The sequence below is a fragment of the Trachemys scripta genome, chromosome 2, assembly GCF_013100865.1.
Source record: "Trachemys scripta elegans isolate TJP31775 chromosome 2, CAS_Tse_1.0, whole genome shotgun sequence".
Taxonomy (NCBI): Eukaryota; Metazoa; Chordata; order Testudines; family Emydidae; genus Trachemys; species Trachemys scripta.
This window is the reverse complement of record NC_048299.1, coordinates 108,545,285-108,617,373: the sequence shown is the minus strand read 5'-3', so window position 1 is coordinate 108,617,373 and position 72,089 is coordinate 108,545,285.

Here is a 72,089-nt window from a genome sequence, read left to right as displayed (position 1 = left end):
CAAAACCAGCTCGAGTCCCCATCCAGTGACCTGGAACAATTACATACCATCCCCTGGGCGCCTCTAAGGGGCAATACTTCCCCTCTCGCAAGCACGGAGTCTGAGTGTAGCAGAAAATGTTGAATAACATGAGGTAAACGACATCAGCATTAAATTGGAAAAACACCACAAACAGGATTCATAACACAAACCATGAGCAAAAGACCCACCCCAGCAAATTGGGCCATGTCCTTTCCCTTTGGTTCTTGAATCCAGCAACCCAAAAATCACCCAGAGTCCCCAAAGTCCAACACCCCCAAAGTCTCTGTCCCTGGTCAGTGCAGTCCCAGAGTAAAAGGGGGGCATGCAGGGTGTTAAGAGGCAACTTACGTGATCCGAGGCCGACCGGCTGTCTCTCTGTGGGGTTCCGCTGCAGCCTTCACCACCAGCCAGTCCACTTCCTGCCGTCCCACAGACTGCTCTGCTCTACAAGCTGCTCCGCTCACCGACCTGTGAGCCACTTCATCCATCCCTGCAAACAGCTCCGCTAGCCGCTTAGCAATATAGCTTCAGGCTCCCCCACTAGTTAACACAGCACTCAGTGATGTCAGCTCTTAGTAACTTTAGCTCTTTTGTGATTTCAGCTCATAGTAGGGGAGCCCCAGTGCTGGTGTATCATTGGCCCAAAGTGAATTCAGCTTAGCAGCCTGTAACTAGATTCCTAATGGAATCACAGTTAGCTCTGACATTCACCAATGGAGAGAGAAGGTGGTGCAATTGGTGTTTCAGGCCCTCAAAGGGAGCCCATACCTTCAGATACCCATCCTCTTTCAATTCACTGGGTTGTGGAACCTATGTCCCTTGTCTAGCGAATGTTACTTAGGTGATGGTGAGATCCTCTGTCATAAAACTGTTTCATTGTCCTTGATTCACATAATCAGGGTAACAACACTGTATTCCTCCTGCCCCAATAACAGAGAAATTGGGGATCCCACTCCATCCAAAGTAACCACTATCAGTTGCTGTTGTTTCATGCCAGGCGGGTGGATGTGCCTATGCAAACAAGATCAGCCCCTGGAGTTCTTTTCCACACTCGCCATAATTCACCACCAGATGTCAGGGTAGAGCTCATCCTGACTCTGCTTACACAACCATCAATAGCCACAAACCAATTAATAAACTTGCACTGCTTATCTTGAGAAGTGGAAGACTGTATATTCCTGAGGTACAAGACTGGGAGCTGGGGAGATTCGGCTGGTGCCTTTCTCTGTGTGATTCATGAGTGGCTCTGGGAGTATTCATGCAATCAGGTTGGGTGTGGGGCTCCACATGCGATTGTCTTGACTGATAACAGCGCCTGGGGGGGTGTTTGTTGGTTGTCACTAACAAAGCATTGTGAGAGACAGCCCAGGCTGGAGAGTTAAGGGAGCAAAGCAGTCCCCTCAGTCCCAGGCTGCACCCTGGGGATCCCGTCACATTATTACCATTGTTCAAGGCACTGGTGAGACCTCAACTAGAATACTGTGTGCGGTTCTAGTCTCCCATGGTTAAAAAAGTTGACTTCAAATTGGAACAGGTGCAGAGAACAGTTACTAGGATGTTCAGAGGAATGGAGAACCTACCTTATGAGAAGAGACTTAAGGAGCTTGGGTTGTTTAGTCAACCAAAAGAAGGCTGAGGGGAGATATGATTGCTCTCAATAAATACATAAGAGGGATAAATACCAGGAAGGGAGAGAAGTTATTTGAGTTAAGGTCCATGTTGGCACAAGAACAAATGGATATAAATTGGCCATCAACAACTGTAGGCTTGAAATTAGACAAAGGTTTCTAACCATTGGAGTAGTGAAGTTCTGGAACAGAATATCAAGGGGAGCAGTGGGGGCAAAAAGCCTAACTGGCTTCAAAACTGAGCCTGATAAGTAATGGAGGGGTATGATGTGATTACCTACAATGGCACAAGATGAGATACTAGATGGGGAGAGCTCTGAGTTACTAACGTGAATTCTTTCCCAGGTGTGTGGCTGGTGGGTCTTGCCAACATGCTATATTTGGGGTCAGGAAGGACTTTCCTCCCACTTAAAAAGTGGAAGTCAAATCCTAGTGAGGCAAATAGAAAGGAGCATAAACGCTGCCAGATTAAGTGCAAGAATGTAATAAGAAAAGCCAAAGAGGAGTTTGAAGAACGACTAGCCAAAAACTCCAGAGGTAATAACAAAATGTTTTTTAAGTATATCAGAAGCAGGAAGCCTGCTAAACAACCAGTGGGGCCCCTTGATGATTGAGATACAAAAGGAGTGCTTAAAGATGATAAAGTCATTGCGGAGAAACTAAATGGATTCTTTGCTTCAGTCTTCACAGCTGAGGATGTTAGGGAGATTCCCAAACCTGAGCCGGCTTTTGTAGGTGACAAATCTGAGGAACTGTCACAGATTGAAGTGTCATTAGAGGAGGTTTTGGAATTAATTGATAAACTTAACATTAACAAGTCACCGGGACCAGATGGCATTCACCCAAAAGTTCTGAAAGAACTCAAATGTGAAGTTGTGGAACTATTAACTAAGGTTTGTAACCTGTCCTTTAAATCGGCTTCTGTACCCAATGACTGGAAGTTAGCTAATGTAACGCCAATATTTTAAAAGGGCTCTAGAAGAGATCCCGGCAATTACAGACCGGTAAGTCTAATGTTGGTACCGGGCAAATTAGTCGAAACAATAGTTAAGAATAAAATTGTCAGACAAATAGAAAAACATAAACTGTTGAGCAATAGTCAACATGGTTTCTGTAAACGGAAATCGTGTCTTATTAATCTATTATAGTTCTTTGAAGGGGTCAACAAACATGTGGACAAGGGGGATCCAGTGGACATAGTGTACTTAGATTTCCAGAAAGCCTTTGACAAGGTCCCTCACCAAAGGCTCTTACGTAAATTAAGTTGTCAAGGGATAAAAGGGAAGGTCCTTTCATGGATTGAGAACTGGTTAAAAGACCGGGAACAAAGGGTAGGAATTAATGGTAAATTCTCAGAATGGAGAGGGGTAACTAGTGGTTTTCCCCCAGGGTCAGTCCTCGGGCCAATCCTATTCAACTTATTTATAAATGATCTGGAGAAAGGGGTAAACAGTGAGGTGGCAAAGTTAGCAGATGATACTAAACTGCTCAAGATAGTTAAGACCAGAGCAGACTGTGATGAACTTCAAAAAGATCTCACAAAACTAAGTGATTGGGCAACAAAATGGCAAATGAAATTTAAAGTGGATAAATGTAAAGTAAGGCACATTGGAAAAAATAACCCCAACTATGCATACAATATGATGGGGGCTAATTTAACTACAAGAAGTCAGGAAAAATATTTTGGAGTCATCGTGGATAGTTCTCTGAAGATGTCCGCGTAGTGTGCAGAGGCGGTCAAAAAAGCAAACAGGATGTTAGGGATCATTAAAAAGGGGATAGAAAATAAGACTGAGAATATATTATTGCCCTTATATAAATCGATGGTACGCCCTCATCTCGAATACTGCGTACAGATGTGGTCTCTTCATCTAAAAAAAGATATACTGGCACTAGAAAAGGTTCAGAAAATGGCAACTAAAATGATTAGGGGTTTGGAACAGGTCCCATATGAGGAGAGATTAAAGAGGCTAGGACTCTTCAGCTTGGAAAAAAGGAGACTAAGGGGGGATATGATAGAGATATATAAAATCATGAGTGATGTGGAGAAAGTGGATAAGGAAAAGTTATTTACTTATTCCCATAATACAAGAACTAGGGGTCACCAAATGAAATTAATAGGCAGCAGGTTTAAAACAAATACAAGGAAGTTCTTCTTCAGGCAGCGCACAGTCAACTTGTGCAACTCCTTACCTGAGGAGGTTGTGAAGGCTAGGACTATAACAGCATTTAAAAGAGAACTGGATACATTCATGGTGGTTAAGTCCATTAATGGCTATTAGCCAGGATGGGTAAGGAATGGTGTCCCTAGCCTCTGTTTGTCAGAGGATGGAGATGGATGGCAGGAGAGAGATCACTTGATCATTGCCTGTTGGTCCACTCCCTCTGGGGCACCTGGCATTGGCCATTGTCGGTAGACAGGATACTGGGCTAGATGGACCTTTGGTCTGACCCGGTACGGATGTTCTTATGTTCTTATGTCAGATTGGCAAAGAACCTCGGAGTTTTTCGCCTTCCTCAGCAACATGGGCATGAGTAAATAGTGGATTCTCTTTAACTTGAAGTCTTTAAATTGTGATTTGAGGACTTCAGTAACTTAGCCAGAGGTTATGGCTCTATTACAGGAGTGGGTAAATGAGGTTCTGTAGCCAGCAATGGGCAGGTCAGACTAGATGATCACAGTGGTCCCTTCTGGGCTTAAATATCTGTAAACACATATACAGAAAAAAACCCTCTGATAACAAACTAAAACCAACTCCTCCCAATCCCCTGCAACACCAGGCTTCTATAGCCATTTCCCATCAACAAAGCAGGTTTCCCAAGCCCCTCCTGCTGGATAGATATTTATAAATCAAATATTTGTATATCTGTCTGAATAGTTTCTCACCAAACTTTCTTTAACAAAAATTACTTGCTCTCCCTTTCTTTTTGTTCTCTCTTCACCTGAGTTTCTCTTCACGTGCGGTTACCTGTTTCTTTCCTTTGTTTTGTTTTTTTGTCAGCAAATTTTCTGTTCTACTTCAGACCTTTCGGTGTCTCTCTCCTTCTCCTTGTGTTCTCCAGCTTGCTCTGCCTGCTCCTTGCTCCCACATTCCCTCCTTCCTTCCCTCCCCACTTATCCCTTTCTTTGATCCGCTACTCTGGACACAGTTTCTTTCCCCTGCTCACTATCCTCAGACTCTTCTTCCCCGATTTTTTAAAAATATCCATATAATCCAGCAGTGTCTTGCTTTCACTTATTCTTTGTCCATGTAATTGCCCTCTAGGGGAACTAGTTATTTCACAACTGTCCTGGTAGAGAAACTGGGCAGTGGTGGCTGCACAGCTCAAAGGTTATTTACACAAATGGTTGGGGGTGGGGGATGAGGAGAACTATTGGGACTGAGAGGGTCTATCATTTCAGAAGGAAAGGAGACAAAGTACATTACGAAGGTCCTCACCAGTGTTTACCAAAGGGAATGGTGGTGTGGGCTGTGAAAGAGAAGGGAGAGGGTGGAAGATGTCTAAATTCATATTTATAGGCCTTTAACACCACATGGTGGAGATGAAGGAGATGTGAATGGTTTTATTCTCCTTCAGGGAGGCTCATCTTTTGGAAGTTTGGGCAATGTTACCTGAAGGAACAAGAAAAAACCACACTATTTTTTGGGGGGGAGGAGAGAGGGTGTTAAGTGTTTTCCATAGCTGTCTGAGTGGAAACCAAACTCAGGTCTTGTGCTCTCTGGTAAGTTCATTGGCAGATAAGACTAGTTTCATGGAGAGCATAATTTAGCCTAGCCCTGCACCGGTGCACAAGATGGAGGCAAAGTAACAGGGACCCTCTCTTCACTTCCACATGTGTGCAAGAGCAGACACAATGTGCTCCCTCCCCAGACACTAGGACCACACAAAGCTATCCACACCAGCTCCTCCAAACTGAGTGGCAAGGACAAGAGCATTAGAACCATTCTATTCCCCCCGCCCTTGTGCCCGGCAGACCTGAGTGAGTATAGAGGGGTGGTGATGCAACCATGCCCCAACCCACAGTGCTCTGGGAAGCATTGTGCCTGAGACAGGAACAAAAACTCAATTACTGAGCACCTGAGCAAGGTTTTAAGGCTTGTCTACACAGGAGAGAGTTTTACCAGTTGCAATGGTAGAGTAAACTGCTACATTTACACTGATATAACTCTCCACATGGACCTGCTCGTTCTGATATTGTACTGGCTTTTAGTTTAGCTTAAACCTCTTCCAAAGTGACATAAGTTAGCCTGAACAAAGGCACTCATACTGGAATAGGGTTATACTGGTTTAACAACAGCTATTTAAATTGACACCTTAGTTTATACTGGTATAGCTTTCCTGTGGAGACAGATCCTTAGATTATATAGTCCTCCTTCCATGCCATCCCTATGCACAGACCTCACACCTAATCCCCATCTGAGAAACTCCTGCCATTTTTCATTCAAACCATTCACTTCTTCCACAAAACCCATGATAAGACCGATCAATTAAGCAGAAAAATTAAATTGGCTACATTGGAGCCATCCAGAAAAGCCCAGATCAAAAACTATGTAATCACACCATTTTATTGCTCTAATTCTTGTCCTCCTGTTCCCCTCAGAGTTTGTTGCATCATTTTCATAATTAGGTCATAAGATCCTTGGAGCAGGAATTGCTTTTATTATCTGTATTATAGTAGCACCAGGAGATCCCAAACAGGGACTGGGAACCCATAGTGTAGACCAGGGATCGGCAACCTTTGGCACACGGCCCACCAGGGTAAGCCCCCTGGTGGGCCAGGCCAGCTTGTTTACCTACCGCATCTGCACGTTTGGCCGATCACAGCTCCCACTAGCTGCGGTTCACCGCTCCAGGCCAATGGGGGCTGCGGGAAGCAGTGCGGGCCGAGGAATGTGCTTCCCGCTGCCCCATTGGCCTGGAAAGATGAACTGCGGCCATTGGGAGCTGTGATCGGCCGAACCTGTGGATGCGGCAGGTAAACAAACTGGCCTGGCCCACCAAGGGGCTTGGCCTGGCCCGCCAGAGGGCTTACCCTGGCGGGCCATGTGCCACAGGTTGCTGATCCCTGGTGTAGATGCTGTACAAACATAACAGTAAGATGGATTGTAAACTCTTTGTGGCAGGGACTAAGACAAGAGACAACAGCTAGATACAAAAAATGGTTTGGAGGAGCACAATTCAGGAGCAAGGTGATGATCAGGGCACAAAGCAGAGATGTGTCACTTACTCTTTTGGTAAAGCAGCTAGCACAGCTTTGATTTACACCACAATATAATAATGCTGTACCTTTCCCACACTCCTTTGAGCAAGTCCCCAAAGTTGCTGCCCCTCAGATGGTGGCTTCCTGATTGCCCCAAAAAGTTCCAGTATTTATTAGGATCATAAAGTGGCAAAGTGAGTAGCCTTGCAGATCAGCACTGGTACGAGCCATATGGCTACATGGAAGAGGCGAGTTTCACTCTTCTTCCATACTGAATGAATTGCTAAGGCTTTTCAGCATGCCTGCCTTATAGCTTAGCTATGCAGCACACTCCGAATACTGAAAATGAACATAGAGACCCACCCAGTACTGAAATTAAAAAAAAATCACTATGATCTACAATGTGCTTGAATGCTCCTAATGAGGTTAATTTGGACATTCAGCTAAGTGGTGTAAATGTGGATATTTATTTTTGTTAACAGATTTCCATTGACTGCATAAAGGTCAGTGAGTGCTGCACCTTTCTTTAAAGCATAATTTATTTCTACCCTCTGGGCAAGCTCATGAAATAGCTGACAGCTTTCTGTATTTCTGCAGCACAATTTACAGCATGATCACCTTTTTCAAGAGGGATCTCTGTACCTACTTCAGAGTGCTCCTAATGATGAAATAAGTATGCTAGCATTAAAATGCATCTTTTGCCAGTAACAAGCAGCAGAAATCTTGAACACTCCCTAGGCTAAGGTTCACAATCTATTTAAATTGGCCTTTCATGGCACAAGGTAAACAGCTTTAATTATCTGGACAAATAGTCGAAGTATTCTTACATTGTGGGGGAAGGTTAAATTCATACAGTCGGACCCCTCGACAAGGTGCAAGTCTAGCAGATACTTCAGTGCTGAGACAGAAGTGGTTAGTACATAATAACTCTTATGAGCCCCCCAGTTTATGACAATATTATGGATGTCATAGTGTCAACTTTGAAGCTGGAGATTCCTAATCACAAATTAACGAAGGTCAATTTATATTGGCCTGCAAAATGTACTATACATAATGTAAGCGGACCACCAGCAATTATCAAAAGGAAAGGCTCTCACTGAGATGTGTACCTGTGAAAGTTATAGGCATAACACTTTATTAAATTAATCTGTGCAGGATACAGAAATATTGTTCTGCTGCAAGTCATGGAAGCAGTATTGGCCAACAAGTGCTGTGCCTAACTTAAGATTTACTGGGAACTGCATTTATTTTCCGCCCCTGCCACAGACCTACGATATCTTATGCAATATTTATTGTATCACTAGTGGTCTATGCTCTGTAGCTTTCCAATTATTTCTATTATGTGAACGAAGAGAAAAGTAAGGTAGAAATAAATATACTGTCTCTTTTTCAGATGAACTGCTGGAAATGTTAAAGGTGGCACCTGAAATTTATGGCTTTGAGAGCTCAATTACATGATCAAAGATTTGGCTGTTCAGCATTTTTAATTATATATTTTTTCATATACCATCTTGCTATGGTCCCTGTGGAGTCAAAACATTGACTTCATCATTACACTATCTCTAATGACATTAAAAGGAAATGTAAGTAAAATGCAACTTCAGCCTGGCTGCATTCATATAGAAAGTGATTTATTAAGAGATGCTCATTGTGGCTGAAGCTTATTTGAATTACTATAGATGACTGTAAGAGACTTCTGTGCATCCCAAATTATCTTGAGTCCTTTCTATGAAGAGTGCTGGAGAGATAGGCAATTCTTTATTTCTTTTACATACTCAGGGCTGCATTTTCAAGTGCTCCACAACCAGAATTGGGGCCAGTTTTCTCCCATTTGGGCATCTAAAATAGGGCCCTATTTTAAAAGAGTTTAGCACTCATCAGCTCCCACTGTGTCACCTATGGCCAGATTTTCAAAAGTGCTCAGCACGCAGCATGCAGTGCACATTTGAAAATGTGGACACTTATTTAAGAACTCAGCTCCCATTTAGGGACTTAAATGCCTGGCCCTGATTGTAGGGGCCGAGTGCTTGTGAAAAATCTCGCTGAAAGGGCTAACTGGTGGCATTTAGCCATAGGCCTAAGCAGTGGTTAGGGCAAAGCTCACCCTCTTGGTACAGCAAATCTCTCTCTGAATGTGCAGGAAGACTGATCAGGCTACACCAACCTTCAGTTTGTCCAATACGCTCCCACAGGGGTGGACAGTCTGTGCCACAGGCACAAGTGGTATGGGGCATGGCCAGAGGCCACTCAAGACAATTTGCTGCCGTAGGTAAGTTTTCAGTGTTGCTACCCCCTCCCCCACCATCATGACCGAGGAGCAGACAGGTCAAACCTGCGGCCCTGCTGCCTCGGTCCACCTATAGCTAGAGTGGCCTCTGAGCATGACCTCACCCTCTCTGCAGCAAAGGACCACTGTTGACTACAATTGTGATAGGCCCTTGCATAGGCTTTGCAAGGTGAAGGGGTTGGGTTCCTTGCATCTCTGCCCCACCACAATCGCATACATGCTAGTAACAACAGCACAATGGCAACATGTTTCAAGCAAAATTCAAAGAAACATAAATGGTGACATTTACACAGTGCCAATAATTCCATTCTGCCTCCCTAAATGTCATTTGTTTGCATTGGATAAATCAGGTTATTAGTAAAACGGGTATTAAATATGAACTAGAAGAAATATAACTTGGGACAGTAACTACAATACAGCATGAGAACTAACTGGAACATTGTTTTCAGCTGGGAAATCTCACAGCAGGTCCAGGGTTGCCAACTCACATGATTTTATTTGTGTGTCTCACATTGTTTTTCCTAAAGCCCCAGCACCTGAAAATCTCAGTATCGGAGGGGTAGCCGTGTTAGTCTGGTCTGTATCCACAAAAACAACCAGGAGTCTGGTGGCACCTTAAAGACTAACAGGTTTATTTGGGCATAATCTTTCGTGGGTAAAAAACCCACTTCTTCAGATGCATGGGGTGAAAATTACAGATACAGGCATAAATATATATTGGCACATGAAGAGAAGGGAGTTACCTTACAAATGGAGAACCAGTGTTGACAGGGCCAATTCAGTCAGGGTGGATGAGGAGGTGTCAATACCAAGAGAGGCAAAATTGTTTTTGTAGTGAGCCAGCCACTCCCAGTCCCTATTCAAGCCCAAATTGATGGTGTTAAGTTTGCAAATGAATTGTAGCTCTGCAGTTTCTCTTTGAAGTCTGTTTCTGACTTTTTTTGTTTAAAAATAGCTACTTTGAAATCTGTTATTGAGTATCCAGGGAGATTGAAGTGTTCTCCTACTGGCTTTTGTATGTTACCATTCCTGATGTCTGATTTGTGTCCATTTATCCTTTTACGTAGAGACTGTCCAGTTTGACCAATGTACATGGCAGAGGGGCATTGCTGGCACATGATGGCATATATCACATTAATAGATGTGCAAGTGAATGAGCCTCTGATGGTGTGGCTGGTGTGGTTGGGTCCTATGATGGTGTCGCTAGAGTAGATATGGGGACAGAGAAGGCAACGTGGTTTGTTACAGGGATTGGTTCCTGGGTTAGTGTTTCTGTGATGTGGTGTGTAGTTGCTGGTGAGTATTTACTTCAGGTTGGGGGGCTGTCTGTAAGTGAGGATTGGCCTCCCTCCCAAGGCCTGTGAGAGTGAGGGATCGTTTTCCAGGATAGGTTGTAAATTGTTGATGATGCGCTGGAGAGGTTTTAGCTGGCGGCTGTATGTGATGGCTAGTGGTGTTCTGTTATTTTCCTTGTTGGGCCTGTCCTGTAGAAGGTGACTTCTGGGTACCCATTTCGCTCTTTCAGTCTGTTTTCTCATTTCCCCAGGTGGGTACTGTAGTTTTAAAAATTCTTGATAGAGATCCTGTAGGTGTTTGTCTCTATCGGAGGGAGTGGAGCAAATGCGGTTGTATCTTAGGGCTTGGCTGTAGACCAGGGGTCGGCAACCTTTCAGAAGTGGTGTGCCGTGTCTTCATTTATTCATTCTAATTTAAGGTTTCACGTGCCAGTAATTCATTTTAACGTTTTTAGAAGGTCTCTTTCTATAAGTCTATAATATATAACTAAACTATTGTTGTATGTAAAGTAAATAAGGTTTTTAAAATGTTTAAGAAGCTTCATTCAAAATTAAATTAAATTAAAATGCAGAGCCCCCCGGACTGGTGGCCAGGACCTGGGCAGTATGAGTGCCACTGAAAATCAGCTCAAGTGCCACCTTTGGCAAGCGTGCCATAGGTTGCCTACCCCTGCTGTAGACAATGGATCGTGTGATGTGTCCTGGATGGAAGCTGGAGGCATGTAGGTCAGTAAAGCGGTCAGTAGGTTTCCGATATAGGTGGGGTTTATGTGACCATCATTTATTTGCACTGTAGTGTCCAGAAAGTGGATCTATTGTGTGGACTGGTCCAGGCTGAGGTTGATGGTGGGGTGGAAATTTTTTAAACCCAGGTGGAATTCTTCAAGGGCCTCCTTCCCATGGGTCCATATGAGGAAGAAGTCATCAATGTAGCACAAGTAGAGGAGGGGCTCTAGGGGACGAGAGCTGAGGAAGCGTTGTTCTAAGTCAGCCATAAAAATGTTGGCATACTGTGGGGCCATGCAGGTACCCATAGCAGTGCTGCACAAGAGATCCACTTCCTGGACACTGCAGTACTTTGTGTCTGAATTCATGCACTTAAAATGAAATCCTTGCTTCATTGAAGTCAAGAGGAGTTTTGCCATTGATTTCAATGCGGCCAAGATATTACCCTAGGGTTACAGTGTCTGCTGCCTCCCCTTCTCCCTCCCACCACTGAGTTTTTGGAGGGATGTGTGTGTGTGTGTGTGCGCGCGCGTGTGTGTGAAATGTTTCCTATATGTCTGTTATTAGCAATGTCAAATATTCCTCTGAGAGGTTCTATATAAGGGCCTGATCCAAAGCCCATTGAAATCAATGGAAAGCTGCCCATCAGTTTTACCAGGGGTTGAACCAGACCTTAAATCCTTTAAAAGCAACAGCAATAATTTGAGATCCAAACATGCCTCCACTTTACAGACCTTTGGAGTTCTGATCTTGCAAAAGCGAGACTCCAATTACTTCAATGGAATTACCCTTGTTCAGCACATATCAGAATCAAACCTAACTGCTGTCATTGTCTATTCTTGTAAATTACCAATATCAGAAATGCTGACTCTTGAGGCTAATGTTACAGAAAACATTAGAGCTTCCTGCATTATTATTTTTCTTTCCTGCCCTTGTCCCATATTTTGGCCTTGTCAAGGTAAGTGGTCTACTTCCAATATAGCTAATGACAAGCTCTCACGTTTCATAGTTATGTGTATGTCTGATTATTTCGTGAACGGCATGGAGAAAATATGCTGGTTATGAATTTCATATAGGAGGAGATGGAACAGCACACTCCTTTGTAGGTATAGTCAATTTTAAATCATAGGTTTGAAAATATGTTTGTACCTCTGTGCACAAAGCCACAAATGATTCAGCTGCAATTTGGAAAGTGCACTGTCTCAGCAGAATCTCCTCCCACTCCTTCTCCTGGTGTGTTGTCCAGAGAGAAGCTGCAGCCATGGCATTCTCTGCTATCAGTGCCAAAGCACACAGGTGATGCATTCAAAATGACTGTCCAGATCCTGAAGGAAGGAGATGTCCGATTTTGTTCCATTAAGGACAGAACTGCTCCTGCAGATCAGCGATAAACATTCTTTCCGAAACACAGAACAAAAATATTCTATCGCATTTCTGAGCGATACTGTGGATGTTGTCTAGCAACACTAACATTGATAAAACACTACAGCATTCTTATAGGACAGATAACTACCTGGGTGTCCAGTCAGGTAGGAATCAGGAAAGTAACTTTTTCCATGCAAAAACTGGGCTACATTATTCTGCTACAGGTTCTCTTTTAAAAAATTATTTAAAAGTATTTTCTATTGTATTTAATCATCAGCCTAACACTTCAACCCGTGAACAGATTTATCTGCCTCACTCCCTAGCAGGAGTGGGGTTTCTATGACCACATTTGATAGACGATGAAATTGAGGCACAAGTTTTGGGCCTGAGCCAGCAAGATTCTTAGTACCTTCTGAAAGCCACTGAGCACCCTTCATTCCACTGCCATCAGCAAGTGTTGAGGGAGCTCAGCCCTTCACGGGATCAGGGTCTAACTGACTTACCAAGAGTCACAAAGTAAGTCTATGGTAGAGCTGGAAGGACCTGAGATCTTCTGAGTACCAGTCCAGTGCCATATTAAAAGGCCGTACTTTCTCTCTGGTAACACCTGCATGGAAGGAAGAAACTCTGGCCCTGATCCAGCAAAACACTCGAACACATGCGTAACTTGAGAGTACTTCTATAAGCTTGTGACTCATAGATTCATAGATTCTAGGCCTGGAAGGGACCTTGAGAGGTCATCAAGTCCAGTCCCTTGCACTCATGGCAGGACCAAATACTGTCTAGACCATCCCTGATAGACATTTATCTAATCTACTCTTAAATATCTCCAGAGATGGAGATTCCACAACCTCCTTAGGCAATTTATTCCAGTGTTTAACCACCCTGACAGTTAGGAACTTTTTCCTAATGTCCAACCTAAACCTCCCTTGCTGCAGTTTAAGCCCATTGCTTCTTGTTCTATCTTTAGAGGCTAAGGTGAACAAGTTTTCTCCCTCCTCCTTATGACACCCTTTTAGATACCTGAAAACTGCTATCATGTCACCTCTCAGTCTTCTCTTTTCCAAACTAAACAAACCCAATTCTTTCAGCCTTCCTTCATAGGTCATGTTCTCAAGACCTTTAATCATTCTTGTTGCTCTTCTCTGTACCCTCTCTAATTTGTCCACATCTTTCTTGAAATACGGTGCCCAGAACTGGACACAATACTCCAGTTGAGGCCTAACCAGCGCAGAGTAGAGCGGAAGAATGACTTCTTGTGTCTTGCTCACAACACACCTGTTAATACATCCCAGAATCATGTTTGCTTTTTTTGCAACAGCATCACACTGTTGACTCATATTTAGCTTGTGGTCCATTATAACCCCTAGATCCCTTTCTGCCGTACTCCTTCCTAGACAGTCTCTTCCCATTCTGTATGTGTGAAACTGATTTTTCCTTCCTAAGTGGAGCACTTTACATTTGTCTTTGTTAAACTTCAGCCTGTTTACCTCAGACCATTTCTCCAATTTGTCCAGATCATTTTGAATTATGACCCTGTCCTCCAAAGCAGTTGCAATCCCTCCCAGTTTGGTATCATCTGCAAACTTAATAAGCATACGTTCTATGTCAATATCTAAGTCGTTAATGAAGATATTGAACAGAGCCAGTCCCAAAACAGACCCCTGCGGAACCCCACTCGTTACGCCTTTCCAGCAGGATTGAGAACTATTAATAACAACTCTCTGAGTACGGTTATCCAGCCAGTTATGCACCCACCTTATAGTAGCCCCATCTAAATTGTATTTGCTTAGTTTATCGATAAGAATATCATGCGAGACCGTATCAAATGCCTTACTAAAATCTAGGTATACCACATCCACAGCTTCTCCCTTATCCACAAGGCTCGTTATCCTATCAAAGAAAGCTATCAGATTGGTTTGACATGATTTGTTCTTTACAAATCCATGCTGGCTATTCCCTATCACCTTACCACCTTCCAAGTGTTTGCAGATGATTTCCTTAATTACTTGCTCCATTATCTTCCCTGGCACAGAAGTTAAACTAACTGGTCTGTAGTTTCCTGGGTTGTTTTTATTTCCCTTCTTATAGATGGGCACTATATTTGCCCTTTTCCAGTCTTCTGGAATCTCTCCCGTCTCCCATAATTTTCCAAAGATAATAGCTAGAGGCTCAGATACCTCCTCTATTAGCTCCTTGAGTATTCTGGGATGCATTTCATCAGGCCCTGGTGACTTACAGGCATCTAACTTTTCTAAGTGATTTTTAACTTGTTCTTTTTTTATTTTATCTGCTAAATCTACCCCCTTCCCATTAGCATTCACTATGTTAGGTATTCCTTCAGACGTCTCAGTGAAGACTGAAACAAAGAAGTCATTAAGCATCTCTGCCATTTCCAAGTTTCCTGTTACTGTTTCTCCCTCTTCACTGAGCAGTGGGCCTACTCTGTCTTTGGTCTTCCTCTTGCTTCTAATGTATTGATAAAGTCTTCTTGTTTCCCTTTATTCCTGTAGCTAGTTTGAGCTCATTTTTTGCCTTTCTAATCTTGCTCCTGCATTCCTGTGTTGTTTGCCTATATTCATCCTTTGTAATCTGTCCTAGTTTCCATTTTTTATATGACTCCTTTTTATTTTTTAGATCATGCAAGATCTTGTGGTTAAGCCAAGGTGGTCTTTTGCCACATTTTCTATCTTTCCTAACCAGCGGAAAAGCTTGCTTTTGGGCCCTTAATAGTGTCCCTTTGAAAAACTGCCAACTCTCCTCAGTTGTTTTTCCCCTCAGTCTTGATTTCCATGGGACCTTACCTATCAGCTCTCTGAGCTTACCAAAATCTGCCTTCCTGAAATCCATTGTCTCTATTTTGCTGTTTTCCCTTCTACCCTTCCTTAGAATTGCAAACTCTATGATTTCATGATCACTTTCACCCAAGCTGCCTTCTACTTCCAAATTCTCAACGAGTTCCTCCCTATTTGTTAAAATCAAGTCTAGAACAGCTTCCCCCCTAATAGCTTTTCCAACCTTCTGAAATAAAAAGTTGTCTGCAATGCAGTCCAAGAATTTGTTGGATAGTCTGTGCCCCGCTGTGTTATTTTCCCAACATATATTTGGATAGTTGAAGTCCCCCATCACCACCAAATCTTGGGCTTTGGATGATTTTGTTATTGTTTAAAAAAAGCCTCATCCACCTCTTCCACCTGGTTAGGTGGCCTGTAGTAGACTCCTAGCATGACATCTCCCTTGTTTTTTAACCCCTTTTAGCCTAACCCAGAGACTCTCAACACTTCCGTCTCCTGTGTCCATCTCCACCTCAGTCCAAGTGTATACATTTTTAATATATAAGGCAACACCTCCTCCCTTTTCCCCCTGTCTATCCTTCCTGAGCAAGCTGTACCCATCCATACCAACATTCCAATCATGTGTATTATCCCACCAAGTTTCAGTGATGCCAGCAATGTCATAGTTGTATTTATTTATTAGCACTTCCAGTTCTTCCTGCTTATTCCCCATACTTCTCGCATTTGTATATAGGCATCTAAGATACTGGTTTGATCTTTCCTCCGAGTTTTGCCCTGACCCTCCTTTCTCTCTGCCATTATAGCCCACACTCCCTCATTTCCGACCCATCTCCCAGGTCTCCATGTTCCCCACTTACCTGTGGGTTTTGCTCACCTGTCCCCGTCGAACCTAGTTTAAAGCCCTCCTCACTAGGTTAGCCAGTCTGTGTCCAAAAAGGGTCTTTCCCCTCCTCGAAAGGTGAACGCCATCTCTGCCTAGCAGTCCTTCCTCAAATAGCATCCCGTGGTCGAGGAAGCCAAAGCCCTCCTGGCGACACCATCTTCGCAGCCAGGCATTCACCTCCATGATGCATCTGTCTCTGCCCGGGCCCCTACCTTTGACAGGAAGAATCAAAGAGAATACCACCTGCGCTCCAAACTCCTTCACCCGTACTCCCAGAGCCCTATAGTCCTCTTGATCTGCTCAGTGTCACACCTTGCAGTATCATTTGTGTCCACATGGATAAGTAGCATGGGGCAGTAGTCAGAGGGCTCGATAATCCTCGACAATGCCTCTGTAACATTTTGGATATGGGCCCGTGGCGGGCAGCATACCTCCCGAGAGGAAATGTCAGGGTGACAGATGGGCACCTCCATCTCCCTCAGCAGAGAGTCTCTGACCACAACTACCCTATGTTTCCTATTTGCAGTGGTGGCAGCAGACCTCCCAGCCTTAGGGATACGAGGCTTCTCCTCCTTTACTGTAGTGGGTGATTCCTTCTCTCCTGTATCAAGAAGAGCATAACGGTTACCTATTACCATGGCGGGAGGGTTCGGCGCAGGGGTGGAGCATTGCCTGCTGTCAGAAGTAACCAGCTGCCAGTGTCCACCCTGAGCCATCTCCTCCCCCACCAGTGGAGCTACCTCAGCTGTCGTCTCCACATGGAGACTGTCCAGGAATTGCTCATGGATTCAGATGCTCCTCAACCTAGCCACCTCCTCCTGTAGCTCTCCCACCTGCTGCCTGAGATATTCCATCAGCAGGCACCTTTCACATTGAATGGTCCCCCCAGCACTTCAATGGGCCCACTATGGGATTGAAGTTACACGTGTAACCAAATGCTTTGCTGAATTGTGGCCTCCATGGGGCTATGCTTGTGGAGTTTATCCTGGGCTATTCAGTTGGAGATTCTCCCCCTGGGAGAAAAAAATGAAGTATCTGGCTCAGCCCCAGCACTCCACTAGGGCCTATGTGGAGTGCATGGATGTGTGGGAAGTAGGGGTGTTCCACACTGCAAGGAAGGCACCACTGACACCCTTGGGCTGAATTTATATTTTAGTTTAAGCTGCATTGGTGCAAGGACAATGCAAGGTTTTCCCTAGGCCTAGTCCTGCCTTCTCATTCCCTGACCTGCCCATATCTCCCATTCAAGCACAGAAACTCACAAAGAGCCAGCTGTGGGGTGCAGGGAACGTAAGAATGGCCATATTGGGTCAGACCAATAGTCCACCTAGTCCAGTATCTTGTTGTCTGACAGTGGCCAATGCTACATGCCCCAGAGGGAATGAACAGAACGGGGCAATTATCGAGTGATCCATCCCCTGTCATCCAGTCCCAGTATCTGGCAAACAGAGACTTAGGGACATCCAGAGCATCAGGCTGCATCCCTGACCATTTTGGCTAATAGCCATTGAGGGACCTATTTTCCATGAACTTAGATCATTCTTTTTTGAACCAGTTATACTTTTGGCCTTCACTACATCCCCTGGCAATGAGTTCCACAGATTGACTATGAGTTGTGAGAAGAAGTATTTCCTGATGTTTGTTTTAAACCTGTTGCCTATTAATTTCATTGGGTGACCCCTAGTTCTTGTGTTATGTAAAGGGGTAAATAACATTTCCTTGTTCACTTTCTCTACACCACTCATGATTTTATAGACCTCTATCCCATTAGTCATCTCTTATTAATTTCTCCTCATATGGAAGTTGTTCCATACGTCGAATCATTTTTGTTACCCTTCTCTTTTCCATCTCTAATGTATCTTTTTTGAGATGGGGTGACCAGAACTGCACACAGTATTCAAGATGTGCGCATTATGACATTTATTGTCTTCTTATCTATTCCTTTCCTAATGGTTCCTAAAGAAAAAGGGGCGACTGACCTTGCCCTGCTGGATGAGCGGGAGAACTGTTCCTGGAGGTTTCCCTCTGAGCTTGGAGCCAAAGTGCATAGCCAGGCTGTCTGTTAACACCAGGCAAGGCTTGAGATTAATTACACAGAAGTCAAGAAATGCAGATTTGAGTTCCCACAACAGGGTTAACCGGGCTCCCCCATGTGCACCAATTATAACAGGCTATTTCATTAGAGTCCAATAGGAATTTGGATCAGAGCCTCGTCAAGTATTTGCTGATTTTTCACCTAGCTAATCCACACTTGTAAAATATTTGCTAAGTAACTTGTCATTTTGCACCACATGACAGGCCCAACCTTTCATCCGTTCTGAGGATACTGACTCTTTAAGGATTGCTTAACCCCCATCCTTGTCCAAGTGTAAGCATGCATGGGATTTCCTTCACCCCAGTCCCTCTTTAAAGTTACCTTGGCTGTGGGAGTTTTCAACATTTCATTTTAAAAAGATTATTTCTTCCTTTTCTGATAGCTGAGTAGCACTGTCCCTTGCCAGGCATGGTTCATTGGCACTAAGCAGATTATGATGCCCACAATTGGCTTGCTCAAGTTACAGAATGTTTACGCTAACAATTTGGAGAAAATGACACCAATGGGGTCTCCAGGAAGTAAAGTGCCAATGCAACAGCTTTAAAAAGCTGCAAGAACTGTGAATATAGTTCTCAGTGAAAGCAACAGCCTTATGTACTGGGTTAATAAAAGGAAGCCATTCAGAGCATATAAAGTACATTCTAATTGTGGGACCTGCCTGCTAATCCAAGGCTGTGATAAAGCTATAAGTTCAGCTTCATTCATTTACTAAATATCTAGAGAGCCCAGATATTCCAGTGTATTGAAATGTTCCCTCAAAGTGCCATTTAATAATAGATACTGTGACAGACCCAGACCAGTGGGATACAGGAGTCTGGTAGAGGGCAAATATACTGGTCACTGGATGAGTAGTTTTCTGTTCCCTGAGTGACCAGAGAAGGGGCTGCACTAGAGTAATCAGGAACCTGCTAGAACCAGTTAAGGCAGGCAGGCTAATTAGGACACCTGGAACCAATTAAGAAGAAGCTGCTAGAATCAATTAAGGCAGGCTAATCAGGGCACCTGGGTTTTAAAAAAAGGAGCTCAGTTCAGTTTGTGGTGTGAGTGTGAGGAGCAGGGAGCAAGAGGCGCAGGGAGCTGAGAGTGACAGGGTGTGGTGTTGGAGGACTGAGGAGCACAAGTATTATCAGACACCAGGAGGAAGGTCCTGTGGTGACAATAAGGAAGTTGTTTGGAGGAGGCCATGGGGAAGTAGCCCAGGGAGTTGTAGTTGTCATGCAGCTGTTACAGGAGGCACTATAGACAGTTGCAGTCCACAGAGCCCTGGACAGCAACCCGGAGTAGAGGGCGGGCCCGGGTTCCCCCCGAAACCTCCCAATTGACCTGGACTGTGGGTTCTCCTAGAGGGGAAGGTCTCTGGGCTGTTCCCCAACCCACATGGTGAATCTCTGAGGCAAGAAAATCCGCCAATAAGCGCAGGACCCACCAAGATAGAGGAGGAACTTTGTCACAATACACATACACAAGTCAGTCTTTTCATTAAGTCTCCATTTAGATCCTGATCCCACAAACACTTACGCACGTGCTTAACTTAACTCATGTGAGTAGCCATGTACAGGATTCAAGGAAGGGGGAGGCCAAAACCAAACAAAAACCATGTCCCCTTTAAGAAGGCCTCCAAACCAACCTGAGGCAGTATCCTAGTTCACCTGTTGTTCTAGGAGGCAGGTTGGCTTTTTCCCTTTCTTTTAGTCTTCAGGTCAGGGAAGGAGCAGCTTATCCAAGGTCATAAAGCCCTTATCTCAGGATATGTCTACACAAGGATAAATGCCCTGCAGCTGGGCTAGGTCAGCTGGCTCAGGCTCTCAGGGCTTGGGCTTGTGGAGCTAAAAATTCCTGGGTAGATGTTCAGGCTTGAGCTGGAGTCCGAGCTCTGGGACCCTCCACTCACACAGGATCCCAAAGTTCAGGCTCCGGTCTACAGAGCAATTTTTCAGCCCTGGAGCCTGAGCCTCACGAGCCTAGATCAGCTGACCAGGGCCAGCCACAGGTTTTTGATCCCTGTGTAGAGAACAATCAACACATTCAGAAAACAAAGTCCACTGCCCTGGAACTTGGGGCTGCAATCCATAGTAGCCAGCATGCCCCGAGCACATCTTTCTCTGTTTATATCTAGCGCCAGGGTGCTCCTTGATTGCACCTAGGTACTTTTGCTGCAAGGTGCAGAATGTCCCTTAAATGGGCTGTACCCTCATGGGGCTACTCACATGAGTCAAGGGAAGCATGTCCATAAGTTTCACAGTGGTAGCCAGGTTAGTCTGTCTCAGCAAAAACTTTATGTCTGTAAGTGTTTGCAAGATTGGCGCCTTAGACTGTACCCATATGTGTCTTTAGGGCAGTGGTTCTCAACCTGCGGCTCAATCAACACACAACTCAGCCCCCGTGACATCCTCAGGGCCATACAGGTAGTATATATATTGTGTGGATGTGGCTCACATAACACACAGAGAGTTGCATATGTGGCACACAATGGTAAATAGGTTAAGAACTGCTGCTTTACGGTCTGATCCTGAATGGATCAGAGAGCAGGATTTTCAAAGGAGCCTAACAGAGAGAGTTAATTGTCTGATTCTAAGAACAGCCACACTGGGTCAGACCAATGGTCCATCTATCCCGGTATCCTGCCTTCTGATAGTGGCTGGTGCCAGATGATTCAGAGGGAACGAACAGAACAGGGCAATTATCGAGTGATCCATCCCCTATAATCCAGTCCCAGCTTCCGGCAATCAGAGGCTTAGGGATACCCAGAACATGGGGTCGCAATCCTGACCCTCTTGGCTAATAGTCACTTATTCTCTTGAAATTCAGTGAGTTGGGCATTTAATTACCTCAAGCTCTTTTGACAATCCCAGCCAGACTGCCTCCTGGGAGGTGGTGAGTGCCCACAAAGGAAGTCTGAAAACAAACAGTTCTAAAGCAAAGACAGGAGTAGGGAGGAAACCACCAGGAGAACATTGACTGAGAATCTCAACGGCAAGACAGATCACCCTTTAATAAATAGCACATGTGCATGCAAAGTGTTACCATATACTCAAACACTGAATATTTATTTTCATATCCCTGTGGGGAGGGGAACTCCTAATCAATGATTTGCCCTTATTGCAGCTACTTTTAGGACTCACACAGTATTTTCCTTTCAGTTACAATGAATCTGCGCAGCTAATCTGTACAGTGCTTAGGCTTCCTTTGCGCATAATCCGGCAGCTGACAAATACATAAACAAACATCTTTTAAAAGTTCACACGGACGCCCCAGCCATTGCTTTATCAAATGCATCTAAATCACTTACTCTAAACACTTTCTATATTTTAGCTTTATTTCTATTTATGGCCTGATCCAAAGCTCACTGAAGTCAATCAGCCCATAAACCTTGAGGGCCAGATTCTGTGCTACAACTCTCTAAAGCAGACAGTTCAGAGGCAGGTTGCCAGAATTTTCAAAGTCCACATGCCTGAAATAGGTCTTTAAAGCAGCCCAAAACTCATGGGGGGCAGGGTTAGAGCATGGGGCAGAGTATGGGCGCAGGCGTAGTTTGTTACAGTCATGCTGGGTGCGGTACGGTCAAATTAAAAGAAAAAAAAAAAAAAAGAGAAAACGTGGTCCTTAGACTTCAGCACAAAAACCCACAGGCCACAACTGGGTTAAAAAACAACCAAGCTTTAAAAAGTCAGCCCAAAGTTGCATGTTGTCAGCTACCTTTGCAAACTCAGTTATGCCTTTGCATCTTTCAAGTTCTGCTCCAAGGGTTGAAGCAGCCCCTGCTTATGTTCGAACAGCCCACCAGCACAAACACTTTTATTGAAACAGTTTTCCTAAATCTAAAAAAAAAAAAAAAAAAAAGGGGAAAATGTTGTTAAATACACACCAATATCAGTGTTTATTGGCATTTTTTGACACACTCTAGATAGGCAGCAAAAAGCTCCAATCAGATTTGGCCTGGGCCTGAGACTTTCAGCATAGAGCTTCCAACTTTCTTATGGGCTTGTGTTAGTTTTCAAAACTATCTCATTGTCACCTCTCTGTAATGCTCTCTGCTGAAACAATAGGGATTAAATACCTCAGTTGCGTATTATACAGGAGAAACAAAGATATATTAGAAAGGCAAATCTCTCAAGGAAAACTGCCAAGAATAGTTATCTCAATCATAACAGCACATCCTATGATGTTTAGATGGATTACTAAAAAGGTCTAACCCAGATGCAGGTATGGTACCTTTAAACTCTTGTATTCTCTTTGGGCAATTCTGGTAAGGAACAGTGAAACACTGGTGTTATTTGCAAAAGCTAGACGAGAAGCCTTAGTCAGTTAAAGTGAAGTCTTTATCCATCATAAAGGCGCCATATGAGACAAGAGTTCCCCTTTGCACATCAGCAGGCCATGACAAGTGATTCATAACAAGAAACTGAAATAAAAACACAGGGCTAAATCTATCCCTGGTGTATTGAAACTGTTATGAATTTTATGGGATGAATTTGCCCCATAAAGTTTAATTCAGAAAAGAGCCAACTCCTAATAATTCAAAGTGATAGTTTATACTAGATAACTTCCTACTCGGCAGCTAAAAGTAATTGCATAAATAAAACAGCTTGGAAAAGCCACACGATACAAAACACAGTTTAGATTATAAAAACAGAGAAAATCTGCATACTGACAAGAGTTTATCCAAAACATAACAGCCTGAAAAATGAAAAAGTGGTTGAGCCAAAACTGCATAAAAAACCCAATTCCGAACAATGTATCCCACTTAAAAGTAATACAGAAAAGACATTCATTCCCTACAGAGTGTTATGTTCCACCTATGTTACGTTCTCAGCATACACACAAAGAAATTAGATAAGAACACAAAATACTCTTGTATTATAAGGTTGGAATATAACCGAATTTATTGATTGGAATTCAGAACAATAACACCCAAGAACCTGAAACAGAGAGACAAAGCAGGCTGCTCCCTGAAACAGAGAGGCATAACTCACTTCTTCTTGCTGGAAGCTGCAGACTGACTGCTAGGTCCAGATTGCAGGCTTCTCTTGGGTCTCCCTAGCCTGCAAGCAGAGCCAAGAAATCCCCTGAAATTTAAAGTTCTAGGCTACAATTTTAACACAGTTTTCAATACACTGGTCTGGAATATGGACATTTGTATAGCATTCCACAAAGTGGTCATAGAAGCACTGCATAAATATGATAAAACTCTCAAACTTATTCAGATATTTAAATACCAAAAGAAATAGGTCCCCACAATATATAATCTTACATTAAGACAAAATATAGGATTCTTCTCTTTTTTTGAGTGTTTGCTTTGCAGCACTGGAATTATAAAGGGGGAAAAGACCCTATTAATGTGAAAGTAGATCCGAAGCTCCGTTGGTGTAGAGAGCACTCACACAGCGGTAAAAGCAGAAGGCATATTTTCCCCATTCATTATGGTATCTGTATTTATTTGAGGGGAGTGGATGGATCAAAGCTATTGATATTGAAAAAAAGCACACCTGTGGATACTAGTAACATGGGGCTGATGAGCCAGGCACAAAACTTGCCAAGGAAGGAGTTAACACTTTGTCTTGAGCAGCCAAAGCCCTGAACTAGATGTCATCAATCCACCTATCAAGCTTAATGAAACAGTAGGAGTTCCTTGGGGGAATGGAAAAGCCTAACTGGTTGCAGACACCTGATTTCCTAGAGGATGGGGAATATAAACCAGCAGTTTTCTTAAGAGGCCTGATTCTCCACTGCCTTGAATCGAATATAGTCATCTACACCTGTGCTGAGTGGGTGTAAAAGGTGATTGTTCTGATCCGGTAGAGCTATATGCCCACTTTGCACCTGTCCAAATGACTGCATGATGTATCAGGCAGTGGAGAATAACACCCAGTGTGTCTCTTTAGTTTTCATCTCAGCCACAGGAAGCTCTATCTTTTATGTTTAGACACTGAGCTGACAGGAGATCCTAGGTGTCATCTGTTGCCTTTTTGCAAAGGGGGTATACAATACTCCCAAATGTGAATGGCTTTACAGATATTTTGCAGCACTCAAGGAGCAGGACACTGGAGGATCAGGCCACCCAACAACTGACTAAAGTCCTGTGATGTAGCTTCCTTTTTCTTTGTAACTAACTTATCCAGTAACTGACTCATTGCAAGCTGATGGTGTAAAATTTCTGGAGAAATGCCTGGTAAACACAAGTGTTTCCATGTTAATGCATCTCTATTTCAGAGATCTAAAAATTTTGCATGTGTTAAGGGACATCTAGGCACCTGCAAGCACCAAAAATCAGATACAGGGTCTACAGGAAAGCAGTGGCTGTATGTCTAGTCTGCTGGATGTGTCTGCAGGCCTAGAGATGGGTGGAAACACATTAAGAAACAAATTATAAAATGTCTGACCTTTAGCAAAACCCTGTTTAACTACCAACGTGGAGGATGGAATGGAGGGTTAAATTCAGAAATGACACCAATCAGTGGGATTAGCAATATTTTGGAGGAAAGACTTAAATTTTTGTATGATCTTAAAAGTCACTTTCATTAGATTCACAGCAGTTTTACTCTGAAAAGTGACTATCTGAATACAGATCTCTGCATTAGGAGTCCTATATGGGACGTCAGTGACAAAAAATAAGTTTTTGCTGCTTTACTCACTCTCCTGTTAGCTTTGTAGAGCTGCACTTTGTTCCACTTTGTGCACCATCAACAGAATTATTTACCAAGCTGCAACTGGAATGGTCATTGTTTGAAGACACTGTGGGTTATGTAGGTATAATTGAGACCATAATTTGGTTTGCAGAGCCTTAATTTTGCTGATGATGCCTCTCAGAACCTGGCCAAGTTTGCCAGGCTGGCAGTTAATATCCATAGAATGAGAACATATGATCTCAAAATTGAGGGGAAATAAATATGAAGCCCTATTATACCATTTTAAGGTCCATTTTCCAAGCAGACCTGAACTGTAAAGGAACTATCAAGCATACAAAAGTAGAATGCAGGGATACTACCACACTAGAGAGAATTGATATATTCAAGCTAATAACTAACTCAGATCAGCCACTCATCTCCCAAACCAAATCTGAACTCTTTATACATTCAGATTGAGTAAAATAATTCCCTGTCTACTTCCATTTCTACTGCCTACTGCTTCCCAAATGATCCCTCTTTCCACACCACCCTGATCTTCATCAATTCTCCTGCTCTTCCACCACACTCCTATTGCTATTTCCAGTCCATAAGATCCTGATTCTGTGTCATTGTTACATAAAAGACAAATGCTGTATTGCATGTTAATAACAATATCACTTTAAAACTAAGCACTGTTCACCCTCACAAAGTTCCCCATTCAATTTGTCTGCCTTTTGAAAAATGTGGCAGCCCAAACTGCAGAGAGTTCGGAGGACAGCAAAGTAAATGTAAATAGTCTGGAAAATAAAAACTGATATTAGAAAATTCAAAGCTAAACATTTTACATAAGAACATGAAAATGGCCATACTGGGTCAGACCAAAGTTCCATCTTCCGACAGTGGCCAATGCCAGGTGGCCCAGAGGGAATGAACAGAACAGGTAATCATCAAGTGATCCATCCCCTATCGCCTGCTCCCAGCTTCCGGCAAACAGAGACTAGGAAAACCATCCCTGCCAATCCTGGAGAATAGCCATTGATGGACCTATCCTCCAGGTTCTTTTTTGAACCCTGTTATAGTCTTGACCTTCACAACATCGTCTGGCAAAGAGTTCCACAGGTTGACTGTCCATTGTGTGAAGAAATACTTCCTTTTGTTTGTTTTAAATCTGCTACCTATTAATTTCATTTGGTGACTCCCTCATTCTTGTGTTGTGAGAAGGAGTAAATTACACTTTTGTATTTTCTCCACACCAGTCATGATTTTATAGATGTCTATCACAATGGTTCCCAACCAGGTGTCCGGGGCCCCCCTATAGCCCCCGAGAAGGTTTCAGTGGGGCCTCCAAGCAGGTCCAGCATTAGACTCGCTGGGGCCCAGGGCAGAAAGCCAAAGCTGCACTGCATGGGGCTGAAGCCTGGGGCTCTGAGGCCCACCACCCGGGACTGAAGCTGAAGCCTGAGCAATGTAGCTTTGTGGGGGGCCCTGTGGCATTGGGTCCCAGGCAATTGCCCTGCTTGCTAGCTGCTAATGCCAACCCTGGTTTTATAAGCAGAAAACCAGTTATTGTGACACAGGTGGGCTGTGGAATTTTTATAGCATTTTGGGGGGGTCTCAGAAAGAAAAAAGTTTTAGAACCTCTGCTGTATCATATCCCCGTTAGTCATCTCTTTTCCAAGCTGAAAAGTCCCAATTTTATTAGTCTCTCCTCATACGAAAGCTGTTCCATATTCCTAATAATTTTTGTCGTCCTATTGTGAACCTTTTCCAATTCCAATATAACTTTTTTGAGATGGGGCAACCACATCTGCACGCTGTATTCAAGATGTGGGCGTACCATGGATTTATACCGAGGCAATATGATATTTTCTGTCTTATTATTTATCTCTTTCTTAATGATGCCCAACATTCTGTTCGCTTTTTTGACTGCCGCTGCAGATTGAATGGATGTTTTCAGAGAACTATCCACAATGACTCCATGATCTCTTTCTTGAGTGGTAACAGCTTATTTAAACCCCATCATTTTATATGTATAGTTGGGATTATGTTTTCCAATGTGCATTACTTTGCATTTATCAACATTGATTTTCATCTGCCATTTTGTTGTCCAGTCACCCAGTTTTGTGAGATCCTTTTGTAGCTCTTCTCAGTCTGCTTGGGATTTAACTATCTTGAGTAGTTTTGTATCATCTGCAAATTTTGCCACCTCACTGTTTACCCCTTTTTCTAGATCATTTATGAATATGTTGAATAGGACTGGTCCCAGTACAGACCTCTGCGGGACACCACCTCTCTCCATTCTGAAAACTAACCATTTATTCCTATCCTTTGTTTCCTATCTTTTACCCAGTTACCAATCCACGAGAGGATCTTCCCTCTTAACCCATGACAGCTTACTTTGCTTAAGAGCCTTTGGTAGGGACCTTGTCAAAGGCTTTCTGAAAATCTAAGTACACTATATCCACTTGACCCCCCTTGTCCACATGCTTGTTGACCCCCTCAAAGAATTCTAGTAGATTGGTGAGGCATGATTTCCCTTTACAAAACCATGTTGACTCTTCCCCAACAAATTATGTTCATATATGTGTCTGACAATTCTGTTCTTTACTATAGTTTCAGCCAGTTTGCCCGGTACTGAAGTCAGGTTTACCAGCCTGTAATTTCCGGGATCACCTCTGGAGCCCTCTCGTGTTCACCTTTTGCGGCTAGAATACAAAGGGGCTAGGTAGCGGAGAGAGATGTTCTTTATCCATTGCCGAAAAAGGTTAGCTAAGTTGTTATGGTTTGCAATGTGAATTAAATGAGTAATTAGTGCAGACATCTTGGGATTGTGTTTGAACTTTCTAAAGCTATGCTTGTGCAAACCAGGCTCCTGTCTCCTTGTAACAGGAACAGTCTTCCACATTTTGGGGCTAGAGAAAAAGATGGTTGAAGAGAGACATAATTAGCCACTAGCCTTTATAACATCCCGTTGTAGACAATTATTGTACTTGGACAGAACAAGAAGTGGTAGCTTCAGGTGCAAAAAGGAAAATATAATTTGAATGTTAGGAAAAACTTTCTAACATAAAGCACAGTAAGGCAGTGAGTAAGCTGTAGGAAATTATTAAATTATGATCACCGCAGAAACTTAGGATCAGAATAGGTATCCCTATCTACTGGGAATGCGTTAGGAAGAATTAAATCATATCTGCCCCATAAGAGCATAAACCAACTTCTTCATGCAGCCCCTTCTTATCAACTGTGATCCCCACAACCACCTCACTTTTTTGTTGTGTGTCTTACCTAGTTTTGTGTTTGTTTTACTTTATTTAAATTGAAAAATCTTTGAGGCAGGGAACGTGTGGGAGTTGCCGCTACTGCCCCAGCAGATAGAGAGAATGGAAACCCAGCAGAAATAGTGAAACTGGGGTATGCTGCTTTAGAGGTTTTAGATCCCCCCATTTCTTCTGGACCTTGCTGAAGTTTCTTCCTAGGGCTGTGCATCTATCCAGGATAATGATAAAAGCAAGAAGGGGTTGGATGGGAGAGATGAATATTGATCTGTTTAGTTATGTTTCTATATTTCTGCCAAGGAATTGGAATAGATCGGGGTGGCCAACCTGAGCCTGAGAAGGAGCCAGAATTTACCAATGCACATTTCCAAAGAGCCACAGTAATACGTCAGCAGCCCCCATCAGGACCCTCCCACCCCCCGCTCCCAGTGCCTCCCACCCATCCGCAGCTCTGCCGATCAGCCATGGCATGCAGGAGGCTCTTGTGGGGGGGGAGCGAGGGCACAGCAGGCTCAGGGGAGGGGGTGGGAAGGGTTGGAGTGGGGGCAGGGCCTGTGGCAGAGACGGGTTGAGCAGTGAGCATCCCCCGGCACACTGTAAACTTGGCGCCTGTAGCTCCAGCCCCGGAATCGGTGCCTATACAAGGAGCCGCATATTAACTTCTGAAGAGCCGCATGTGGCTCCGGAGCCACAGGTTGGCAACCCCTGCAATAGATATAGAGAAATACTAATTCATTCTAGTTCCATAGTTTGGTTTGGTATTAAAGAGGCCTCCTATTGGCAAATCTACCACAGTGAAAAGAGAGCAAATTTCAATATCTACTAAGAGTGCAAAGTTATCAAAAGGCCTTAAATAAACAATAGCCAATGGAACAATTAAGACTAAGGTGTCAATCCTTGCTTGGATCCCAGGTTCATTTGGGCCAATTTTATCTTACTCTTGTTTAGAATGAATCTGCCATTTAGAGGATAAACCTTTATATTACTTGTCTCTAGGCACAGATTTTGTGGAATTAGTTGTTGGTGTTTTTTTTTTTTCTTTTAAGTATGGCATATTTGCTAAGCGTTTTCCTTAAGGTATTATATACCGATAATTATATTCCTGTGTTGGTTTAAGGAAGTGCTCGTCTTTGTATATTTTCATTAGTTCAGGTTCATTTTATAGATTTTTAATCACTAATTTTATTACTTGATGTATAGCTTGTATCAAATGTATAGTAGCCCCCAGTATTTGATTAAATATTTGGCGATCCTACATAAGAACAGTATTACTCCCACTTGCATGACAGTGATTGTGGAATTTGCTTTCTAGCAAATGCATCTGTCCAGATTTTGTATTTACATGGAAGACTTAGAATACAATCTGTTGTGGAATTAGCAAAGCAATAAGTACTGAATGTGCACTTTCAAGAGTTTTGACATGTTTCAGTGAAAGAAAATATTTTTACATTAAAAATGAACTCTTCAAAACTTATTTCCTTGTCAAGACACACAATGTATGTGATGACACATCCGTGCCAAAAGCAAGCAAGCAAGCAAACAAACCAAAAACCAAATCAAAACAAAAGCAGGCGCTGCTCCTGCCCCATTGACTTCAATGCAGCAGGAACTTAGAACATCCACACTTTTGTATTGGTAGAACATACAGTATATACCCCCATGTGCTCATATAAATATAGGGTGATCCATAGTGGTTACATTAAAAAAATATTCTAACAAGAGATTCCCATACATTGGCCACAATGTACTTTGAAGCGTGGGGTGGAGAGGAGGGAGCTGTGGGGAGCTCTCTATGGAATTAAAAATGAAAACAAACACCTTAGTGCAATCTAGTGGATTATGGGCCAGCTCAAACTCCCATTTAAGTCAATGGGAACCTTTGGGCTGACTTTAATGCACCCTGTAAAAGCTTTCCTCCTCTGAAGCATTTCTATGAACCCCATGGATAAGTCACATAAGCTGGGATGAGGTAGCAGTGTCCAGAGAGAGGTTGATTCCATCTAAAAAACAACCCAGCTTCAGTTGGGTGTTGCAATTTTAACACAGAGCTCCTAACAGTCCCTGAGAGCTGCTTCCAGCACTTCACTGATCCACGGGCAGATCTGCTTTTCTGCAGATTACTAGTGTAGAGAAATTATTCTAAAATCCCCCTCTGGCTTGGTGGGTGAATGAGACTGTTGTGGGAAGGTATGATGGGGTCTGTTAGGCCTTCTCTGCCTCCTGCTGGAGGGGCTCGCACCCTGATACCCCCTATTTAAGGATAACATGCTCAAACTTGGCTATTGATGCAATTTAGTTCTGCAGAGGCATAGAAGGGCAAGAGATGACCCTGACCAATAGGGAGCCAGCGAGGTAGATAAAGCTCATCTACGTCCTCTGAAAGGCAGTGCTGAGTGATTCTGGGATGGGGATGAACTAGTCCAGAACTCCAGGGTCAAGTCACATCCTTTGCTTAAACACTGTGACTATGCTGTCACGTGTGTGTGTGTGTGTGTGAGAGAGAGAGAGAGAGAGAGAGAGAGATTAAAGGTACAGACAAGCAAATCTTGAGTTTATTTTAACTACTGCTTAACTTGTGGCATGGGCCGTTGTTTGTTTACAATACACCTCTACCCCGATATAATGCTGTCCTCGGGAGCCAAAAAATCTTACCGTGTTATAGGTGAAATCATGTTATATCGAACTTGCTTTAATCCACCGGAGTGCACAGCCCCACCCCACCTGGAGCCGCTGCTTTACTGTGTTATATCCGAATTCATGTTATATCGGGTCGCGTTATATCGGGGTAGAGGTGTATTTACAACAGTTATGTGCTAGCCACTTTCCTCAGAAAAAACAGCTCTTACTCTGAGGAGCTCATGCTCTAAGTCAGACACACCAGGAGACAGAATATAGGAAGGGGGACACAATAAACTGTTCATACACAGTAAGCTCAATTGTCTGTAAGCAGCACGGCAGAAGTGAGATTTTAAGAGGGAACTAGAATGGTCAGTGTTAATTGTTAAAACCAAATATCTAGCATCATAGCTTCCCTCTCGGGGGGGAGATTTAAGAATGCATTTTTGTTTTGCAGTGCATGAATGTAGTTGCTAAACACAGGGAAGAATTTTTACCCCAAATTTACCCATAATAACTTTCTAGCTGAGACTATTATTTGAAGCACATTTATGTTTTTGTTGGAAGATCAGGGTTGCAAGACATCATTTAAAAAATTACTATGTGATTATCTGAGCCACTGTTTTCCAAAAGATGTCAAAGATCATCATATGTTGAACCGCCATCTGGCTCATTTAAAACCATTTAGAACTTAGTTTCCAAAAGAAAATATGCTTAATATTGTCCTTGCTTATGAGCAGACAAGCAGGGCTTGGATTGTTGGAAGGGGTTGTTAGAGAATTCAGGTGATAACCACAGACACAAGGTTGATCTGGGCAAAAATGATTATTTTAAGAAAAGCATTCTCAAATGTTTTATTCCAATAAATTCAAGAAATTCATATCTGTTGACTGGAAGCTGGGCAAAACGTGAAAATGGTTACGTGAGTAATTGATGTGAAAGATATCACAAAATTTGTCAACTATATAATTCAATCAGCTCTACTGGATTCCTAGTTGTCAGTTTCCTGTGTCTGCAGTCTGGTTCCCCTTTTGTTGAGATAGTCTAACTCTACCCCTTTAAAAAAAATATAGCCTCACCCCAAATTTCCCCATGCCTAGTAAATGTATAAACCTCTTCTCTTTACCCCATCTTCTTATTCACTCATTGCAACTCTGAAGTCATCCTTGTCTAGATGGCTTTATGCCTGGAACTGCACTTTCATGGAGGCTCTGGTCGTAGGCCTTTTTCCTAAATATAGCTTCTAAGACTTCATTGCAACCCGTTGCTGTGTCATGGGTACCAATAGGCACCATAACCACAGGCTCATCCTAAATGTCATGAGCTTTGCCACTTTCACATCTGGCAAGCGTGTCACTGAAGGGGTCGTGCAGTCACAACATACCCAGCCAGCCATATGTCTAATAATCAAATTTTCTTCCACCCTTAGTCTACATCTCATGACTGTAAATCTATCTCCCGCAGCGATCTCCTAGGTTTATATGTAATCTGCTTCCTCTGTGGCTGGACTCTCTCATCTACGGGAGTTTGTCCCACATTTGCACTTTGACCACTTCCATCAGGTCTCCCCTTCCTCTGGGTAAGTAGAGGAGCACATAAGTCTCTTATTTCCCTCTTGTTAGTTTGTTTTCCTTCTGGGAGAAGTAAATTACAATTCTTCCTTCCCAGCACGCACGCTCAGCTAGATTTAATATTTTAATTGTGATTGAAAATAGGAACAATTCCAAAATAAAGCTTTATTGTGTTACACCTAAGTTGTGCCACAGCAGTGGCGACATGACACAGCCTACAGCTGGTGTTACCCGGGGTTCCCTAAACCCAAAGCTCTCAGTAATTTTACTCTCTTTGTGGCGGCGTAAGGAAATATATCAATGGAGACGCAGCTTGTCCATCTGCTAGGTGGTTGGCATAAATCACAGAAAGTCAAGTGCTTTTACTTAAAGCCTTTTCTTTATTCATCTCCAGCACTCCCACAGGAATGCCTTCACTCAAAGCTTCTCCTTTATTTCATCTCAAGCACATACAAACACAATAGGCTATAGAGCATCGCCAAACAATAGTTACCCATGGTCTGGAGGGGTCTCGAGTGGCCAAATGACAAGGTTCAAGTGGCCAGCTACCCACCTGAAACTGGGGATTCCAAGAGATGTCCGGAAGGTCAAATCCAAATTCCTCAGACCTGTCTACCCCTTTTAAGTTAGTAACTGCTACAGTTTTATCAACAACATGTCAATCAAAGAAAAAACATTAAGCAAGGACTTTTTAAGCTGTTAGTCCTGCAGCTGTATTTCCACACAACAACAGTCCAAAGATATAGCTAGACTTCCTGTTTTTTCACAGACGCTTACCCCTAGTGTATCAGGGAGGACACAGAATCAGGCTCACTCCTTGTGTATGCTGCCCCTTCCCTCACGGCTTTGCTTTAGTTATGCTAAGTTTCTGCAAAGGCTACTAAATAGCTACTCTTATCAATAAGCAAAATAATCAATATTCTAGTACTGGCAGTGGCCTAGGCATTCTGCTGTGCTGCCAATGTCTCCCCTAACACTGGTATCATAGAAAAGCCAAAAATCAAGTGGATGATATCCTACTGTGGCCTTACTTTTGTACTTAATACACCATGCTGAAACCCCTTTTAACAATTTGGATAAACAATTTCCATTCTCTTCAAAAAGAATCCAGAGAAATCCTCACACATTTTGATCATCTTGGAAGTCCAATATCAGAAGGTGGTAAATGAATACTCAGAAATATTTCCGAGTTGATTCATTCAGGGTCCAAGCTGAAACCCAATGAACTCAATGGATAGACTTGCTGACCTTGATAAGCTTTGGATGAGGCTGGTGCATCTCAGCTTTTGAAATTTCAGCATGCCAGTCTGACTATTTGGTCACAATTTCCCTTTAGCTAACACACGGGAACAGAATCTTAATAATTTAGTTTGTATTAGTTCTTGATGAAAAGAACAAAAAATATTGTAGGACAAAAAAACATGAAAGCCAGCTACCAAATATATTTTAAAATCATGTTCATAACCCCAAGAAAAAACAACAGGACCATTCTTGTGCCCAATCATATCCTCACTGAATTCAAAGGGAGGTTTATCATTGACTTTTGTGGGATGCAGTAGACCTTGATTTGCAGGGCCGGCTCCAGGCACCAGCCTACCAAGCATGTGCTTGGGGCGGCACCTGGATGGGGGGCGGCGCTCCGGCCTGAGAGCTGGGCTCGCTGCCCTCCCCGTGGCGCTCCGGCCGCCAGGGAAAGTGGAGCCGCAGCGGGCTCGCCGCCCTCCTCCAGCGCTCTGGCCGGCCGGAGAGAGCAGGGCCGCGACTGGGCTGACTGCCCTCCCTGCTGCGCTCCGGCCGCCGGGGAGAGCGGAGCCGCAGCAGGCTTGCCGCCCTCCCCCGGCGCTCCAGCCAGCCAGGGAGAGCAGGGCTGCGGCCGGGCTCTCCGCCCTCCTCCCGGCACTCCAGCCGATTGGGGAGAGTGGGGCCCCGGCTAGGCTCACCACCCTCTTCCCAGCATTCTGGCCGCTGGGGAGAGCGGAGCCACGGCGGGCTCGCCGCCCTCCTCCTGGTGCTCTGGCCGGCCGGGGAGAGCGGGGCCGTGGCCAGGCTCGTCGCCCTCCCCCCAGCGCTCCGGCCGGCTGGGGAGAGCGGGGCTGCATTCCCCTGGTGCTCTGGCTGGTCGGGGAGAGCGGGGCCCCGGCCGGGCTTGCCGCACTCCCCCCGGCGCTCCAGCTGGTCAGGGAGAGTGGGCCCCGGCCGGGCTCGCCGCACTCCCCCCGGCGCTCCGGCTGGCCGGGGAGAGCGGGGCTGTGGCCGGACTCGTTGCCCTCCCCTGCTGTGCTCCCCGCCGGGGGGCCGGTGGCGGCGGGAGGCTTTTTTGCCTGGGGCGGCAAAAAATCCAGAGCCGGCCCTGTTGATTTGTCTATTTTACTACATATAGTTATATGAAAATTTTCAAATGCAGATTTGATTTATTAGGCTAGTTTCCTGATTTATACATTGCCAAGAACCCCATTCCTTCCACCTCTCAAAATATGTTGGGATCCTATTTTCCCTTGCTAAACCACTGTATTATGATTTAGAGTCCCTTTGACTTTGTTTAAAGAGAGGTATAGAAAGCAGAAAGTGATTGATTCCAGGTCTGTATTTTTTCATTTCCTTCTCTACTCACTATACTTAAGCAAGGAGATTAGCATTTCATATTATGATCTTTCCACATTGGTATTACAAACTTTTCTGTGTCACAGCTGCACTTACATACCACAAATACATTTGAGAAGTGTATTTTTAACCAGGATAACATCTGGCCTCTGTTTGTAGTCACAACCTGCCTCTATCTTTTTGCACCTGCAAACTGACTTTTGGACAGAAAATATGAGTAGTGCAAACCAGATAGCTAGAGATGCTATTATTCAGATTGGCTTGCAAAATTCCAAATTGAATGCAAAATATGCAAATGGAATGAAATGCACATGCAAATTGTGTCCTCAAAAAAGATAATTCTTTTGAAAACTTCCTCTGTACATCTCTGAAAATTATTTAAGGTTAATTTAAGACTAGAATTTGTGCATATTTTCCAGATCCAATGTAGGATCATCCAGAGATGTTGATAACCTATTATGTCATTAACAAATCCTTAAATTCCTGTATGGAATCTCACCAAAAGATTGCCCAAGGAGATTAAACTGGTGTATATAGAACCTTAGATATGTATGATCCAGCACAAATAACTAAAGAGGAGCTCTTTTTTGCACTTATACTTAGATACAATTATCATTGGCAAAACTGCAGGGTTTATGCCAATTGGTTTTGCTTTTATATTCCACTATGTGACTGACCTACTTGATAGAGATTTTCATTTTTAAGAGTTGTACAAAAGTCAGTAAAATGATTAAAGTGTTCTCTCTAGACTTCAGGAGATGACTCAGGGTTTATTACGGCTGTGATGGACAGGAATGATTTGTGCCAACTGTGATAAGCTTGATGTGACTGGCAGGCCATACTTTCATTGGTGGGAATAAACTGTAAGAAATGTCTTTGACAATACTAGTGTGGTCCTGAATGGGGAAAGAGAAATTGAGGGTTTTAACAAAAGAGGAGTAATCTCCATGAAAACCATCAGAGAAATATAATATCCTGTTCCAAAGGGGGAAAATAAAATCAAAACATCACTTTGCAACTGAATCCACTTTTTAAATTGAGATTCCCTTACTGTGTATTGCATGGCTAATTTAATCATGTATTGCGCATAAGCACAGACTGAGCAAATCTTTACATTCCTATCATTGGCAGAGGTTTGGCAGTGCATAACAAACCATTTAATTGCTCTCAATAACACAACATCAATACTGTTTTATGAAGGAGACATTCCACGATGCACTGTAAACATAAATGTGTATACTCATAGATCTTGCTAGTTCATGGTCTATCTAGAAAATGAAACTGGTGTTCACATTGTTTAATGCATTTAGCACATTCATCAGAAGTTAATACTGGAGTACTCCTCCTGAATATCAATTGCATCTTTGAGTCTGGGTTACATTGTTTTAAAATCTGATTTGGTTAGTTGCATAACCAGTCATGACATTGACTAATAAAATAGATATCCAACTATATGTTCCATCGATTTTTCCCTTAGTGAGTTAATTGAAAATGGTATATAGTTATTGAGTGGGGCCTTCAGCCAATATGTTTTAAAAGAACTCATAAAACTGATGACTACATTTAATACATCAATATGAAATTTAGAAAAACTCTGTTAAACTGTAAACAGTTAAAATCAATAACTGGAACTGATAAATATTCCAACATACATCAGTATCCTCCTACACCTCCAAAAATATCTAATCCAATTTATCAGCAAACTTTGTCAGTGATTATTTTATGTTTTCTTCCAGGTTATTGATAAAAAATGTTAAATAGTGAAAGGTTCAGATTGATACCTCTGGGACCCCACTTGAAACACACCCGCTTGATGATGATCCCCCATTTAGTTTTTCATCCATTTAATGTGTGCTGTGTTAATTTTTTAATAAAAAAATCTGCGAGTGTAGATCTGATTGCAGGATTATGAAGTAACATGAAGTAAGTATGATTGAGTGAGAGAGTCTTATTCTGTGATTAAACCTTTACAGTAAAATCCCTGTCACCGTTTTTTTGTACGTTCCAATGTATTTCTTAAAAAAAAAAAAAGCTGACAATAATAATTTTTTAAAAATCCCTCTTCTAGGGCTCAAACCAACTCTCTTTGAGGTCAATGGAGATCTTTGGATTTGTTGGGAGTTGGTTTGGATCTCTGTGCTGTAAGCAAGACTTGGTTGGTGGGAACAAAAAAGCCCATGTATGTTAGCTGCATTTAAACACAGCACTAAAATCTTCAAATAAAAATCTGAATTTCTAAAATATGAGAGTCTAATTCTTATTCATCTGTACTTGCCTGCTAGGTTACCTCTTGCCAGGCTTTATGTCTCATCTATCCTATTATAATTAGTAAAGTGGGAAAACACATTTATCTTCTCTTCAAAGCAGAAAACTATCGCTTTAATTTCAAGTATGTCATAATTGGCAAACAGCTATAGCAGGAGCAAAATGGAGGGGGGGGGGCACGGGAGAGAAGTATTTGAAGAGGAATATGGAACTTTGCTACATGAAACCACTACTGGTTGGAAACCATTGCTAATGCCTATTTTGACAGAATAATAATTTCCACTAGGGAAAATAAACATAAAGAATAGTGAAGGGCAAGAATAGGAGCACAAATAACATGGGATGTGGTTAGGAGGTCTGCTGTTTTACACTAAAACTGGGGAAGGGAAAGACTGCGCTGATTATGAAAAACCCGCTTTCACCATCTCTGAAGAGCAAGTATCTGAGGCTTTTGACTATGCTAATGATGTCAATCATAGTAAGTGGATTATTTTTGATGAAATCTTTTTGAAAAACAAGATTGTAACTCACACTTTCACTTCAATGCAAAGGTCACATTGGAGAAAAAGGAGCGTGAGCAATCCAACGATCAGGCCCCTAACAGAATCTGAATACTGTTGAAAATTTACTACTATAAATCACAATGTATGGCCATCAATTCTGATGTTCCTAACTGAATATACTACTGAGGAGTACTGTATCTCACTAAAATGATCCATTGTTACTTCAAAGAAAAAAATGTTAAATTTGATCTAACGTAATAATAAGGACATCAGGGATCCATTTCTACACACTACTGTATGTAGTATAAATATAACCTTAAATATTATTAAAATGCAACTGGTGCATGTTTCTGAGCTAAGAGTGATTCATTATACTTCCATAGTGCCTTTTATTGAGGATCTCAAAGAACTTTGCAAACTCCAGCTGATGATCTGACCCACAAATTATTTAACCCTTATAACATCTCTGTAAAATAAATTTACAATATTGCTCTGAGTCCAATTCTGCAAGTCAAGGGGACATGCAGATACTCATCAGCTCTGACAACCAGGCTACTTATTTAGGTGCCTACCCTAGGCATCCAAGTTTGAAAATTTCACTGTGAGTGTTTTGCCCGAGTTTGCAAGTCAGTGTCAGAGGTGGAACCAAAACGTAGGAGCTCTGCCCTTCTCCTCATATAATCACAAGGCCTCCCAGGTGACACTCCAGAGTACCAAGCTCTAAAATAGTCATGAACTATGTTTGTGCACATTTGTTAAGGATCATACCAAGCATTAAAAGAATTGCAACACTGCCTGGAGAGCTGGATTTCTGTCTTCTTAGTTGGACAGATCACATGCACAATTTGCATTTTGCAGACCATTGAGCAAGTCTGTCCAACAGTCCGCATTGCCTTAAATGTACTACATTTAAACTCTACGGGCCAGATCCTCAGCTTGTGTAAATAACTGTAGCTCAATTGGACTTAATGGAGTTATGCCCATTTCCACCAGCTGTAGATCTGGCCAGGTGTTCTCAAAATGCTATTTTTCCTCCCTACACCATCTTCTTAAAAAATCTACATCATGGATCAGATTATGCCTTGGGCTATGCCAGCTTCTAGTGATATAGCCTGGAATGCAGGAACGTCGATGGCAGAAAATCCCCTAGAGAGATCGCCACCGCTGCATAATGTTCTCACAGCTCCAGAAGTTGGTGGCAGTGGCTAGGAAAGAGCTGACTAGGGTGATCTGAGATGTGCTGATGAAGGCAACTTCCACTAGACGGGCTACTCTGGGGCAACCCCTTAGGAAAGGTGAAGGGCAAATGTTAGGCATCCTTTTCCCTGTGGGAAGTGGTTGCCTCAGATCTGTGTTTGTAGAGTGCTTTTTCATTACATCCGGAATGACACATTCTTGGGATAAGGGACTAGATGGGCCACTACCAGTAACCTCCCTCCAGCCTGACAGTTCACCTTTCAGTATGACCCATTGTAGTCTCCCTTTAACCAGTTCCTTATCCGCCTTTCAATTCTGATATTAATCAGTTCTCTGCCGGTCAATAAAACAATGATGTCCCTAGCTGGTGATTTGAGTTTGGATTTACTCCAGAGGCGTAAATCTATGTTGTTTGGCTCTCCTTGCTTCACGATGTGTCACTGTCACCAATTGGCTGATGAGTGATTACAATGGACAAAGAAAGATAACTAAACTGATGATAAGATTCCATCAAGTCAGGTCAATACAGCATTTCTAGCTTGCCTGACTTATATACATCTGTGCACAGACAGTTTCTTCTTATTCCATATGTCCCCTGATCGTGTAATAATCAGCATTAAATGAATTAGAACTTCCAGTGACATCTGGCATGCTTTTTGGTTTTGTTTTTGTTTTGGGAATTTTTGTATTGTTCCCCCCCCCTCCTTAATAGCTTTCTGATTCAGTTTTCAACTTTTACACCATCCCATGTCTGTATAGGACACTGTATAGGCTTCATATGGCTAGGGACACATTTTCTTATTTGTCGTTATGGAGTATATTGGGTACCATTTTTTCCATTGAAGAATTTTGCCCTTAAGCACACTGGCTCACTTCTCTTCTCAAACAAGAAATTTGTTAGGGGTCCTACATGCTATTTCTCTCTCATTCCTTCAATCTCTTCTACTTCCACTATCCATTTCTGCCACACTTTCCCTTCATCCATCCTTCTCTTTTCTTCTATTTTACCACTATCCTGCCTGCACTGCCAATATCCAGAGACCTCGTCTCACTGGTCTCCAGATTTATTCTGCCCTCTTCTTGGTCCACCAGTCACCAGATTTCTCCTTGACTTCTGGGTTCTTCCTGCCAAGCCAGGTGCTTCTGCCTTCAGCCATCTCTGCATTCTGTTCCCTCTAGTTCCTGGTGCTTCTGTCTGCAATACTGCCCGCTGTCTCTATTGTAGTGGCAGAAAATACAGGGGGGGAAATCTGCAGATGTGCGACACCACTTTTCAATGGGGAGATATGAGGATGGGATATGCATATGGTCTACCAACAACTCAAAGCCAATGTGCTATTGGGAATCCTGATACCAACCCCAAAGACCACCATGCAGAGTGCCTGCCTGCCTCCCTGCTCCTTCCCCAAGCTGTTCTTCTGCAAATTGCAGCATCTTTTCTCTGGCCTGTTTATTCCAGAGCTCCCTGCTACACTATGAAATGGAGAGACCACGGTGAAGAGTTGCAACTCCATGTACAAAAATTGGAAGGGGGAAGGAAGAGGAATAAAAAGGCAGGAACCTGAAGTCATGTTTAATGGGACATCAACAAGTTAGTTAAACCATGGGTCAGAAGTATATCCCCCTCGTCCCAACCTCTGGATGAATATATACAATCAGGGCTATTCATATGTACTAGTCAACATACCATTTGCATGAGACTAGAGTGCCCAGATAGCAAGGGTGAAAAATCGGGACAGAGTGTGGGGGGTAATAGGTGCCTATATAAGACAGAGCCCCAAATATCAGGACTGTCCCTATAAAATTGGGACATCTGGTCACCTTACATGAGACAGACCTCGTGGGATAGATATAGAATCACAGAAATTAAGGGCTGGAAGGGACTGTAATAGGGTGCCTAGCCCAAACAGGTGTAAAAGGGGTTAATCCTGGGTGTGTGCAGTGGAGGTGAGTCCTCCAAGCAGCCTAGAGTGGCTGTGTTGGGCACAGCCAATCAGGGAAGGGCTGCAGGAAGCAATCAATCAGGGCCCTGTGAGCTCACATAAAAGAAGCTGCTGGGGCAGAAGTGGTCAGTTGCTCCTGGAGCTCCAGGAGTCAGGACTGTGTCTAGCAGGCAGATAGCACTGTGGCACTATGGACAGAGTAGGGACTGGGGAGGTGAGAAGGAGCTCCTGGCTGGCTACTAGTACTGACATGCTGAGGCCTTGAGGTAAGGGTGAAGAAGATGCTGGGGCCACAAAGAAGTGGCCCAGGGAAATGTACTGAGCAGTTGGAGGGGATGTAGCACATGGCTGCTTTCTACAGGATCTCTGGGCAAGCCTTGGTCCCCCCCACTTGCCACTGGGGAGGTGGCATGACTGAGATACTAACCCCCAGAAGGGGGGAACACAGATGGTGACACAGGCGGAGGGCTGCGTCATGAAGAGGGTGCCACGGTTCCTGAGGCTGTGAGAGTGGCTGCAGGCAGATGCACTAATGGTGTGCAAGCCATGGACAGGAGGCATCAGCCTCAAGCTAATCCCCAGAGTGACCAGGAGGAGGTGCCAGTCCAGTGGTGAGCGATGTGCCCTGTGACAGGGACTCCAGAGGTCATCTAGTCCCTCCCCTCCATGCTGAGGCAGGATTAAGTATACCTAGATCATCCCATATCTATACTGTTTCTTTGAATCTGCAGCAGGAAGCCAGGCAGGAGGAATATAGAAAGGTTCTAGGAAGAATCTTTAAAGATAAGTAGAGGAAGAGTCAGGGTAGCTTTCAGGATAACACTGTTGTTTATATTCCAATAAAGTTCCTTGGTTAGTCTTAGGAGAAAGTGACTCATATTATGAGTCTTTACCACTGTCCTGTGATAGATCCCAATTCAGAAGACTGAATCATGTTCCCTTTAAATTTTTCTTTGTAAAAATTGTGCCTGCCCAGTAAATGCTTTCTGAATGTGTTTTCTTCATGCAAAACAATAACAGGGTGCAGCCTGGTTAGAAGACTACGTGTTAAAAATGGTTTAATAACATTGGGCAAATTTATTCATGGTACAACTCCATTGACTTTGATAAGCTTGCACTAGGGATGAGTCTGACCTGTCATCATTAACAGGAAATATTTGCCATGAAAAGGGAACTACGATACCTTAGAGATGATACAAGCCATGGTGGTTATGTGTCTTGTAGAACATAGCCATTACAACTAATGCAATGCATTAATGTGATATATGGCAGATTTCTGTAAGTTCATTCTTATGTTACTATACTGGATATATTTACATGGAGTATTTCCATTCGAAGAGTAATAGCTGTGGTTAGCATACCCACCACACACAGCGCAGTCCCTGAATTGATTAGTAGGGGTACTTTTGAAGCAATTAACAGAACCGAGGGCTGTAACTGCTGAACCAGCAGTACAGGTGGACGTGATTTGCTGCTGACCAAGTTTCATTTGAACTCTTTGGCACACCTCTAAATCAGCTGAACAGATGGATTTTTAATTAGTTCTGTCACTTCATTTTCTGCTTTCTTAATATATGTCAGATTGTATGTCAGGGAACATTAGCATCAACTTCAGACTAGATGAAAATATCCATAGCAAGAATAAACTAATAAAAACAATAACAAAACATAATTAGGGTACAAATTGGGAGGTCGGCAAGTTTATAAACGTGGTAAAACTGCATTTATGAGACTTCAGAGATTCACTTAAAATGAAAAAGAAAATAGAACTAATTGGTTTGCAGTACATTTATGGAAACATAGAGCCAGATCCTCAAGCTCATACTTACTGGGAAACTCCTTACTCACAAAAATTGTGTCACAGAAATCAGTGGAGTTATACCAGGGACTCCAAAACTTCTCGAAGCACAGCAAATACTTGACTCAGGTGAAAAGCAAATTTTTGTGCCAGACATCACAACGAGCTAAATCTCACAGCAAAATAAAATAAAAGATCTTCACTTCGGACATCATCCATTTATAATTGCACAGGACGAAATAGATCCTGTTAGTATCAATGCCCAAATCAATGGCACTTTTTTCATAGGTAAGGCTGCGGAACCAGCCCCACAAATAGTAACGCAGCATAAATAGCAGCACTCAATGCAAGGTTAACCTGATAAGAATGAAATACTGTATTCTTGCTTTATTATAACAGTATTTCAGAAGTCTAGTGATGGTGCTTATATAAACGTAGTTAACTAGATGCAATGCAATCTACATTTGAAAATATCTCATGCAACTGTTTGCAATAAGAATGTGGTAATGTTTATAAAGTTTTGTCTTTAAAAGCACCAAATCAGGTTTTCTATGTATTTGCAATTTTCCATGATAAACCCTGGATAAAATACCTATTTTCTCTAGCTCTCATTCTACTGGGAATACTGTAGTATTATAGCAGGCATTATATCAGGAGTAATGTCAACATCTAAGAAAAGGAAAACAGCTTTAATCATAGATTTCCAAGAAATTATCCTTTTTCGTTCTGCTGAAAATGTCTAATATGTAAATAGGCTTAATCAGAGCAATATCATTTCCAGCAGTGGGAGTGCTAGCAGAATTAAGAATAGATGGATTGTCAGAGAAATGTAATGACACTCAGTGGGATAGACATCTCCCAAGGCTTTATCAGCAATATTACAAACATGCGAATGGTGGAGACTGGTTGATTTAATAAAATGTTACCTTAGGACTAATCTGAATGAAAAAACTCATATTTATAAAGAAATGTTCTCTTTACATGTTTTACTGGAAAATATAATTTACTATCTACAGGTTCAAGTTTAAAATGAAAAGTTAAAAAATCATAAAGGAACTATTTCTGAACTTCAGTCACTTAACAATAATGGGAGGAATCCAGGGGGTCGGACTCCATTTTTAATTGGTTCTGCTGAGCTTAACTTTGACCCAGATCGTCTGAGTTACTGAGAACCCATGGGCGGTGGGTGAACATGCCCTTGGGGGAGACTAGCCCCCAGTTCCTCCCCCTCTGCCTGAGGCCCCGCCCCTTCTGCTCTCCCACCAGAGCCTGGAGCACACCACACCCCCCTACCCCGTGTGCCCCAGCTCTGGGCAGACGGTGCTGCCGAAGCGCCCCTAGCCCCAGCGTGGTCTCTGCGCTGGGAGGATGGGTGGTGGCATGGTCTTGCGCACCACAGCCCCCAGCCTGCCTGCCCCATCCTCTCTGCCACAGAAAGGAGCAGCAGGCAGAGGGGGGCCTGGTGGGTGGGGCCACGCTAGGCTGTTTGGAGAGGGATTGCCTCCCCCTGCCTACCATACCTGCCGCCCATGTGAGAACCTCCTGAGAAGTGTAGGGCTGGCCAGAAAATAATCATTCCATTTTGCAGATAATTTTGAGGTTTCAAAATTCATTTTTGTTCTGATGTGGAATGAATGAGAATTTTTGTGGTGGGGAAGAACCAAGAAAGTGAGACCTACCCAACGGTAGAATAGCCAGTGGCTCAGTGGCTAGGGTATGCATCTTGGAGGTCGGAGACCAGGTTCAACTCCCAATGCTAAATCAGGCAGAGCAGACATTTGGTCTACCACCTCTCAGTGGCCTGGGCTATTGGCTATACTGTGGCAGGTCTTGCTCTAAATTCCATTCTGATCCTGTGAAATGTTCCTGATGAAATTTTCTAAACTGATACATCTCCATGAAACATTTCTGTTGGAAAACTGATTTGTTGAAAATTGTTTGGCCAGCTCTAGTGCTGAGCACCCTTAATTACTATTAATGTTAGAGTAGAACCCAAAATGTGCCCAGACATTTTCAAATACAGAGGAAAATACAGTCCGTGCCCTGCAGATTGTACAATCGAAGGCTCTGATCCAGCAAAGATTTACACATGCTTAACTGTACACGTGAGCAGCTGAAGTCAGTGGGATAGCTCACATGCATAAAATCATGCAAATACAAGTCTTTGCAGGACTGGAACTACTTCAAAGCTGTGGTGGTTGTTGTCACCTACCACACAGGGTTTTTGGATGATAGATCCATACATTTGGTGTCATTGCATATACCTCTAAGCCACTCTAGCCTTGTCTCTTAGCTCCTCCTCCAAGGCAGACACCATTGCAATGCACTGTTTGGCAGTCTGCATGAATCCTTCTGTATGGTCTCACTATAACATGGCCCCTTCCCAAGCAAATAAATGTTGCTATTTCTCTGCATTTTGGGATTGGTATGCCTGGGGGGAATGGCAATCGGAGATGGTATTTAGCCCTAAGTGTGAAGTATTTACAAAAGCGAAGACAACTGTGAGGTATAAAAAGAGGCAAAGGTCATGGCCTGGGAGATAGGGCACTTGAGGGGAGCTGAGTCCTATTCCTAGCTCTGCTACTGGCCTGCTGGGTAACTTTGGCCAAGTCACTTTGTAACACTGATTGACCCTGGTCAGTGGTGGCTGGGATCTCTTGAGCTTAATGCATGAGCCTTTACTGCATGAGCTAAAAGACACCTCTTTCTTAGCCAAGGCTGTAGCAGACTCGTCAATCTCTGCCTGGCCTAGCCACCACTAGAGGGGGACAGAGAGCCACACCAAGCAGGCATGGGTTACAACTTCACTTAGGGCTTGTCTATACTTACACGCTGGTTCGGCGGCAGGCAATCGAACTTCTGGGTTCGATTTATCGCGTCTTGTCTGGACGTGATAAATCGAACCCAGAAGTGCTCCCTGTCGACTCCAGTAATCCTGCTCGGCGCGAGGAGTACGCGGAGTCAACGGGGTAGCCTGCCTGCCACGTCTGGACCGCGGTAAGTTCGAACTAAGGTACGTTGACTTCAGCTATATTATTCACGTAGCTGAAGTTGCGTACCTTAGTTCGAATTGGGGGGTTAGTGTAGACCAGGCCTAAGTGTTTCAGTTTCCCCACATGTAGAGTAGGGATGATGATACTGACCTCCTTTGTAAAGTGCTTTGAGATCTATGGATGAAACTTGCAATTTTATTATTAAAGAGCTAAAAGATGCCCTTGATGTGTTCATTGACACACAATGAGCAAACAGAAACTTTCAGTCTGAATGACCTTCTGTTTTAGGTTAAGAGAAGAAAAAAACTGTAAAGAACTGAAGTAAGGTCTCCTCCATGTGAGTGCACACCCTGTGTCTCCTCCTACAGTGCAATGAATTTGGAGAACAAAATGGCTGCCAAACCCTGCCCACAGTGGGTGTGTTTAGGAATTTAAAGGTGCAATGAAGAGGAAACAAAAAGCATCACACTTTCATACCTGCCTTCTTCACATTTTTGTTCCCAATAATTTAAAAATATCTTCAGTGATTCACTATTCAAGATGCCAGAAATAAACCTTTCCAATATTCAGAGTAATGCAGCTGGCCAAGCAGGAATAGCCACATAGAAAAACTGATCACTTCAGGATATACAGTACATGTTGCAGGCAAGACCTGTATCTCATTATTCCTCTGTAATAAAGCCATCCTCAAACCCACTTTCTTAAACTAAACTTTAGATTGTATTTATGTTTGTGGTTTCTGAACCTAAAGTGAAAGGTGGGGAGGGGAATAGGCTAGGGTTAGGGTTTCAAAGCAGTCTATAACAGCACGAACTAAAATCCTTATAGGACAATAAATATGGGACGAAGGAAGCACAGGTGCTTGAATACATTTGTAAATAAATGAGAGGGCTTCACTCTGCTGCTATTCTTGGGGCCCTATTATTCGGAGTTTGTGACAACTGCCATTAGCTCCTGAAAATGTTCATGAATCCTGAATGATTCATGATTCCTTGCCTGGAAGATTATTCATCAAACAGTTGATACCTGAAGTGCATTATTTGTTATTCATTAAATCGGTGTTTGCTATTTATCATTTGTTAGTCTCCTGTTTAAAAAGTTTCCTGCATCCAATCGGGAAGCATACATATTCTGTATTGTCATATAACTTAGGAGCAATTATAAACCATAAATAGCAAGTAGTCGAAGGGAATGGTTTCAAACACTGAAAAGAATTTGTCCAAATTATTTGGTGAATACCTACTTTCAATACATATGTAATACATAGAAATCAGTACTAGTTTATAAACAATTCACAAACAGAAACTAGGGCTAAATTCCTAGTGAATATTAATTCATCCAGTTCTAGTCAATACTTTTATGCAACATATATCTTATTTGCCTTAATGGAAGACACTGTTCATACCAGAGGTAGCTTAAAAGAAATACAAGTTTGTATACAAAATCTACTCAGAGGGTTGGAAGAAAACAACAACGTTGGGCCACCTATTTCTTTCAAAGTAAAATTATGAAACTTAGTATTTGCTAGGATCAATTATTCTTGTTTCATGGATAAAAGCAAGATGCCTGGTAGGAGTTTGTTTTGTTCCTTTTAATTATGTCGACTTATACATAGTTAAACAATGGATCTGAGAAGAAAAGTGTGAACTACAAGATGACTTATAGGGGAGATCTCCAAATGTAGAATAAAAATGCTTCTAGGCTGCAATATTGTTACACCTCAACCAGAATTCCTGATTTAGTCTTATCTTCAGATAAGTTAGACTTTGCATGCAAGAACAATGTGGAAAGTAGAAAAAGAAAACTAGAAGACAGTAAGAAGAAAACGGAGGAGTTTCTATACTTTTCCTATTCTTAGGTCTATCTAATTAGATTAGTGGTTCCCAAACTTTTTCATGCTGCAACCCCCTTTGGGCTCACCTCTGTTAATGGGACATGCGGGGGTCTCAGAGGTGGGGTGGTTAAAAATTAAAAGTAGGTGGAGGGAGAGGGTGGGTGTCAGGTGCTACTCCTGGGGGTTGAGAGACCCACGGGGAGGGAGGAAGGTTGAGTGCTGCCTCTGGAGGGTGGGTGGCCTGTGAAGGGGGAGAGTTGCAGAGCAAGCCAACCCCACTCTCACCCTGCAGCATGGGGTCACATTGCAGTGCCGCTCAGATTTGATCAGGCCAAATCTGAAGGAGTGGTATTTGTGACTCCATGCATCAGGAGCCAGGTTACAAAACCTGGAGCAGGAAGCCAAGCCCAGTCAGCCCCATGGGACAGGAGTCGCTTCAACCAAGACAGGGTTCACTTCCTCACACCGCATTTTCTCAATGTCTTGTGACACCCACCTTCCCCTGATACCCTGGCAGTCACAACCCACAGTTTGGAAAACGCTGAATTAGGTCATCAATTCCAGTCACTTTGGGTCTCATTCTCAGAGGTACCGAGTGCTTGCAACTTCCACGGAACTCAATGATATTTCCAGGTGCTCAGGCTCTTCGAGCCAAAAAGTGATATGGATTTTCCTCATACAACCCAAAATTCAAGCTCAATAATACATTTCTGATCACTTACACTGCGTGCGATTGACAAATAAATTAAACCACATCTAAAAATCTTCCAGTGACACTCCTAGAGGGAGAAACTAGGGGCTTTAAAAAAATCCACCACTCAAAATTCAGGGGCCCTTTGGGACTGGCAAGATGGACGGAGCAACCCATGCGATCTTACACTGTTACTAGCCCCATCCCCTTTCAGCGCATAAGTGGCCTGGTAGAGAGGGCGACGGATGAGCTGGCAGTCAGAGATAGAGACTGGAAACAGAGGTGAGAGAAAATAGCAGTGTTAAGTGATGTGAGATGGCAGCAAGATGAGCCAATGCAATTTGCAGGCTAGGTATGCAGACAGAATTGGCCTTAGAGCTAGCGGGAAAATGGAAATCCATTCCTGTGGAAAAATGTCATTTGTGTTTTTTGGGTTGGTTTATGGGGGCCCCTAATTGGGATGAAAAGTGAAAATTGTGAAGTTTTTCATGGGAAGGAGGGAAGCTGGGGAACCAGCCAGCAAGGGAAGCTGAAATCCTTGGGAGCACAGTTTATGTGGCAGGTCACATGATGGGTTGCCCCTGAGCCTGGAAGATCATGGAGCCTCAGAACCTGAGAGCTGGGCAACTCCCAGCTCCCCAAAGGCCCAGCAGCTCACCAGAAGGGCATGTCATAGGACTGTGGTAACAGCCTGCTCTGTAAGGCTAGTACCTCAGGAGGCCAGAAGGAAGTGTGAAGACACTGCGCCTCCCTATAACTTCCCATGGCCTCTGTGGGTGTCCTCACTGGGGTGCTGGTAATAGAGGTGCTGGGGATACAGCAGCACCTCGTGGCTTGAAATAACAATAGCAACTGACTGTGCCATAGACAGGATTTACACATTCATTGGATGGCTTTCAGCAATCTACCACACCCGCTATAAAAATTGTCCAAGTGTCCCTTCGATCTTCAGACACCCAGGGATTTAGTGGGTCTCTTTCACTATCTAGCGGGTGAAGGAAGGGGCAAATACTTCCAGTAATGGAATTACGTGGCAGCAATTCCAAAAGCTGAGATACTGGGTTTAATACCATCTCTGAGTAGCTGGCATTTCCCACAGCCGGAGAGATTTGACACAGAATTAGGAGATTGGAGTGGAAGGTTAAAAGATATCCTTACAGGATGTAAAATATTCCTGAAAGGGAAATTACTTTCAGTATATACAGTAGAATGACACTACATACAGAGGGTACAATTTAAAACAGAATAAAAGATAATGCCCATTTATTCTAAGATAATTACATTTATGCCACTGAACAAACTTCACATGATTATTTTTAGTGTTATAACCTTTAAGTATGAAAACACTTTACCTTTGAGATTAGTGTAATTGTGCAGAAGGGGGAAAAATGCTACCAGGATATATTTTTGTTACTGTAGCTGGAGTGATGGGATATTTTATATTATGCATGTACAATACATTCAGTTTTAATTCAAATTACATAAAGGCACTAAAAAGTCCTATTAATCTCGTGTATTTTAATTATCATTTTACTGACTCACATTGGCAATAATATTTTAATAATTCAATAAGTGTCAATTCAATAATTCAGTTTTAAATCTCTGACAGCGGGTGGAGATTTTAATAGAATCTAGCAATTTAGTCAATATGAGAACTGAGATAAACAAATTAAGATTACCCAAAATCAGATATAAAATTAGAGACAGTATAATTTCTGATGGACCATGACCTCAGTACCTAAGGATTATCATATCCCTGTGAAATTAGATGAACAGATAATGAGGCAATTACCTGGTGAACTTTGCAATGATAAACAAACAGTGCTCCTAGAGGACAGGCAGAGTGAACCATTTCCAGTATTTGGAGAACGTGGTGCAATTTGTCTTTACACTCAATATAAACTGTTTAAATCTGCATATATTAGTATAAATAAGAGGAACTAAAATGAAATGTACTTTTTCAAAAGGCATGCATATTTAACTGGTACAAATAGAAGTAAAATAAATTTACTTACAACAGGCTACTCTTCACAAGCAAACCAAGCAATTGTAAGATTTATATATTGAATTTAGTAATTAACCTTATTGAGGAGGCAATCTCTCTCTTTGAGATAAGCTACATTTTGCATTTTCTTAGCCGTCAATAAATCTACTGTTTTACTTTAGGAGGAAAATAATATAGGTTTGGAAAGATCTGAGTAGCTTTGCACAGTGCCTCATACACAGGGCAAGCTTTTTGGATCTGTCTATCTTACATATTTTTATGGCCTCTATCTCCCTAGTATCTGAGCACCTCACAGTCTTTAATGTATTTATCCTCACAACAACCTGGTAAGTCTGATTTGCCTTTCTTTTGCATTGGTATAAATCAAGAGCAATGGACAAACTGAAATCAGTGGATTCAATTCTGATCTCACTCTGGTGTAATCAATGCCAGTGAGTTACACTACAGTAAAGTGGGGTGAGTGAGAGGAGAATTAAGGCTTTGAGACTGTGCATTGTATTATATATTTGCTATTGTTTCACAACGTATTGTTAGAAATAATCTGTAGTTATTACTTGATTGCTATCCACGTTGAAAGAGTATATGCTAATAGTTTGGTGGTTTCTGTGAGGACATGTGCACTGTTTATTTAAATCTGTAGCAATTCTTCACCATTGATGCATGCCATTTTCTGCATAGTCACCTAAATGTGTTACACTTGTTCAGGATAACATGGGTGTTTTGTTTTGTTTTTGCAGGAACTCAAGTTAAACTAGCCTCCGGTGAGGCAGTAACACATTCAGGTGACCATGATGGCACTTGCTGTCTGGTTCACTCAACTCTAAAGTTTCTGAAGAGAAGAAAGAAATTCATTACTTAAGAGAAAAGAGTAACATTATATAAAATCAGACTGTAATTCATGTCATTTTAAACTAAGAGCAGACAAGGCATGGTGTATTGTGACTTTGTTTAGCAAAGGGGGATATGTGCAACACTTCCAATACAAAGAGAAACATCTCTGTATTCACATGTTCAAAGAACTTGCTTTTATACCTTACAAACAGACTCTCAAACACAGATGGGTCAAAACAGAAGTGATTTTTTTGGACCACCTCAAACTTTAGTAGAGACTGGTGACTGGGGTAAAATGTGATCTGGATCTGAACCTTCATCAGCTTTGGTTTTACAAAAGAGAATCCAGCAGACTAGGGATGGCAAAATAGAGCCCAAAAGGCCAAATATACTTGCCTTTTCCAATTTCATGCCAGTGTACGTCCACTGGTTTCAGGAGATTTACTGTGGAGTCAAATTGGGATACTGTAGTGGTGAAACAAACCCAAAAGTCTGTACTTGGGGCTAAATTCTTATCTATGTTACATACAGGTGTAAATCAGGAATAACTCCACATAAATCAATGGAGTTACACTCTGTGAAACTGGTGTTAGAAATCAGAATCAGGCCCTTGCTGTGTATTTTGGATTAATCCAACTGAGCCTTCTGAGTTTCCATGGCCCCAATTCAACAGTCCATACGTAGTCAGTGACATGCTTAAGCACAGACTTAACTATAGGCATGTGCTTAACACCTACTGATGTCAATGGGACTTGAGAGTACATGCTTAAATGCTCTGCTGAACTGAGGCCTCCAACAAGTAGAGTAGTAAAAGTCAAGGGTTGAGGTCATCACTGAATGGGACCCAAAGAGCCCATCTGAAAACATGAAATGCTTGTAGGCATCTGTTTTCAAATGTCTGTAAACGGAGGTTGCAGAACTGCTTCCCAGCCATAAATTAATTCAAAGGAACAAATCCTCTGCCCCTTTCATCCATCCTGTGGTGAGGACCTACAACTCCAAAAGGCAGGTGGACTGGTGCTGTGTGGGCGTATGGTGAGAAGAATCCATGCAGGGGTCTCTACACCCAAGGGTCTCAAAGCACTTTATAAATTATCATAGCAATGTAGGACTGGAAGGGACCTCCATAGGTCATCTAGTCCAGTTCCCTGCACTGAGGCAGGGCTAAGGATTATTTAGACCATCCCTGACAGGTGTTTCTCTAACCTGTTCTTTAAAACCTTTAATGATGGAGATGACACTATCTCCCTAGGTAATTGCTCCAGTGTTTAACTACAGTGACAGTTAGGTAATTGCTGCAATTTAAGCCTATTATTACTTATCCTCAGTGGATAAGGAGAACAATTTATCGCCCTCCTCTTCATAACAAATTTTTACATACTTAAACTTATCATGTGCTACCCCCCCAGCAGTGTTCCCTCTAATTTTTCCCACCCATGTGTGGAATGAATTTTGTTATGTGCACCAATATGGAGGTGAGGTGTGGCACGGGTGGGACTGAGCGGTTCGGAGTGTGGGAGGGGGTTCAAGGCTGGGGCAGAGGGTTGCGGTGCAGGGGGGTGAGAGCTCCTGCTGGGGGTGCAGGCTCTGGGGTGGGGCCGGTGAAGAGAGGTTTGGGGTGCAGGCTGCCATGGGGTTGTGACGGGGAGAGAGAACTTCCCCCCAGCCCTCTCTCCCTGCAGCAGCACCTGGGTTGGGGGGGAGGGACACCTCTCCCATGGCTGCGGCAGGTCCGTGGTTGAGCTGGGTTCGGTCCAGGGCTGCGGGAAAGGAATTTCTCCCTGCTGCAGCCCTGAGTGCCTGCACAGTGCTAAATAGGCTGCTGTGTGGCTGCAAAGCTTAGAGGGAACTTAGCCCCCCAGTCTTCTCTTCTCCAGACTTAACAAACGCAATTTTTTCAATCTTTCCTCGTAGGTCATATTTACTCGACCATCAGTCATTCTTGTTGCTCTCCTCTGGACTTTCTCCACATCTGTCCCACAGTGTGGAGCCCAGAACTGGACACAATACTCTATTTGTGGCCTGATCAGTGCTGAATAGGGTGGAGGAATTACTTCTCCTGTCTTGATTACAACATTCCCACTAATACATCCCGAATGATGTTCCCTTTTTTGCTACAGTATTATATTGCTGACTCCATACTTAGTTTGTGATCTGTTGTAAACCCCAAATCCTTGTATGCAGTACCCTTTGCTAGGCAGTCGTTTCCCATTTTGTATATGTTCAATTACTGTAATGATTCCTTCCTAAATGTAGTACTTTGCATTTGTCCTTATTGAATTTCACCCTGTTTATTTCAGACCATTTCTCCTGTTTGTCAAGGTCATTTTGAAGCCTAATCCTTTCCTCCAAAGTGCTTGCAACCCCTCCCAGCTTGGTACTGTCCACAAATTTTAGAAGTGTACTGTACTTTCTGTGCCATTATCCAAACTATTTATGAAGATATTGAATAGACCTGGATCCAGGATAGAGCCCTGTGAGACTTCACTCTATATGCCCTTTTAGCTCAATTGTGAATCATTGATAACTTATCTCTGAGTATGGTTTTCCAACCAGTTTTCCCACCTTATGGCAGGTTTGTCTATAATATATTTCTCTAACTTACTTATGAGATGGTCATGGGAAACAGTATCAAAAGCCTTACTAAAGTTGAGATATGTCATATCTACTGCTTCCTCCTATCCAGAAGGCTTGTTAGCCCATCAAAGAAGGATATTAGCTGGTTTGACATGATTTGTTCTTGACAAAAACATGTTAACGGTTACTTACTTATTAACTTATTTTCTTCTAAGTGCTTAAAAATTTATTGTTTGATTATTTGCTCCATTATTTTTCTGGATAACAAAATTAAGCTGTCTGGTCTATAATTCTCTGAATAGTCCTTATTCCCTTTTTTGAATAGATCGGTACTGGATTTTCCCTTTTCCAGTCCTCTGGGATCTCTCCCATCCTCCATGAGTTCTCAAAGATCATCGCTAATGGCTCAGACCTCTTCTGCCAGTTCCTTAAGTATGCTAGGATGTATTTCATCAGGTCCTGGTGACTTGAGGACATCTAACTCATCTAAGTAATTCCTAACTTGCTCTTTTCCTTGTTTAGCCTCAACTTCCACCCCATTAATATTGATGTTCGCTATGTTAGTTGTAGAATGTAAGCATTATTATCTCCATTTCACAGATTGGGAAACAGAGGTACTGAGTGAAACACCCTTTAGGAGAACACCAAGTATGTAGGAAAAATGGGACTAGAACCCTGAGTCCTGACCCCTTGTCCCCTTCCTGACTCCTAGATCACACTGCCTCCCTTGTTTATTGATGAAGTTGTTTCCCACTAAAGAACCATTGTCAAAAGAGGACCTAGATTTTAAACATTCTGCTCCTATTAACTCATCACCCGACCCTGGCTTGGAAGACACATTCCGCTGCCACCCCAGCCCCCAAAATATTTTGGACTTCTTAGTTCATTTTAAAAGCACTTGCAGCAGCATTAGAAAGACTCTATCTAATTGAAAAGATATAAACACAAATTTCCTTACTTGTGTTACTAACACATGAGGGTATTTAAATAAAAAAGTAAAATCTAATACTACTTTCCATTAATGTTGTTCGGTTTTTGCACTTATTAATTCTAATTCAGAGTTAAATGCTTCATTCAGGATGGACAATGGAAAACCTTCCAGTTATGTTGCTATTAGTCATAGTCATTTTCTTGTCACTTTTAGCTTTATAGCTCTCATGCTGTAGTATTATGCTGCAATATCTAATTTGCAAATGCTGTAAGGCAATATTTCTATTTTTAAAAAATGAGATTTTTTTAAATTTAATAGAAACATTTTAGTAATATTGGATTTTTGTAAAAAAGTTTTTAAGAACAACTTAACTTTTTAAGTCGAAACTAAATGTGACAGCACCCCTTTGGTGGAAACTATTTTGAAGTATATATGAGATAGAAGCTAAAAATATACAGCAGTTTAGGATATTCATCTTAACAACATTAACCTTTCCCCAGAGAGATGTTTCAGCTTGTTCCATCTGCCTACATCCATTTTTATCATACTTATCCCTGTTTCTTAAATTAAATTTGGCTCTCTCATTCAGCCTTCTTTTTATTCTAATCCCTAAATATTTTATCCCTTCAGTTCTCATGTGAAATTGCAATTTCTGTAATGTGCCCTATATCACCCTTTGGATACGGGTGATGGCTCAGATTTATCCCAGTTAACTTTATGATTTGAAATTATACCAAGTTCCCCCTATTAGTTTCACTATTTCAGAAATAATCATCTGCTGCTCAGTGACAAACAACTGGGTGTATCCAGGGAATAAAGTATATTCTTGATTTCCAACCGCTGTTACTATTCTTCCTTTATGGTACCACTATGGATTCTATGAACAAACAGGTCAACGATGGTGATAAAGAACAATCACAGCTCTCATGCATTCTTATTCTTATCTAATAAGCATGTGTACAAATACAGTTTGCAATATTGACTCATTTATATCAGTGCAAAGTAATGTATTCTGTCAACAATATCTGTCACAAATCCAAATTGCCTCTGAGCTACAAACAGGCTAGAGAAGAGCAAAGGCCTTCTCCATGCAGAGTTAAGGCTGCCACTTGACCCTTTCTGCTTTGATTAATATTAATGCGATTAAATAATAATCAGGTTGTTATTGGAGAGTCTCTTTTTCTCAAACCCGCTTTGGCTAAGGATAGGCTAAATCAGGAAGAATCTCCTTTCAGTTAAGCACTTGGTCACACACAGAATGTCAATCTTCCTAGCTGGGTTGCCAACCATAGAGAATTGTATAAATACTATGAAAACCAAAATATGGAACTGTCTGTGAGTGTTAATAGAAAAATGTGGATCTCTATTAAAAAAAAAAAAGTGATTACCCCAGAGGACATTCACTGTCACCACACTAATCAATCCAGCTAGTTCTGGATGATAGCAGCAGCATGCCACCAGCCCGGCAGAGTGAATGGGTTAGAGCCACAGCCATATCTTGGTCCTCTAGATGTCCAAGAGTGAAGATGGCAAACCCTAGGAAGAGTGGAGACTTTCTCCTTTTGTGACTACCCAAAAATCTGTCTCTTTTTTTTTTTTTACCTTCAGGGGCACTAGGTAATCTGAGGGAGCATTTGCGTCAGTGGCTGCTTTCCTTCTCTCTCCCAGGTTACAATGATGGCTGTTCATTCTAGCCAAAGCTCTTCCATCCTTAGCTGTAAGTAGCAAAGTTAAGCCCCTGAAGATGGGATGGTCAAACAAAGAGGTTTGGAAACAGTCCTGGGGCCCAATCTTCCGCTTTACTACCCACTGTGCAGCGGTGTTGAGGGGAGCAGTATTAGCCAGTCATGTAAGGAAACTGTGTAACGCGAGTTTAAAAAGATCAGCAGAAGTCCTGTCCCCATGTGCAGTGCAGAGGTGATATGCAATGCATTGCTCCTGTATGTCAGTGAGATGCACAGTGTTAAACAGAGTGAGGCACTGTCCAATGTGTACATAGTGGTAGGGGCATATAGCATCATCTCTAAAGCACAGCTTTCAGACCAGGTGCAGAAGTGGAAAGTGTATAACTATGGGCAGTTTTACCCTTTGATGCTGCAAAACCTTGGACGCACAGGTATGTTCTGCAAGACTTTTGATATTACATCTGTAGGCTAGTAGAGGCTCTGTGGCCCCTTCATATCAGTGTGACTATAGTATTGCTCAAAGCCATACTTTGCTATGCTTCTGCCTGTCTGTTGCAACTTGTTTTTCTTAATGTGATGTGGGTTTTACCAAGTAAAATGAGTCCATCTCCAATCAGGATGTGCTCTGAACACTCCCACCCTGGACTATGCAAGATCCATCACATGGGGACTCGTTTCCTTTTCTGTGTGGGGTTCTGATGTTCCTTACAGTCTGACATGGTTAGGAATGCATGGAATGCTCTCTCCCCAGCTTATCTTTTCTTAGGCTGTTTTCTACGGGATCCTGGACCACAGCAGTAGCACTGCAGAGGATTGAGCATTGATTGATCTCCTCTGAAGCGACACTTTTCAGGCCATTTTGGGTGAAGCTCTAACCATCCTCCCCTTACTCAGATTTGGAATCTCAACACTCCTTTTATCTCCTCCAACTGCCTCCTTGCACCTTTTTTTTTTTTTTAAACGTGTGCTGCACAACTGCCCGCAGACAACACCTTGGTGTACCTGTGCAATTTTGGGCATGTTTCTAGCATTTGCATGCTCTTCTGTGCAATAGGGAGTGATCAGGCCCCTGGAATACAGAAATGGTCTTTGCAGAGAGAAAGAACGGTCTGGACCAAGAGCAAGCAATAGAAAGACAAAATGGAGGCCCAGGAATTTTAGGTGATGGGAAGAGCAGTGGAGAAGGAAGATGGAAAGAGACATGGGTTTGGAGGGATACAGAAAGATAGAGGTCTCAGTTTATTCAGCTTTTCTGTCTCTGGGGCAGAGTAAATAAACCATACAGTCCATTGCATATGCATGCCGTACATTTAGTTTACAACATATAGAGCTTGGATGTCATTCAATTAAAGAAGAATGAAAGAGAAGTAACAATAGTAGTTCTCCTCATACCAGACCAACAAAGTCAAATGTTTCATTAGCTATAGCCAAATGCCCACATTTCTTTTTGTAAAGCATTGATTTTAGTTTTTAAAAATTCAATCCCCCAAATCAGAGTGACTCATAAATTGACAAAACAGAAAATGACTTGCTGCAATGTTTTAAAAGAAAAAGCAACCACGAAGAGCATGTCTGTATATATAAAATGTATATTACTCTGACTATATGGGGAAGTGAAAAAGGTGATTATTTAAAAAAAAAATCTATTTTTTATTGATTTGAAGAAGTCATAATTATAAGTAGGTTCTGCAGAAATTGAATAGATACAGGGTACTGTAATAACAAATAAAGCAATACAACAGACATTTGAAATATTGTACTAACAAGAAAGTAATACCATATCAGCTGGCCTTTACTACTTCAAGCATTTTACTTGTATCTAGCTAAAAATAAAACAATAAACAAAGGAATACACAATAAAGTTATTTTAATCTATCAGACACATACCAGGGTTTACAAAATATAGTCACAGAAGTTAATAACTTTGGACCAAATATTCCCACCCTGTTTCCACAAGTCAACACTAACTTGCATGGCTCCCTCACTGTCCTCTAAAGTCCCCTATCCTAAATCGACAATGGAAATTGGTGGAATCCCAGATAGCCTGGCTCCCTTTCAGCTGAGCTGCAGAGGCATTCCAGATCACCAGGATTCTCTAGGGCTGTTCTTTTTCCTTTGTGGAATCCCCTGAGAACTCTAGAGTCCCAGGAGATCTGCTGTCTTAGAGGCCATTCCACTTGTGCTTTCCTGGAGGGTGGCTAGAGTTACAAACCACACCCTTACAATGAAAGAAATAAGAGGAAACTCCATGATGACAAACTCCCCTGTTCTAATCCCCCATTTGGGTTATTCCTTCAGTAAGGCAAGGGGTTCTTTAATCATAAATTATAATCGTGGCCAGCTAGTGAATAGGAAAGTCTTGAGTTTTCAAACTTTCAATAATCAAATGTCTGTGGTGTTTGAAATTCACAGCAGGATGCATGTTCAATATATGCAGATATTGAAGTTTATGTTTTTTGAAACCTAAGTGCTTCATAAAATTAAGATTTACCTGCCATTGTTCTTAATTGTGAATAGACACCATGCACACACACATTTGCAGACTGGAATTTGTTTTAGGGGCAGACCAAGAAACTACAAAGACACTCTCAAAGCCAATCTCCAATCTTGCAGAGTTGACCTCAGCATTTGGGAGCTCTTAGTCCATGACAAGATCCGAAGGCAGCAGCTCTGCCTCCTCGGACTGAGACATTTCACGAGCTCGCGGATTGATGCCCTCAAGGCGAGATGTGTGAGCAGATAGCTAAAAGCAGCACGCATTCAGCTACAATTGTCTTCTCCTGTGGCACTTGCAGATGGGGTTGCAGGTCCAAAACTGGTCTTTGGTCTCATCTCAGGACCCACAATAAGTGGCTACAGCTCATCAGACTCAACTGGAGACTCCATTACAAACACATTTAATATTTACTTCTCAAACCCCATTTTTTGGCTTGATCATGGTGGCTGGTGAGTTTTACTCCTGTCCTTCAGTACTGTAAAAATAACTTGCAAAAGGCAGGTGACAGGCTATTTCACACCACACATATAGTTAACAAGATACAGGGCTGTCAGTTGCTCAGATTTCAAAGGATTGAGGCAGTATCCAGAAATAGGAAGACAGCACTGATTATATTCTGAACCCTCATATTACGGTATATTCTATGCCCTAATCAGCTAAATCCCAAAATAGAGCACAATAAATTTTGCTTAGCCAGAAAACAAGTGGCTCAGGAAAAATTAAATCAAATGGGTTTGACAAACTGATTATATTTTTATTTCCTAGTAATTATTTATCATGTCATATAATTTAAGTGAATGAGAAGGCTCATGTTCCCATTGTCCCATGGTTAGATAGGATTAGATTGTAATTTTACAATTGGAGCTGGACAGGAAATAATTGTCTTGTTCCATGACAATTTTCAATATTTCAAAAAACTTCCCCATCCCAAACTGGGACGAAAAGTCAATCTCAAAAATAATAATAATAATTCTGGGATGTGACAGTCCATAAGCAGCCTGTCATGAATTATAGCTGCACAGAATCTGTTCCAGTGTATGAAGATGCTCCTAAGAATTATATACTCTGTCCATAAATTTCTAATGCCATCACTGTAGTACTGAGATCATATATACATAAATGGCACCATATATTTTGGCTAAAAATAGTGTAGATATTCCCTCTCTTAAGACTCTATTTTCCCACATTTATATCTAGTACTTTGCTCAATGGGTATTCCTGTTTCATTGATTTTAATAACTCACGGAATAAGGTACAATACTACATAACATAAAAAAGGTTGGCAGAATTGGACCCATTGTAGTTCCCCTGATTGGGATTGTTTCAGTGATTGCTTTCAGGAAAACTGAAACTAGTCATTCTGTAGCTCTATTACTGGCATCTCATTGTTGGTGTCACTAGGCATAGCTACCAGGTAACTCGGGAGGGGTGGGTGTGGAAAGCCATAAGTGCTGATGAAATCTCCTTGTTCTGGGTCTAAGTGAACCACAGAACTCCATCTTGTGAACTTTCACCTACTTCCATGCTAACAGCCTATGTTGAAGCAGAAATATGATGGTCAGCTTTTCTAGCAGACAGCTGCAGTTTTGCTCGCACTAATAGAAACGGTAGTGATAATGCGGGGGAAAAGGGGGAGGGAAAGGCCTAGTGTGTAGGCCTTGCAAGGTCAAAGATAAGCATGTAAATGGGAAAGTTTCTAACATGCACAATGTGTACCAGTTGGGTAGGGAGGGGTAGAGAGAAGAGTAACAGAACAAAGCTTACACACAAACAGCTTGGAATATAAAAGGGAACACTTGCTTGTATGTGCTGTGCTTGATTTGAGACGTGCCTGTCTCCCTGCACCACTTTGAGATCTCAAATAAATTTTGTTTGCTTCTCCACCCCTGGTGTGTCTATTGGTGCGGCGCACACCGGGCAACGAACCCTGTTGCCCCCTCGGGGCTCATCTGGGCCAGCAACATCATGAACTGCCCAAATGGGCTTATGTAGATTTTTAAAAGTATGGATCAGCCCTGTAGGACAAGAAGGAGTTGCTTCTCGTGTCTCTCTGGGGTCTGTTAGAGAGGAGTGAGCAGACCTAGATTGAAGCCCACCTCTATATTCCTTTGAAGTGTTGTAAAATAGACAATAGCAACTCATGGTAATTGGTATCAAAAGCATTGTCTTGGGTCTAGGGCCAGAAGGAAGTCATACTTCAATGCCACCAGAGTTGTCACCATGTCATATCCAGATTTGAAGCCTAATTGAAAATGGTCTGGAGTATCGGTGGATGTCTAATGATGCCAGTATCTTTCAATGATTTGGCCCAGAAAAGAGAGGTTGTAGATGGATCAGTATTCACAAGAGTTGAGAAATGGCTTCTTTAGCACCGCTAAAACTTTAATTTGATTCTAGGTGGTTGCCAGGTTGCTTTCCATGAGTGAGGTAATGATGATGTCAGCATTCTAGAATGAAGTATTCCTCACTGGTTTTAACCAGCCAGAGAAGTGTGGGACCATTTTGCAGGAGGGAAAAGAGAATCCCATAGAACCCTCAGACCCTCCGCTTGTTTTGTTGGCCTAAATTCCACCAGGGATGGTGATACAGCCACTTCTGCCTATTTTGACATGTTTCCATTAAGTTGTTGGGACACACTCAAATTCAATTGAATTCATTTGTATGTGAAATATGATACATGTTCCATGTTTAATAATATTCTTTGTCAACCTGGCACAGGACACCCTATCAAAACCAAATGTCCCAAACCTAATGGCACTATATAATTAATCTGTACCATTCAAAAGCCATGAGTTAATGAATTTGTAACTCTTACATTTGTATTATTCAGCATCAACCCAGCACTGTTTTTTTCAAATATTATGCTCCCAATAAACATTTTTCCTTCTTATTTTATTTTCCCTTTGAAAAAATCTGATCTATTAGCATGTAAATTACTTCATGAGTATAATGACATTGTCTTTGTCAGATTTTGAGGAAACCATCTGACAATATTAAGTTGTTTCTCTTAAACTGTAGTCCTAGTCTGAAAAGTGTCCCCATAAAAGAGCACCATCTTACTCAGCAGATCTGCTGCCCATGTGTATTCAGAGTCCTATCTGCTAACTTTAGCCACTCAAATGCAATTGCACTGCTTTTTATCCCTGTTTGCCCTGCAGAGCCATCACAGCTAAGAGGGTTTTTCTTGTGCACCAACAGACTTTTTCACTAAAAGCCAAAGAGTTCCATCAATTGATGGCAATGGGTTGCATAACTGTCACTGAGATCACAATTTAAAGGCAATAGGGTTGTGCAGGTGTAATTGGAGCTCTAATCTGGTTTTGCAGAAAACCTTTTATGACTAATGAAGATGGATGAAAAGGAAATAATCCAGTCTGAATGTCTGATACCACAGGAAATTTTCAGGAGGGCTGATGGAGAGGGGTGGAGGATGGACAGAATTACTTGTAAACTGAACAAATCTGAAACTGAGTAATTGAAACATAATAAATAGAGCTAGTCAAAAAAACAGAATTTCCATCCTGCAGGAAATTCTGAGATTATGAAATTGTATTTAATTCTGAATTGGGACAAAAAGACTAAATCTTGGAATTTTTTGCAAAACAAAATATTCTGAAATATTTTGTTTCGACCTTATTGAAATGAAATGTGTCTAAGGTTGAAACATTTGATTTCAACAAGGTTCAAATGTTTCCTTTTGACTATCATTTTGACTTTTATGAGTTGTATAATAAGCCAAAAGGAAACATTTCAACCTTATTGAAACATTTTGATAACTAACTATTGAAAACTGGGACAAAATAAATTTGTTTCTATGAAACATTTTAATGTCATCAAATCAGCATCTTCCAACAGAAATTTTTTTGACGAGCTTTAATAATAAACCTGGAATCCTACAAAACCATTTTCACAGTCAATTCTGAAAATTAAGCGACTTCTTTAGCTACTTTACATGGAAGTGTCTAACTTACCAAAACCAGATAAAGAACACATGGAATATTTGCCATTACATAAAACACAATCCTGAGGCCCTAATTCCCTAATTCTTAGGAAGAATTTACTTCGTTAACCCTCACAGAGATGTTAAAAAGGATGAGTAATGAAGCAGGCCTGGGGACTGAAGGCCCAATCAGGCCCTCAGAGGGAGAATGCCTTTCAAAAGGTATATTGTGCCCATAGTTTTTCTGCTTTAGCTTTTGTTTCAGTACGTAAGTTATATTATGTCTTAATTGGCATCATGAAGACTTGGTACGATAAATCTCATAACTGGAAGTACAGGCAGGACATACAGGCAGGAGAAAAAGGAGGAGTTGTTGCATTATACATCAAGAATATAAACGTTTCTTCTGAGGTCCAGAAGGGGATGGGGAGCAGACAAGTTGAGAGTCTATGAATTAAGATAAAAGGGATAAAAATAGGGGTGATGTCATGGCAGGGGTCTACTAGACCACCAAATCAGGAAGAGGAGATGGATGAGGCATTTCTTGAAAAAAATAACAGAAATATCCAAAACACAAGACCTAGTACTAATGGGGGAATTTAATGACCCAGATGTCTGTTGGAAAAATAATATGGCAAAAACCACAATTTCCAGTAAGTTCTGGGAATGCATTGGGTACACATTTTTGTTTGCGGAGGAAGTAACCCTGGTGGACATCCATTTTAGACTTCATTCTGACTAACAGGGAGGAATTGGTAGCAGATCCGAAGTGGAAGGTAATTTGTATGAAAGTGATCATGAAATCTATAATTTCATGATTCTAAGGAAAGGCAGGAGTGAGAGAAGTAGAATACGCACAATGGACTTCAAAAGGCAGACTTTAACAAACTCGGAGAACTGGTAGATAAGAAAATCTGTGGAAAAAAGGAGTTCAGGGAAGCTGGCAGTGTCTCAAGGAGATGATATTAAAGGCACAACTGCAAACTATCCCAATGTGAAAGAAAAATAGGAAGAAGAATAAAAGGTCAATATGTCTACATTAGAAGCTCTTTAATGACCTGAAAATAAAAAAGGAATCTTGCAAAAAGTGAAAATGTGAACAAATTGCTAAGAGGGAGTACAAAAGAACAGCATAAACATTTAGGAACAAAATCAGAAAGGCTAAGACACAAAATGAGTTACACCTAGCAAAGGACGTAAAAGGGAATAAGAAGATGTTCTTCAGATATATTAGGATAAAGAGGAAAGTGTAGGTCATTTTACTTAGTGGGGAAGGAGAACTAAAAATGGGTGACATCAAGAAAGTTGGGGTATTTTGCTTCATTCTTCTCTGAAAAGGTTAATGGTGACCGGATACTCAATACAAATCTTATATAACAACAAGGGGGAAGGAAGTAAGCCAAAAATGGGGAAAGAAGCGGTTAAAGAATATTTAGATAATTTAGATGTATTCATGTGACCACGCATGATGAAATTCATTCTAGGGTACCTAAGGAACTAGCTGAAGCAATCTTGGAACTGTTAGCAATTATCTTTGACAACTCATGGGAGAGATCCCAGAGGACTGGAGAAGGGCAAACATGGTGCTTATCTTTAAAAGGGGGAACAAAGATGACCTGGGGACTTTTAGACCAGTCAGCCTCGCTTTGATACCTGGAAAGATACTGGAACGAGTTATTAAATGATCAGTTTTTAAGTACCTAGAGGATAATAGAGTGAAGGAATAGCTAGCATGGAATTTTCAAGAACAAATCATGCCAAACCAACCTAATTTCCTTCTTTGACAGGGTTACTGGCCTAGAGGATAGGAAGAGAAGCAGTAGATTTATTTTAGTAAGGCTTTTGACACTGTACCACATGACATTCTTATAAGCAAACTCAGGAAATGTGATCTAGATGAAATTACTGTAAAGTGGGTGCACAACTGGGAGTGTGTATCTTGTGGGGCATGAAGGGATCAGTCCTGGATCCAGTACTAGTCAATGTTTTCATTAATGACTTGGATAATGGAGTGGAGAGTGTGCTTATAACATTTGCAGATGACACCAATGTGGGAGGGGTTGCAAGTACTTTGGAGGATTAGAATTTAAAACAATCTTAATACATTGGAGAACTGGTATGAATTCAACAAAATGAAATTCAATAAGGACAAGTGCAAAGTACTTCATTTAGGAAAGAAAAATCAAATGCACAACTACAAAATGGGGAATAACTGGCAAGGTGGTAGTACTGCTAAAGAGGATCTGGGGATTATTGTGAACCAGAAACTGACTGAATCAACAGCATGATGCAGCTGAGAAAAAAGACTAATATCATTCTGGGGCCTATTACCAGGAGTGTCATATGTAAGAGACAGGAGGTAATTGTCCCACTCTATTTGGCACTGGTGAGGCCTCAGCTGGAGTACTGTGTCCATTTCTGGGCACCACACTTTAGGAAGGCTGTGGAAAATTGGTGAGAGAATCCAGAGGCACAACAAAAATGATAAAAGGTTTGGAAAACCTGAACTACGAGGAAAGATTTAAAAAAAACCTGGGCATGTTTAGTCTTGAGAAAATAAATTGAAGAGGGACGTGTTAACAGTCTTCAAATATGTTAAGGGCTGTTATAAAGAAGATGGTGGACATGGAGAAAAATTGATCACAGAAGGTAGGACTAGAAATAATGGGCTTGATCTGCAGCAAGGGAGATTTAGGTTAGATATTAGGAAAACCTTTCTAACTTGAAGGGTAGATAAGATCTAGCATAGTCTTTCGAGGGAGGTTGCGGAATCCCCATCATCGGAGGTTTTTAAGAACAGGTTGGACAACACCTGTAAGGGATGGTCTAGATTACTTTGTCCTGCCTCAGCGCAGGAAGCTGGACTTGATGTCCTCACAAGGTCCCTTCATGTCCTACATTTCTATGATTCTGGCTATGTTACACAATTTTGTTTTCTGGTTAGTGTTAAAACTCTCTAGCCCTCAAAAATAAAACCCCAAGGAAGAGTTCCTTCTGACAGAGATTGTGCTTATTTTCCTTTTGCTGTTGACCATGTGGATTTGAATATTCCACAAGTTTGCATTACATTGTTAGACATTTGTGACAAAAACAGAATCCTCCAAGCACCAAAGGCTTAGAAAAACATTGAACTTGGAGGCTGCAAAGTCACATTTCCCCTGGATTCAAGACTAGAAATGGTTAGCATAAGAAAAGACTCTAGTCCCATGAAGAAAGGATTCTTGGTTTTAAACACCGCAGCAGCTGTCCTCTGTGTTTCTCGTTATCATGGTTCTTTTCAGTCAAGACACAGAGATTCAATTCTGAGGTACACAACTGGGCTTTCATGATAATACCTGCACTGCATGAGTATTCACATAGTGTAAATTTAAAATTCCCAAGCCTTGTCCCAGCATGCATTGGGCTTAGTGTAAAATCAGGGATGAATTCTTGCTTTTTTGTAAAATCAGGAAAATGTAAGAAATGTCCCCCAAACTGTACACCATCTTCTGTTAATAAGACTGCAGAGGTAAAACATATATTCCAGAATATACTTTCTATGAAGCAGCTCCTAAGGAAAGTCAAAAGAAGAATATTGAACTGGATGGGATGGTATTTGGAACAATAATGAAGATGAAGGCTTTCATGGATTCTTCCAGGTGGCTGCTTTCACAAACAATTTGGATAAAGATATAGATTCGTTTTGTTCAAATGACACTAATCTATGCGGAGAGCTTACCTTAAATTTCTTCTGTTATTCTCTAAAACTGCACTCCTATTACAAATTATTATAAAATTAAGTAAGTTCATGATGTCTTGGAGTGCCTAGTCTATTTTCAAATGCAGAAAGAGAAACTCTGTCTGAAATAAACCCCTATATATAATCATTTGCATTTAGGGGGGAAAGTAGTATATATTCTATTTGATTATGCTAGTCCAGTCTGTATTTGATTGTGCTAGAAGTCACAATTTTTTAACAGGGTAATAAACCATTGGAGTCACCACAGGTTGTGGTGGATTCTCCATCCCTGGCAATCTTTTAATCAAGATGGGATGCTTTTTCTAAAACGTATGCTCTAGTTCAAACAGAAATTAATCAGCCCAGGTGAGTGCTCTAACCATTGGGCTACAAGTTGTAAGGTTGGCACCGCACAGCCACCACCTCCTCATCCACCTAGATTTTGAATGGGATCCAATCTAGCAGGTACCTTCTGAGCACACCTACAGGATTAGGCCCTGCATGAGATTTAAGCAGTCGAACACCTGTCTTTCCCTGGTCTGTGACTCACTCTGGGGCTTAGGCACGAGATAGGCATCCGCTTGCCTAGAGGGAGCAGCAGTGCACATGCACATGTAGAAATATTGGCACTAAGATAACTTTTTCCCTGAAAACTTAGGGGCCGAGTGAGTTTAGGCACCTACAGGGTTTGGTAGGAGCTTTGTGGATGGCAGTGGAGTGTAAAACTGTAATGCAGGTGTCTAAGTACCTTTGTGGAACCCACCCTAAATTGCAGTCAAAGTTTCTAAAAGACAACAGCATTTTAACCTGGGTGAACAGGTACAACGTTGCTGCTTGATAGTGGATTCCCTGGTGCCAAACCCCAGCTTGCCACATAATTGTCAGCATCTCTAACAAAAAAAGCAATAGATTGGATAAATTCAGGTACAAGCCATTAGAAGCACCTGTCATTCTTAAAGTTACATTAAAAAAAACAGTCCTGGTATTAGGAGAGAACTGCATGATATTGCCATGATACTTTCATTCTATATTTCTATTATTGTTCCAATTCACTTTTTCATGTAGAGAAGTCCCAAGAGACATGAGGGTGTAGGGCTTACTGCCTGTTAAAACTAATTACCCTTACCATTATCAGCCGTTTAACCCCAACTAATGTCAGAAGGAAATGCAGTCAATGTCAAGCCATTTTCAACAACTCTATACAAATGAGCTTAGGAGAGTTGGTAATGACATCTTCAGGATGTACAATGGAAACTCAGGGAGCTCAAGCAATGCATTCCCATGTTAAAAACAGTCTGACCACAGGGAAAAATCACAACTCTCCCCATCTCCTGTAGAAGAAATTTAGAACTTTAAATGGGATGATATAAGTAATCTGAGAAATGCTGACATAAAAGCCCCAAACAGATAAATACTTTTTTAGAATTAGTCATGTGAGAATATGTGGGGAATCAGATACGACTAATCTAAATCATAAAAAAAAAATTCAAAGGAAAAAGAAAACCACTGTTAAACATTTTAATTCCCAATTTCTTAACATACATATCTCACTTTTTAATTTTCTGTGAATCTTTTCTACACTAGGTGGGGCTAGTGGAGAACAGCAATCAGTGTTTTTATGACCATGTCATCTAATAAGGGCTTGTCTTCATTGCATTGTTCGCTCAAAGGATAACAAGTTTTGCCCCTCACCCAACTCCCATCCAGGCACCAAAATTGCTTTAAGCTTGAGCTCACTGGCCCATCAGGGGCTGTGGATTGAAGGCAGACACACAATGGATAGGCAGCAGCAGCTCAGGTTACAACTCATCAGTTGCTGATCCAATAGGTCTTTTTGTCTGTGCTAATCAAATCATTCTGCAGCTCCAGTACTGTTTCACAGTATGGCCTCTCTCACTCAGGAGACTTTCACAGCAACCTCACTATAGACATAGGGCTGGTTACAGCAGAAAACTTAGGTTGACCCAGCTACATTGCTCAGGGGTGTGGATTTTTCACACCCTGGAGCAACATTGTTAAGCCTACCTAACCCCCGGTATAGACAGCCCTAGGTGGAGGGAAGAATTATTCTGTCAACCTAGCTACAGGGCTGCAACTGTGCCACTGTAGGTTTCAGTGTAGACATAGCCATAGCCTTTGACTCTGAGGCCTGGTCTATGCTATAAAGTCAGATTAACTAAAGCCACCTTGCATCAAACTAGTTGTGCATTTGTCTGCACTTAAATTTGTCTCCCACCACCAGGGCCAGCTCCAGGCACCAGCGCAGCAAGCAGGTGCCTGGGGCGGCCAACGGACAGGGGCGGCACGTCCGGCTCTTCAACGGCAATTCGGCGGCGGGTCCCTCAGTCCCTCTTGGAGGGAAGGACCAGCCGCCGAATTGCTGCCGAAGAATGAAGCGGCGTGGTGGAGCTGCCGCCGAAGTGCCGCCGATCGTGGCTTTTTTTTTTTTCCGCTGCTTGGGGTGGCAAAAACGCTGGAGCCAGCCCTGCCCACCACTGTAAAGGCCATGAGTGGCACTGAGCCATGGTCAAGGTACTATTGTTGATGCAGCATGAGTGTAGGGACTGCATTACCTATGTTGATCCCAACAGTCCTCCAGCAGCTGTCCCACAGTGCTTGATACTGACCACTCTGGTCACAGTTGTGAAAGCCACGGCCCGGGGGTCATGGAGAGTGGAAGGCCCCATCCTCTTAAAGTCCCACGAATTTTTGAAATAACTTTTTCTCCTGATTGTTCAGTTTGGCGAGCAGGCTTAGCTTCCATTGTTGTATGGAAATACCCAGCTTACCACGCTGGTGACATGCTCCAGCTTGGAGTACACAGGAGATGTTGGATTTCCTGGGCCTATGGGGAGAAGAGACTGTACAAGCACAGCTACAGACTAGCTGTAGAAACATGGACATCTACAAGCAGATAACCTGGGGCATTCAGAAGAAAGGAGACAACAGGGACCTGCAGCAGTGCTGCATGAAAGCAAAGGATCTGTGTCAGTTTATCAGGAGGCCAACAATCGATCTGGTGCTGAGCCACATACATGCCGCTTTTACAAAGTGCTGCGTGCCATACTTGGTGGAGACCCCCACCAGCACCCTACAGACCACCCTGGATACATCCAAGGAGCCTGAGTCACAGGCCCCTGGCATGAACAGCGAGGGTGAGGATGGAAGAGGAGGAGCATGGGGAACATGTGACCAAGGGGGTACAGCTATGCCACAATCCAGGATCTGTTTTGAGACTCCACTACAGTCCAGTCAGTCCCGGCAGTTGAGCACAGATGAGTCTGATGCAGGCCAAGTAACTTCAGGTAAGTGTGTAAACCTATTTCCCCTTACACTGATGGTGCCACCCAACTTTGCAGGACACATCAATAGACTTCTCATTCATTTACTCATACTACAATAGGCAGCGGTACAACAAATTGAGGTAGCGTTTCTTATCTGGGTTTCATTCCCCTGTAGAGTTAGGCAGGAGGGCCATGCAGAGCAGTTTGTTTATGGATTCAGGGATGCCCCTTGAATCCTCTTGAGAGATCTCGATGAAACTTTCACGGAGGTGTTCTGCAGTCTGTGTCTACAGATGGCAGCCTTATTTCTTCCTCTGCAGTAGGACATTTCCCCATGCAATTTAGCAGTAACTTCAGCAGGCACCATTGTAGTAAACAAGCTGGCAACATAAGGCCTAGGTGGCTTTGAGACACCACAAGCAGCTGTGTTCTCTGTGCCTTTGTCACCCTCAGGTGTGAGATATCAGCTAAAATCATCACCACCTGTAGAAAAGGGTGCCAATATTCAGTGCCACTGCCCTCATAGTTTCATGCAACCAAAGAATTCCCTCCTCATTTCCCTCACCCCTGGTGGGCCGAACTCACCATGGCTGGGGCTGTGAGTGGCGCTGTGCACGAGCATTCCCAAGCAGAACGGTTAATAAACAGGTCTTGTTTAAAATTTTAAGGGAGCAAGGGAAGGAAGATCTAAATCTTAACTCTTGCTTTCCTTTGTGACGACATTGACAGGTGTACCTGTGATGGAATACACCCCTGTGTTCACACTCTAAACACTATTGTAATCTTTGTACAAGGTATGCCTGGTAAGGTATCATTTGAAAACTCAAATTTGGTGGTCAGTATTGTTCTGGTAAAATAAGTGTGGGAACATTGTATGTGAAGTGATAAGATTGCCCTGTATGATGTTATTAATACCTGTCCAAACCCCATAGCTCTGCCCAAGCGGATGTTGGCAAATGGTCTGTCCCAAACAAAGAAATGTGTGCCTGCCTTAATTTGCATTGAAGCGGTAAACGGTCATCAAGCAGAAGGGAAAACAAAGGAAGTTCAAACAGGTGAAAAAAACATCTCCACGTAGACTTTTTCTCTCCTGGGTCTCAGCTGGAAAAGTTTTTCAAGAGGGGGACTGAAACTATAAAAAGGAGGGACAAATATCCCAAAGGACCTCTCTCTTTCCCTGCCTATCACACTCTCTGCATCTGAGAAGACAAAAGGAAACAGCTGTTGCACTTTAAGGGAGGGGTCCTGACCTAAAAAGTTTGATCAGTAATCTGCTGGAGCATGTGGTGAGAAAGTTTGCTTTGCAACTACAATGGTTTCTTAAATAGATATTAGTATATGTTTTATTTTTATTTTTCTTGTAACCATTTCTGATTTTTATTCCTCATGACTTATACTCACTTAAAAATCTCTCCCTTTGTAGTTAATAAACTTGTTTTACTGTTTTTATCTAATCCAGTATGTTTAAACTGAAGTGTCTGGGTAACTATTTAAGGTAATAATCTGGCATATTATTCCTTTATAGGAATAAGAGACTTAATACATTTGTACTGTCCAGGAGAGGGCTGGGCAGTACAAGACATACATTTCTGGGAAAAGATCTAGGACTGGGGGAGTGTTGTGGTCACCCTGCAGGATAACCAAGGCTGGTGAGAACCAGGGTGTAGCTGGCAGGCTGCAATTACACACACACACTCAGGGTGTTGCTTGCATGTTGGAGGCTGTTTGTGAGCAGTCCAGGTGGGAGTTACTTTAGCAAGGCTTTGTAAGGCACCCAAAGTTTCAGGTCGGGGTGACACAGCCCCCCAGTGGTCTGGATTGTGCCCCAGTATGTCACAGTAACTCTGTGTGTTTTATCTGTAACTGCTGTCGTGGCATTGAGGAGTTTTCTCTCTACGTCAGCAGAATGCCTGAGCCAGATTTTCCTTTGCACTGGTTTTGTTACCTTATAAAAGTCTATTTGGAAAATAATTCATCATTATTAGTTCACAGCATATGCTTCAGAGTGCCTAGCAGTTCATAAAGCACTCACTTACTTGTTACTGGGCAGTGTGATACAACTCACAGGATGAGTGACAAATACTGTCTAATAATCATAAATGTACAGCAAGCACCGCAAAATTAATAGGTGCACTGACAGTGTTATATTTATAGATGTACACCAAACACCACATAATTCCTAACAGGCCCCAAAACAGCAGGGCCAGGCAGAGCACTATGCATTACTATGGCTTAGTGTTCAAATGCTCTTTGAAAGCATCCTTGAGCTGTATAGCTCTGGGTCAAGCTCTTCTAAGAGCCCTTCTGGCTGTTCAAACTCAGCGGACAGCCACTCCACCTCTGCTCTCCACCTCAACAGCAACTTCCCCCTTTTGCTTCACAGATATTATGCAGGACACAGCAGGCAGCTATAACCACTGGGGTGTTTTTT